Raw genomic sequence first — 72089 nt, 5'->3', positions numbered from 1 at the left:
TTCTCACAATTCCTTCCATTAAAGGACATGAAAACTCTACATCTATGGATTCCTTCAAAAAAACAGATAAAAGGGCGATATAGTACCTCAAAGGTGAAGTCTTTAGCTCGAAATCCACAGATGCACCACCTCCTTGGTCTCCTCTAAGCTGGAAACACCTCCTTCTTGCAAGAATCAACCACAAAGATCAAGAAATCTCTCCTTTCCTCTCACAATCGCTTTAGATCTTTTAGGGTTTCTCTCTGGGGTTTGGTAGCCACAAATGACAGCCCTAAGGGCCTTTAAATAGGTCCCAAACCCTAGAAATCTGGGTTTGATTAAACAGCGTGGACTCGCCAAGTCCACTCATGGACTCGCCGAGTCCAGTCATGAACCTGGATGAGAATCCACGACCCTACTCAGCGAGTCTAAGCACATAATTGTCGAGTCCCTCCACAAACTCCAAAATAAAAGAATAAAATAATATACCTGGGAGTCTCACTCTGCAAACAACTCTGGATGATGCTCACGCATCTCACGCTCCGGCACCCAAGTCAGCTCTGACCCTTTCCGATGCTGCCACTGGACCTGCACCAGAGGCACTTCCTTGTTCCTCAGAACTTTGATCTTCCAATATCTAATTGCCACTGGTCTCTCAACATAGTTCAGGCTCACATCCACCTGAATATCCTCTAATTGTACCACTGCCGACTCATTGGCTATACACTTTCTCAGCTGCGCCACGTGGAAGGTGTCATGAATCTGACCCAACTCTGCAGGTAGTTCCAAACGGTAGGCTACCCTGCCTACTCTCTCGATCACCCTGAAAGGACCAATATATCGGGGCCCCAACTTGTCCCTCTTCCTGAATCGGATCACCCCTTTCCAAGGAGAGACCTTCAGGAGCACAAAGTCATCGACCTGAAACTCGAGCTCGGACTGGCGCTTGTCCGCATAACTCTTCTAATGAATCTGAGTGGTCAACAACCTCTGTCTGACCTGCTGTATCTGCTCAGTCGTATGAAGCACAATCTCTGTACTACCCATCACACGTTGCCCTACCTCTCCCCAGCAAATGGGGGTCCGACACCTCCTCCCATACAACAGCTCAAAGGGTGGCATACCAATGCTCGAATGATGTCTGTTGTTGTAGGAAAACTCTACCAAGGGCAAATACGTGTCCCAACTCCCGCTGAAATCTGACACACATGCTCGAAGCATGTCCTCGAGCATCTAAATCGTCCGCTCGCTCTGCCCGTCAGTCTGTGGGTGATATGCGGTACTAAAATGCAGCCTCGTACCCAATTCCTCATGAAATTTCTTCCAGAATCTGGAAGTGAAACGTACATCTCGATCTGATACAATCGAGATCGGTACTCCATGCCGCGATACCACCTCCCTCACGTACATCTCTGCCAACCTCTCTACGGAAGAGCTCTAACTGATAGCAAGGAAATGAGCGCTCTTCGTCAACCTGTCTACAATCACCCAAATTGCATCGACTCCCCTCGCAGTCCTCGACAATTTGGTGATAAAATCCATAGTAATATGTTCCCACTTCCACTCGGGAACCTCTAACGACTGCAACTTACCATGCGGTCTCTGGTGCTCGGCCTTAACCCTACGACAAGTTAGGCACCTCTCAACGAACCACGCGACGTCCCTCTTCATACAGGGCCACCAATACTCCTTCTTCAGGTCCAAATACATCTTAGTGGCCCCGGGATGGATCGAGAACTTCGATCGATGTGTCGCTTCCATCAAAATGGTATGCGTCCCACCCACAAACAGTACCCAAATCCGACCCTGAAATGTCATAAGCCCCCAACTATCGGTAACGAACTCTGATACCTGCCCGATAACCCACTCCCTCTTCTTGTTTTCTGGTCTCACAGCCTCAACCTGGGCCCCTTGAATGGTGTCCAACACTAGAGTCATCATTGTCAATCTCATGCAAACGTCCCGCAGCGGGGTGCTTTCCTCCCTACGGCTCAGGGCATCGGCTACCATGTTAGCCTTACCCGGGTGGTACACGATCTCGCAATCATAATCCTTTACCACGTCCAACCATCTCCTCTGTCGCATATTCAAGTTCGGTTGATCCATCAAGTACTTCAGGCTCTTGTGATCCGTATATATGGTACACTGGACCCCATACAGATAGTGACTCCAGATCTTAAGGGCGAACATTACTGCTGCCAACTCTAGATCGTGGGTGGGATACCTCATCTCATGAGGCTTCAGCTGCCTCGATGTGTATGCTATCACGTGCCCCTCTGCATAAGCACCGCTCCTAACCCTAAAATTGACGTGTCACAATACACCACGAAGTCCTCCATTCCCTCCGGAAGGGCTAACACCGGGGCTTCACATAGCCTTTGGCGAAGTGTCTCGAAGGAGGCCTGCTGCTCTGGGCCCCATGAGAAAGCAACACCCTTCCGGGTCAACTTGGTGAGTGGCACAACGATCTTGGAGAAATCCCTGATAAATCTTCGGTAATAGCCTGCCAATCCTAGGAAACTCCTGATCTCTGTAGGTGACCTCGGCACCTCCCAACTCATCACCGCCTCAATCTTGGCCGGATCAACCAATATTCCTTTCTGGTTAACGAGATGCCCTAGGAATTGGACCTCTCGTAACCAGAAATATGATGGGTTTTGGTCATAAGACATCATATGTGCTCATACAAACCCTAATGCTTGGATCTAGGTTTCTCTATTGTACATGCTTTGAATCCAAGACTATAAACCCTAATTCTAACATATGGAAATCGACATTAACATATAATTAGGTTTAAGAACATACCTTGATTGTTATATAGCAATAACAATCACAACTCCACCTTGGATTGACTTTGGAATGCTTAGAGTCACAAGTGTCACTCCTCTAATGGCTCACAAACACCATAAGCAAGTGGAGAAGGTATAAAGAGAGAGGAGAGAGGTTAGAATTCGTCCTTAGGACTCCTTGGGAAGGGATACCCGAATTCATGAGCCAAGGGGTGTTTATATAGGTGTAGAGATAGGGTTTCAGTCATTATCCTTATCTAGTTGCTTATCCACAAAGCAACCCATAAGATAATCCTTGAATCCTTATCATAGTCGAATTCTAAGGCATTATCACCTCAAATTCGTTCACCATATATTTAAGATAATCCTTACCTTATTTTGTAACTATCACATAATTACAAATCAGCCCCTCTAGTTTAATTAATTACACTTTATCACAAAATTAATTCATAATTAATTATTGACCAATATTAATTAAACAAATATGATTTCTCCTTTAATATATTATTCTTATAACATATTAATAAATCATAATATCCTCTCTCTCTCTTTATTTATTTCTCCAATCAAGTTGCTTTGGTGAAGGCAACCCAAAAGGACCATGCACCATCGGGTCAAGTACATACCAAAATAGTTATGGACTTAGACACTAATCCAACAGTCTCCCACTTGGATAAGTCTAACAACTATTCTGTGTATGACTTCAGATCCTGATATGCAATCGTAGCTTTCCAAAACCGCTGTCAACTCTGATCATATCAAATACGCGTGTCCTTAGATAAGGGATCATATATTCCTCCATTCTAGATATGAGATATGATTTCAAATCATTCTCTTTGTACTATATCTCGATTTCCAATTTATGACGACAAACTAATTGAACAAATCAAATTAACCCTAGCCCGGCCGAGCATTTACGTATGTCATCACTAAACCATCGAGGGGCCCAAAGATATCGCTTTTATTCTTTGAATAAAAGGAACGGATAAACTTTGATACAATGCTTGCTTGCACTTACTAACCAAATCACACACAAAAATATGTTTTATAACACCAAGTTACTAGTGCGTTTACATATTATCAATGTGCAACCGATTAGCAAGATACAACTCACACATCTCAGTTTCAAGAATATAAGATGTTATCGTCTCACCAATCACTCGTGATATAATTCATGGAGTGATCCAAGTGAGCGTGGGTTTAATCCAATGCTCAAATCATATTCGTAAGCACTCATGAACGTTGCAACAAACATTTGCTTATGTCTAATACTTTTCTAGACAATCCACACACCAATTCATGACAGTCTTCATTCATATCTACTTCCAACATATGAACAACTGTGGCCCGTTCAAATAATTCGATTATTCTTAATAAACTCAATTGTTCTGGAAGTCAAAACATGCAAATGTGAAACACAAGAATAATACTAATCGCATATGGCCTCAAACCATTGAGTATAAATTAAAACCCTTTTATTTATCACCATATTGATTACTCATTATTTGTCATTTCGGGTAATCAACTTCTTACTTGAATTCCAGCACTTGTCCCATGCTCCTAGCATGCACACAATGTTTACCTATGGTTCTTACTTTGTGAAATAGATCACATTGAACACATTTCCGATCATTCTCATTTCACAACTACAAATCCTTTTTCATAAGTGAAAGAATATCAAATTCTTGCTACTTATAGAATATGCTAGATTCTAACATCCTATGCAACGATCCTTTCGTAATGTCACTGCACCAAAGTCACAAAGACTATTGCCAATGATATTACAAAGTCCTCTATCGGAGATTGTTACATGACAATTCCTTAGATACGATGTCTCTCTCTCAAAGTACATTCCTTTGAACATTCTTTTGCATAAAAGTTTCTAATCTAGACATAGATTTTCAATATTTACTTCCCAATATGGACACGCTTCCATATTTTCCATATGACAACTCATTCTTAATAGAATCTTATCTATTCGTAACGATGTCGATATTGTCCATCCAATATGGAAACATTTCCATAATTTCCAATACTATACTTCCAACTAGTCACAAGCGACCAATCCTCTTCGAACTTTGGATTGTCCTTTGATAGTTGTTTAATTATTTTAGTCAAAACCGATTCTAGTCCCTTTTCCCTCTAAATGCGCTAGACATTTGGAAAATTTTAGAATGGTCAAACATTAAAGCATTTTCAATCAATCCTATACCCATAGCGTATGGGACACGATGCATAATGTTTTATTTGCTATGTTCTCAAAATTCGAATTGTGAAGAGGAATGCCGTAATCATAATCGAAATTTTAAGAACACACTATGTACCCTTGACTAAATTTATTAACATTCCACAACCTAATCCTTTCTTAAGAACACACTATGTACCCTTGACTAAATTTATTAACATTCCACAACCTAATCCTTTAGATTTGAAATGAAGCATAATATTCTCTCCCTTAATTATAGCAAAACAACCTTTCAACTCTTACAACTTTGCAAAGTATGACTCTTGTTTTCTATAATTAATATTGCCAACTATGCAATACTTGCCTTAATAATCATACAATCATAACATTTATGGTCCCACTATCATGATGATTATTATAAAACATAACACTTATGCTCCCACTAGCTTCGACATGTATTCATAAACATCTTAACTCTCATAAAAACAATACTTATTGAATTTCTTAAGTTCATGTTTCTAATACTTAGTGATTTGATAATCTTTTATCAAGACTTCTTGAACTTATACACTTTTGCCTTAGACAGTTCATATGTGTGTCTTAACAATTAAGACTAATTGCCAAACCTCACAATTCAAATTATGGAAAGGGATGCCGTAACCATGATCGAATTCGAGAATGCAATTTTACAATCACTATCTTTTAAAATCTTTCTCAGTGAAAGCATTTTCTCACAATCATTTTCATGAAGGAGGAAATCTTATGACACTTAGATTTAAACGGTGTATGTGTTCCTATCCATGTGAATTTGTTAAAACCAAAGTTTACGACAAATTCAAACTCATATGGATCGAACTTCCTTAATCTTGATTTCTTGCCTTATGGTAGCACAGCTGCCCACCACATCTTCCAAGTAGTTAAGCAGCTCAACTTTTCCTATCAATGTACTTTCCATTGATCAAGGTCCTTTCCTTTTATGCATTCAAATGAGAACTCATAGGACTCATATGCATAATTAACTCGATTGGATTGGCACAGAAACAAAATAATGTCTTCACGATAGGTTGTAAACCTCAACTCGTGTGCTAGTGATGATCGATAAGGCTTATTTGATTTGTTCTTGAAACTTTTCAAGACTATTAAGACTCCCACTGACTCCTTGACATATACGATTCTCTTATCAAAACATTTCTTGACAAACAAATATTCAAGAGTTAGTGTAGCTTATATCAAAACAAAACACTTCATAATTTTGGTCTTAGTTGATCTTTGTCTTATCCAAGACATCACAACTTTCCACAATTGATGAATGTTATAAACCTTCTTAATACTATTCACTCAATGTCACAATCTTGACTTTAAGACTTGTTTTGGAACGAAGTATGATTGACTTCTTGATTTGACCATTTCTTCAATCTTTGATTCCTCTTCTTGGACATACAATTGTACCAAGACTCACTTAGAGGATCAATTGAGATATGGTTCTAAATTATTAAGACCTATCATAAAGTATAAAAGCTACTCTCCCTTCTTCTTAGAATGGAGAAACTCTTATCTTTCTGCCTACTTGATTCTTCTTATTCGTTTTGCTATTGATCTAAACCCTTTAATCAATTCAAAATTACACTTAATCTTGTAAGTGTAATCATATTTACTAAGCCTTTAGTACATCATGACGAATATCTTTGTTACTCTTATGGTGCACTTGATCAACACACAACTTTGTGTACTCGATCTCCTAGTCCTTCACTTGACACTTTGTCAATGAATTAGTCCAATTTACAAATACGAAATTTCTCATTCATCGTGCATCCACGTTGCATGATTCCAAGTTTCTGTCCAATTGAAACTTGGGCGATGAGAAACTCTCCCTATTTGGTAAATTCTTGACATTTCCATAAATAACATAACTAAGAATCATATTCATTCGTTGTAGAAATATGTAAGCATCATTTTTTCATAACGATTTCATTGCAAGGAAGTAAACAAATAAATAAATAAGTCAAACAAAATTTATTTTATTTATAAAAGCAGCGGAAAAACATTTGTCCTTACAATGCAAAAATCTATTGAAAACTATGTAAAAAGAAAATTTCTAACAACTCTATCATAACTATCTAAGCTCGGAAAACAATCATCAAGTCCATGCAATCAAGATCCATCTCTTGTGATTAGATTCATCTTGCTCTCTTATCAAGCTTCCTTTCTTTTCACCGATCCTTCAAAACATTCAAATGCAATCTTATCACATCATGTATTAAGAATCAATGAATAGGAACTTAATGGAGTTAGATAGTGGATTTTTACCTAAAGCGTAGTCATACTTTTGACTCTCCCATCTCTTAGATCTCTTAGGTAAATAGGGCAACTTCGTCTCCAATGCCCCTTCTCATGGCAATAAAAGCAAATTGACTCTTTTGGAACAACACATGGAACTACTTCAAACATCGCCTTTTTCTTATGATCAAACTTTTCGATCATTGCATGTCTTTCATTGCCATTGTCTATATCCATAGAGGTCTTGAAGGCAGATTCACCAATCAACTTTGCTTTTCTATTGCGCCAAACCATTGCTGATTTAGCAGCAATAAGGATATAGGTGAGATCTATAAGGGTCACGTCGTAGCTCATCATATAGTACTCTCTTACGAACTCATTATACAAGTTAGGAAGTGACTGAAGAATCCAATCAACAGCCATCGCTTCACCGACAACGGATCCCATCATTCTTAATCTATCAATGTGTGACTTCATCCCTAAGACGTGTGCACACACCGACTTGTCCTCTTTATGTTTACTTCCCAAAAGGGCTTGAGTGATATTGAACCTTTCAATTTTACAATCTTGTGGGTTAGGGAGAATAATAGGAGGAGGAGGAGGAAGTGAAGCATGATTTCTTGTTCCTTGATCGAATCGAGGAATATCATCTTCATGTGGAATGCTTGTTCCACGGGATTTGAGAAGACCATAGTTGTCGAACTTTGACATCGGGAGAAAAACGAATTCAAGTTAGTTGATTGATTGAGTCCTTGGCAAATCACCCAAATGAAATTCCAAGGCTAGGACCCAACACAATATCCTACAACTCGGGAGAGGGATGCCGTAACCCAAATTGCAGAACATTTGAAGGTAAGTGAATGACGATTCACTAATTTCCACCATGAAAAATGAAAAAGAAATTTAAGTTTTAAATCTATGAAAACTCCTAAATCCTTTGAGATTCATTGAACATTTCAATGGCATGTTTAAATCTCAATATGCCCCTCTAGTTTGTGACTGGGATGTCGAGGATCACAAAGCGGGTGTGAATAACCATGCAAACTACATGGTGCCCTCACATGTTACAATCACCTATTCGATGTGCCGGTAAACCACACACGCTCCACCGAACTATGACAAACATTGAGTCACCCTTTGCTACCTTTTCTTAGAACCATTTAGTGTGCCGGTAAACCACACACGCTCCACTAACGTCTTCGCAAGGGCACAAAGTGTAATTTCATGGAATTGCATCAATTCACTTTTGCCTAAGTAACTAAGATTGGGAATTTGAAAAACATTTAGTTACTTTGTAATTCATTATACTTATAATGGAAGGTTTCGTCCTATCCTACCCGTTCGGCTAACGACCCTCCACTAGTCAAGAGTGCGGTGGGTAAGAGTGGATACCCATTCAATCGCCATTTTATAGGCAATTTCCTTAAACACCCCTTATAGACTAGCTTCGTGAATGAGGCCTACTAACGGTAAGACTGACTTTTACTCATACATATATATAATGTTAGACTTTTAATGTTATATATAGTATAGGGTGCATTTTACACTTTCAAAATACTATGTGGTTAACTTTAACAATTACACTTTTAATTCAATTAAATGGTTAACCTAAACTTTTATGGATTTATTAAATCTCCTTTAATTATACTCCTTAATTAATTAATAAAACCATAAGGGTGTATTTGAACTTTTCAAAACATTACTAGGGTTTTAGAATTTAACATTCCTAATCAACTTTTAAATTCCAAAACTTGAGGGCAAGTTTTGAAACCTTTTTCAAAACATTAGGGTTTAACTATTTAAATTTCAAAACAACAAAACTTTTGGGTTCAAATTTAAACTATAAATCCTAAAGGGTAAAATATGAAACTTTTCATAACAACAAGGATCAAATAACAAATAATCTAAACTAACATTTAATTACATAATTATCCATATTTGATTTGTTTAATGATTTCTTGCAAAACAATTTATCAATTTACTCAAAATAATTAATCAATTATCTTATAAGGAAACAATTATCTTATTAATTGATAAATATCTTCAATTAGATCAAAAATATAGTCAAATATATCATATAATCGGATTAATATTGATCTAACATGATAAGGTAACTATCCATATGCAAAAACAGCAAGAAATCCCGAGATAAGCACTATCTGCCGAGTTGACTCGTCGAGTCAAGCCTGGACTCGTCAAGTCACCCTGGACTCGGCGAGTCCAGCCTCTAGAACACCAAAAATCAAATTTTTCAGATATGCAATGCATCAATACAATTGAAACCATCCTAGGCTCTGATACCACTGATGGGTTTTGGTCATAAGACATCCTATGTGCTCATACAAACCCTAATGCTTGGATCTAGGTTTCTCTATTGTACATGCTTTGAATCCAAGACTATAAACCCTAATTCTAACATATGGAAATCGACATTAACATATAATTAGGTTTAAGAACATACCTTGATTGTTATATAGCAATAACAATCACAACTCCACCTTGGATTGACTTTGGAATGCTTAGAGTCACAAGTGTCACTCCTCTAATGGCTCACAAACACCATAAGCAAGTGGAGAAGGTATAAAGAGAGAGGAGAGAGGTTAGAATTCGTCCTTAGGACTCCTTGGGAAGGGATACCCGAATTCATGAGCCAAGGGGTGTTTATATAGGTGTAGAGATAGGGTTTCAGTCATTATCCTTATCTAGTTGCTTATCCACAAAGCAACCCATAAGATAATCCTTGAATCCTTATCATAGTCGAATTCTAAGGCATTATCACCTCAAATTCGTTCACCATATATTTAAGATAATCCTTACCTTATTTTGTAACTATCACATAATTACAAATCAGCCCCTCTAGTTTAATTAGTTACACTTTATCACAAAATTAATTCCTAATTAATTATTGACCAATATTAATTAAACAAATATGATTTCTCCTTTAATATATTATTCTTATAACATATTAATAAATCATAATATCCTCTCTCTCTTTATTTATTTCTCCAATCAAGTTGCTTTGGTGAAGGCAACCCAAAAGGACCATGCACCATCGGGTCAAATACATACCAAAATAGTTATGGACTTAGACACTAATCCAACAAAATCACACTTGGAGAATTTGGCATAAAGCCTCTCCGATCTCAAAAATCCGAGGATCTCTCTCAAATGTTCCTCATGCTGCTCTCTGGATCTCGAATACACCAATATGTCGATAATGAACACGATCACCGAGCGATCCAACATCGGCCTACACACCCTGTTCATGAGATCTATGAACACCGCCGGTGCATTGGTGAGCCCGAAAGGCATCACCACGAACTCGTAATGTCTGTAACGAGTCCTGAACGTTGTCTTCTGGATGTCCTCATCTCGCACCCTCACTTGATGATATCCCAACCTGAAATCGATCTTGGAGAACCAAGATGCTCCCAGCAACTGATCGAACAAATCGTCGATCCTCGGTAACGGGTAACGGTTCTTGACCGTCAGCTTGTTCAATTCCCTGTAATCAATGCACATCCGGTGTGAGCCATCCTTTTTCTTAACAAAAAGGATAGGTGCTCCCCACGGCGAACTGCTCGGCCGAATAAACCCCTTCCCCAGTGATGTGTGTAAAACTCACTTAGTTTTAATCCTACTTTAATTATCAAATAACACACAAAAGGCAGTGAACCTATCAATTGTGGTATAGCTAAATAAGCAGGGTACCAAACACAGGGAACGGCAAATTAAATTAAAAACTAATTCTATCTAAACTGATTAAGAAAATAGGGGTTTTTCTCTAGTTTTACAAGACTAGAAACTTACTAACTATAACTAATTTAAGACTAGAAAATGACAATTTAACTAGATTCAATAATGGGAAAGGAACTTCTGTTTAGTTCAACTCGGTTAACTATATGGTTGATTTCAAGGTAATAGTGCAATGGATTAATTCTTTCGTTGGTTACCGATTCAAGTGATTAGGTTCATGTTCACTACCCTAATCCTTAGCAAATAAACTAACTCAAACAGTGGCCAATTGCTTAATTTAATTATATTTACTAGATTAATTATTCGGGTTAAGTTAGACTTGCAATAGCTAATTAATTTATTATTCTTAATTAACCTCTTGTTTGATGGTCATCTTACAAGCTTGCACATGAATTTACTCAATTTCCTTATTAATCCTAGTTTCATATTCATTAATTCTAGACATATGGTATAGTGGTCACATATCATATGAGGTTGATAATCAATAGATGTTCATGCTAATCAATTATCTTCCTATTAACAAAAAATTAATTATCATTCATACACAAGGTTCTTTAGCAAACTAAAATAACAATAATTCACCAACTTGGAATTAATCCTACCAATCAATCAAACCATATTGTCAACTTTGTGTTCCCAAACAGAAGTCTAAAGAATCTAGTTCATAACTAAGGTAAATAACAACAAATAAACAAGTTCAAGTTGCTTAATCATGTTTGACAAAACAAAAGAATAAGTAGAATGATGAAATTGTGCCTTAATTACTCCCGGAATTGAATTCTAGCTTCCTTGGTCGACTTCTAGGGTTCTTCTGGCTTCTTATTCGCAGCAAAGCACTTCTGAAACTTCCCAGAATTCTTTTCTCTCGATTTGTGGAGTTATCTTTAAATATGTGTTCCGACTCGTCGAGTCCCTCTCACATTCTCCGTATTGCGATAACTATCTTGACTTCCGAATCATTATCCTTCTGATTCTGTGATCGAACTCGTCAAGTCCAGGCTCGACTCGACGAGTAGAAGCCTTTTTTGGGTGTTTTCCTTCTTCATTCCACTCTTGAGCTCCTAACCGCTTCTCTTGCTTCCTTTCGCTTCCGAGCTTCATCTTTGGACTGAAAAACATAATTTAACACTTTTAAGTACCTTTTGTCCATAATATGTGATAATTTAGCTAATATATGAATAAAAAACTATACTTAATACACACAAAATATGCACATATCACCCAGCAGCTCCTGAAGCTGTGAGGATAACTCCTGCATCTCTGGAGGTGCAAGGCGATAGGGAGCCTTCGCGATAGGCGCAGCCCCCAGAACCAAATCGATATTGAACTCAACCTGCCTCTCGGGAGGCACACCCGGTAACTCCTCCGGAAATACATCCGGAAACTCACGCATTATTGGAACCTCATCTACTGACCTCGGTCTCTCTGAATCTACCCTCGTATCCATCACATATGCTACAAATCCCTTACAGCCCTGCTGTAAACTCTGCCTCACTCTAGCGGCTGAACAAAATGCCGAACCAAAACGCGTACCCTCGTCGTATACTGTAAGAACTCCCCCACTAGGGTCTCGTATGGTCACCAGCTGTCTCTTGCAGTCGATAACCGCTCCAAATTTGCTCAACCAGTCCATGCCCACGATGACACAGACATCTCCCATCGCAATAGGAACTAGATCAATAGGAAACTCAACGTCGAAAATCTCGAGTACACATCCTCGGATCACCTCGGTGGCATACACCGTTCTCTCGTCGGCTATGGAAACTCTCAAGCCGTCCCTCGCAACTGTGGACACTCTGCTTTCCGGTGTGCAGTCTCAATGCAGTGAAAACATACTGCAAACTCCTTGGGGCAATCCTTGGCCATATGCCCCTCCTTGCCACATTTGTAGCAAGACCCTGCTCTGCACACCCCATCGTGACTCTTGCTGCACTTGCCACAAGTGCAGCCCTTCTGGCTCCCCAATCTCGAATCAACGGGCTTGGCTCGCTTGGCTGCCGGATGAGACTGTGTCGGTCGCCGATCCCTCCCCTGAGACTCAGTCTCCTCCCTAGCCTGGGTCTCCAGCCCTATCTCCCTCTTCATCCGGTATGTCGAGTTCACCACGAACTCCCGTATATCCCTCCTCAAAACACTCAGATAGCGGCTCATACGTTCCTGCTCGGAGGACACGTGCTCTGGGCAAAACATCGCCCGCTCATGGAACTTCCTCGTAATCACTGTGACATAATCAGTACCCTGCTTGAGGGTCAGAAACTCCTGGGCCAAACACTCCCTCTCCACCTAGGGAACGCACTCATCTCGGAACATAGCACTGAACCTCTCCCAAGTCACTGCAGTAAGCTCAGCAGGAAAATAATGCGCCGTCACAAACTTCCACCAGTCCTTCGCTCCCAAGCAAAGCTGGTTAAGCGCGAACCGGACTCTCAAATGCTCAGGAGATGAGCAAGTAAAGAAACACCCGTCTATGTCTAATATCCACCTCATCGCTGCAATCGGGTCCTGGGTCCCATCGAACTCTGGTGGTTTCGTGTTGCTGAATTCTCGGAATAGCAACGCATCACCACCCTGCGGCCTCGTCACAGCTATAGTTGTAGTACCCGCAGCAACAGCAGCCTCAGAAACAGCAGCGTATCTCTCGTCGAATGTCTCTATCAGCGTGGTCTTGATAGACCCGAACATCTCTGGAATCTCATCGTGAATGGCAGCAGCCACCTCATCATGTATCATCTTGCAGAGCTCCTCGTCGCTCACATCCCCTCCACTGGTCCCTGGTCTATGGCATGTCCCTACCATGATGCCTCTCTGAAATACAACATAAGATATCAGTAATTCGCTCGGGTGTACACACACTCTATATCCCAATCCTACTTGATCTTTGGTACCCTAAGGATTCTTACTTGGACTGCGCACTGGCCCGGTATCTTCAGTAGTACAGCCGAAGATGCATCTGAATCCCTCAAACCAAGGCTCTGATACCAAATTGTAACACCGTAAAATTTAAGACAATTTTTCGCATTTAAAAAAAAATTCCAAACACATTTATTAACAAAATCTCATTGTATCATATCTTTGTTTCACAAAATATTTCCCAAGAACAAAATACATAAAATCCCATGCGTGTGTACGAATCATGTCGGCGCCTTCCCACGATCATCACTAGTACCTGAAACACATAACACATAACATTGTAAGCATAAAGCTTAGTGAGTTCCCAAAAATACTATACACAACACATACTAGCCACTCGAGGCTATAACTCTGTGGGCCCTTAGGCCCTAACTCTGTGGACCCTATGGTCCTAGCTCTGTGAACCTTCCGGTTCTATCTCTGATATACTCTGATATACACATGGCATAAATCACATAGAAATAATGCAGTGCAACACAACACATAAGTAGCATACAATAACTCTGTCACATAGCTCTAATTACCACTCAAGGTAAAGTATAGTGAGAAGACCCACCTCAGATGTCTCGGTAAATCTCTAACTCGGTAGAAATACGATCTAGCCACCGCCTAATGACATAAAGTAATACTCTCATAAATATAACTCTCAGGACTAGACTCAACCCTCTCTTGGCACCCTCAGAAGGGTAAAAGACCATTTTACCCCTCTTTTGGCTCAAAGGCCCTCATTGTTGACCAACCCCTAAAAGTCAACCAAAGTCAAAGGTCAAACTTTGATCCGACTTGTCGAGTGCACTTGGGCAACTCGGTGAGTCTACACGTGTCCACTAACTTCCTAGACTCGTTTGGCATGTTGAGTCCATCCCCTTGCTCGATGAGTCACACCTATCATGAATCGCAGGGCCACCCCGACTCAACTCGCCGAGTCTCAAGATCAACTCAGCGAGTTCCACCTTGAACCCCAGTCCTCTAATCCCTCTCTGAATCACTGAGTTATTCCCCAACTCGACAAGTCTACTAACTGAGTGATTTACGGGAAACCCTAGCCCTACTTGCTGATTATGTCCTTGGACTCGGCGAGTTCATGCCATGCACAAACTCAATTGACCTCTTGAGGTCAGATGTGTTCCTTTGGTCCATAGATCTGACCTTCCCAAGCCTGATAAACATGTAAAGCTCGAATCTTGACACTCATGGGACGTCTAGAAGGTTTCACTTGGTTATTTAGCCCCAAAAATAACATCCTAAGCTCAACACCTCTATGGCTTAACATAAAGCAAGATGAGATAAGCTCTTTAGACCACTATGGGTCCAGATCCGAAGTCTCAAAGCGAATAGGGGCCATATTCTCACAATTCCTTCCATTAAAGGACATGAAAACTCTACATCTATGGATTCCTTCAAAAAAACAGATAAAGGGGCGATATAGTACCTCAAAGGTGAAGTCTTTAGCTTGAAATCCACAGATGCACCACCTCCTTGGTCTCCTCTAAGCTGGAAACACCTCCTTCTTGCAAGAATCAACCATAAAGATCAAGAAATGGCTCCTTTCCTCTCACAATCGCTCTAGATCTTTTAGGGTTTCTCTCTGGGGTTTGGTAGCCACAAATGACAGCCCTAAGGGCCTTTAAATAGGTCCCAAACCCTAGAAATCTGGGTTTGATTAAACAGCGTGGACTCGCCAAGTCCACTCATGGACTCGCCGAGTCCAGTCATGAACCCGGATGAGAATCCACGACCCTACTCAGCGAGTCTAAGCACAAAATCACCGAGTCCCTCCACAAACTCCAAAATAAAAGAATAAAATAATATACCTAGGAATCTGGATGTTACAGTGAGCTTTTGAAGTGAATTTGAAGTGTTTTGAGAAGAAGGTGTTGCATCTAGTGAGTAGAGGAAGAAGGCCAGCGTGTAGATCTGAAGTTTTCTGGTGGTTCAAGGGCTCCTAAATGGTATAAAGCTTCTTGATTGACATTTATTTTGTGTGGATCTAAGTGTTGTAAAGTTATGACACCATTCTTGTCCTGAAAACCCCCATTATGATGCGTGATGTGTTTTGGTTAAGATGAGTTGTCCTTCCAGACCATTGGAGAGGTCTTGAGTAAGAAAAATGAGGTCCCAATGGCTTTGGTTGTCCCATGTATGAAGTAGGAAGGTCTTAATGGGTTAAGACCTTGTGTTAAGAGCTTTATAGACGTCCAAAAAGGATAAAGATTGAGACTTTATGAGTCCTAGGCCCTTTTTGTCACTTGATCTAGCATATGGGCTTAAGTGCTTAAGCCATTAAGCACATGGAAGGATTTTGGTACAGACGTGCGTTACACCTAGTGTAACTTATTGAACGCCCAACGTAGGGGGTCAACGACCCGCTTTCAAGTCAACAAGCCGACGTATGCCCTGCGTACCAGAGGAGTACGCCCACCGTACGCCCTTTGTTAGATTTCTAGATTTTGGGCCTTGAGTAATTGGGTTGTTTGTGGGCTAGTGGGGCTTGGGCCGTGACTGAACAGTATGGATGGAGTAATTTGGGCCCAATAATTATTATGGACCTTGGATCTAGGCTTGATTGGAAAGATGGGCCCAATTTAGTAAGTTGGGCCAATATTGGGCTTTGCATGAGGATTTGGTTTTGGGTCTTGGCCCAATAGGAGGACAATGGACTTAATGAGTGGTGTGGCACTTGGCCTTGAAAGTTATGTTGGATTCTAACTTGTTGATTATCATGTGATAGTTGGAATTTCCGGTGAGGCAGCGGTCAGAGATTTGTAGGATTTCGACACTTCGCAAGGTGAGTTATCCTCATTATACCAAGGGGCTAAGGCACCAAGGTCGACCCTTTAAATTGTTATTTGAGTAATTGCTGTTGTGATATGTTAGTATGGTATTCTGCTAGAATGGATGATTATATGCTAGTAAGGTTGGTTAGATTGACAACCTGGTAGACTAGATTTGGTTATGCTTAGTGACTTGTAGATGGTCAGACTGTCTGTGTGCTGGTAAGAGATTACCTGTGATATGTGTGTATATTTGAATAACTGTAGAGGGTATTCCATCCCGGTAGGATGACAGGGCCCCAGTATGTCGTTGCAGTAGACTGTTATGTGATTAATTGATAGATGCACATGTTTGCTAGTGTTTGGGCATTCCAACTCGATGGTTGTGGGCCAGGTGTATTCCATACCGGTAGGATGATTGGACTCACAATATGTTGGCATTCCAACCCGATGGATGTGGGCCAAGAGTATTCCATCCCGGTAGGATGATTGGAGTCACAGTATGTTGGCATTCCAACCCGATGGTTGTGCGCCTCGGGTATTCCATCTCGAGGGATGATTAGACTCGTAGTATGTTAGGCATTCCAACCTGATGGTTGAGGGCCTGGGGTATTCCAACCCGACGGTTGATTGGACCCATAATATGCTGTTTATTGATGTATGTGTATGGTTATGTGTGTATGGGTATTTTTGGGGGAACTCACTAAGCTTTCGAGCTTACGGTTTTAGTTTATTGTTTTAGGTACATCAGGTGATCGTAGCAAGGCAAATGCGTGATCGTACCGCTCCTCATATTTCATAATTTTGTGATGTGGTTCTGGGGATACTCTGATGTTTAAAACTATTTTGAAAACAAGTTGTATTAATTTAATGATTTTTGGAATGGATTAAAATGTTTAAATTGGTTGGAAAATTTTAGTCGTTACAAAATGATTCTAGATCAAAGCACTCAAGGGCAGAAAGAATGGTTGTGCGCCACAAAGGGTAATTGTCCCTGTCTAATTTGACATTGATTGGGGGAATTTGAAAATTGAGATTTGTGGAAGCGATGTGAGCTACAGCAAGGAGTTGAGGATTGGTAGCATTCATGGTAATGATGCACTCAGGAAGACGATCAAAGAAGAATAGAAAAAAAAATGTATCCTCACAGCTCTGATACCATATGAGAGTGTACTGAGTGAATCATAAAGTATTTTCTGTGTATTAGATATTTTGAACATATACATTAATTTATAGATGGAAAAAATGTAAACTGAAACCCAATTTAGCTCCTTATAATTAAGGAGTATATACACGTGAGTAACTATGCTAAGGACTAGGTATAGATGGACTCAGTCAAGTTATATAGCCGTTATTAGAGAAATACCGTTTTTTAACTAATTACAATTTTAAAAACATCATATTTTTCAAAAAAATACTCCATTTTCAAAATCTAACCGCTTTCTTTTTCTTCAAGTTTCAAATTTTAAACTTTCCATGGTCTACTATAAATACCAACATCCTTCATTTTCACCACATTCAAACCCTTTTTATTCAACCCTCCTACCCTTTTATATTTTCTATCATCTTCTTCATCCCTCAAAATGGTCTGTATGTGGAGCAAAGAGGAAGAGATAATCTTGGCTCGCTCTTGAGTCGATATAAATGAAGATCCAAATCACATCAACTACGTAGGTGAGAATTCTTTCTGGAATAGGATCACCTAATGGTTAATTCTTTCTAGAATAGGATCATCTAATGGTATAACCACGAAGCTATAGGAGCCAACGAAGTAAGGATCCAATCTTTGTCAAATAGAGATCAACAAACGCAGTGGCAATATAGTTTCACATTGTGTATAGTAAGCTATGGTGTAATTCAGCAAATGGTGAAAATGATGAAATGTTGTTCGCTAACAGTCTTCGAACTTTTCGTGCAAAAAGTAACAAACATTTCCGGTTTGTAGAGTTTTGGCAAAGCATGAGTAGATCTGACAAGTCAATATTTCGAATAAGTAGTATCGCACTTGCCACAGTTCATATAGGTGTCATATAGGATTTGTCACACTACACAAATTGTTATTTAAAGGGTGTGGGTTGGCACATTTGTCATGCTATTTTTTTTAAATTTAATTTATATAAAATAATCAATTTAACCGAAATATTTTTATAAAAACTAAAATTTCATTAAGTTTGATGAGTATGATGACATTTTCAAATAAAAGAATAAAAAATATTGATTATATTTTATAAACTTTATAATGTATTTTTGAGTTATAGTATTAACTTACATAGAAGGAGTTTATTTGAATTAATAAAAGGTATTAAATATCAAAAAGAATAAATCAAATGTTAACTTTTATAAAATTTAAGGAAAGATATAATATTTTTCACTTTAAGTTTGGGATAAAAATATCAAAAGAGAGAATTTCCATGGACTATTATCGTAACTTCCAATTCATTTACTCTTTCTATCTCATCCCTAGTTCTATGCCGAATCATACATCGCTAGAAAATCAAGATCCAAATCAAAACAAACCAACGAATTCACCATTAGTAATGGTTATTTCTTCTCCAAATTTCACGCTTTCTGCATTAAATTAAAATTAATAAATAAAGGTAAAGTTGTGGGTTTCATTTGAATCAGATATTGATTTTCCTTTATATATAATTTCTTTTCAGGTTTAGGTTTGAAAAAAATGAAAGATGAATACAGTCACTATTTTGTAAAAGTTGTTTTTCCTGTATTTTCAGTTTACAGTGTCAGCGAAGGTCAGTCACCGGTCAGATCGGGCAGCTCAGTCACCCTGCCCGTTGAGTTGAGCTGGGTTCCACGACAGACCAGAGCTTACCACGTTGCTCGTCGCATTGCAGGAGTTAACTCCCATCAGATTTCCAGATGACACCTGTATGTTTCCATATATTTTTTCAATTTCTTTTCCCAGAGATGACTGATCTCTGAAGCCTTAGATTTTGTCGCCGAAGGTAATGAAGCGAGTTTACGGTAATTGCAAGAGTGTGATGGTGAGTGACAAAGATGAAGATTCGCCGGAGAAATGTCGTGAGCGACGACGGAGGAGGATGTCCATGAGGAGGTCGGCCGCAGGTTCATCTGGTTTATCAGTTATTGCTACGGAAGATGAACATCAGAAGGCACAGACGATCACCGAGATCCCGACGACTTCCACCCCCGCGACTGCGATCATGAGCTTGATTAGCATCATGGAGACGCCACCGCCGCCGGTGCACGGCATCATGTCAGTGGTGGGTAGGCAGCGTGAAATGGAGGACGAAGTTTCAGTTCGGACGAACTTATGCCGGCCGGAGATCAACGGTTTCCGGCCGGTAGATTTCTTCGGTGTGTTTGATGGACACGGCGGACCTCACGTAAACCTCAACCCTATTTTTCACAATTACTTTGCATTTCGAAAAGTAACTTTTGTTGAAACGACAGAATTGCACTTCAAACTTTTTTCCCTAAAGGGTATGTATTTATGTCATACCTCGTTGAAGATGCAATGAAATTTGTTTAGCTTTAGCAGGTATCAGCATTGTGTAAAGAGACGATGCACGTTATCATGGAAGAGGAGTTAATGGGGATGAAGGTAACCGGAGACAAGCCGGATAGTAGTGGTGGCGAAGAGCTATGGAAGACGGCGATTAAGCGGAGTTTCCAGCGGATAGATGAGATGTCGATGAGATTGTGTCTGTGTGGTGGACTGAGTAGTATCTGTAGATGCAACCCGCAGTTGTCTTTCATAGGATCGACGGCGGTGGTGTCGATTCTGACGAAGGAGTACATATTTGTGGCAAACTGCGGAGACTCACGCGCCGTCCTCTGCCGTAACGGCAGGGCCATACCCCTTTCCGTCGACCATAAGGTAAATAACATCCCCAAACATTACTATTTACTACTTTCCGATCATTCCGTTTTTGAAAGACGATTGTTATGAAATTGGTTCATATTGTGTTGATTCCAGCCTGATAGGGAAGACGAGCGAGCAAGAATCGAAAGTTGTGGTGGACGAATCATGTTTACAGATGGAGCACGAGTGGAAGGGATCCTGGCGATGTCCCGAGCAATAGGTTAGTTTTCAAATCGGGAATGGAATTGAAATTAAACATGAAGAATTGTTGATTAGATGTAGATGTGGTACGAATTGACAGGAGATAGGCTTCTGAAACAGTGGGTAACGTCTGAACCAGAAATCACGGTGACAAGAAGAGAAGCCGGAGATGAATGTTTGATAGTAGCGAGTGACGGATTATGGGATGTGATTTCAAGCGAATTGGTTTGTAAGATAGTTCACGAATGTCTTGGAGAGAACCAGGATCCTCGGATTGCCGGATGCAGCAGCGAGTCAGCAGCGACGTTGCTGGTACGTCTGGCTTTGGGACGTCGGAGCACTGATAACATCAGCGCCATTGTTATTGATTTGAGGAACTGAAATTTTCGACCTGGATATGAAAAGTCTTTTGTAAATAAGGTTCAGCAAAACAGAATCATGCACAAATAGACTTTAGTGGAAGGTTTCATTTTAGGGTTTTTCACATAAAGATCTTAAAAGTTTTTCAAATTTGATTGGTTTTGTTGTTAGGATGATTTTTTGTTTGTTAATGTCTAGGGTTTGTTAAGTTTTTTACTTTTTTCTATTTTGCTTTTACGTTTACAAAAAAAAATAATAATAATAATAATTAAAATTAAAATCAAAAAATCAAATTTGTAAAAAGAATTTTAAATTTATAAATTTTTTATGTTATTATCTCTCTTTTGTATAAGGTTTTTGACACTGAAGCACATAAATGTTTGGTCAACTTGTACATTTAGTCACTTAAGTTTTTTTTTTTCTCAATTGATCCTTAATGTTAGTAACTACTGGCTAATTGCCCCCTTATGCACCCGGTAAACGGAACAACCGGTGATATTGCTTACGTGGAATAAGTTTACATAATATAATTCATTTATTTTATCCATGTAGGATTTAGAGGTCAAAATAAACACATTTATTTAGCTAAAACACTCCTTCTTTGTTCTTTCTTTTTCTCATCTTACAGTGAATACGAAGCACTAAACCTAGTGTTTGAAGTCGTTTTCTCCGATCGAAGTCAGTGAGCAGTCAACAAACCCACAATGTCTATCTCGACACCAAACCCTGATGGACTCTACCCTATAGTGGAGCTGAACTTCAAAGGTGTTTTTCTTAGAAATCCTTTCTCGTATAACCATGGTATCAATTTCAATTTCAATGATCACGATTTTTCTGGAATGACATACGGTGAATGTATCACATTTCTCGAACGGTTCATGCAAGAAAGTATAAAGAAGTTATACTATTGCGAACCAGGTAAGCCCTTAATATTTGGGATAACTGCTATTGCTAATGATGAAGACTATGGTGGTTTCATTTTTCATGCATATGGGACAGATGGTAAAATTTGTATGTATATGGACCATGATGGTCAAGGAATAGAAGATTGGTTTGGTTTTAAAATAGAAGAGGAGGATGGAGATGATTCTTGCATTGATGGTGGTGAGAATGAGGACGAAATTGATAGCCTAACAGATGTGGATGTGGACTAAAATGAGGACATAGTCACTATGAATAGGACAAAGGATGATGAATTTCTAAATAGATTATGTGGCGAAGATGAAGAGGGAAATGATAACAACATAAATGATCATGATCTGCATGAAGAGGATGCTAATGTAACTCAACAACATTCCATTTTTAATGAGTTAGTTCCATGGAAAAAGCAGATCCCAATACTTGGTATGAGGTTCAAAGATCCATCTCAATTAAAATCGATGTTATGCAACTATGTTGTTATGAATGGGTACCAACTTTGCTTTGAGAAAAATGATAGGAAAAGATTGTTGGTTAAGTGTTGTAAGGGTGAGTGCTCAATTAGGTTATGGGCATCTTGGATGAGTGATGAAGCAAGCTTCCAAATTAAGTCTTTAAAGTCAGTCCACAAATGTGCAAGGAACTACAAGTTAGGGTCCATGGTCACTTATGCTTGGATAGGGAGTCATTATACAAGAGAGTTCTTACTTAGACAAAAGATGGGTGTTAGAAAGCTAAGAACAGCTGTGTCACAGAAGTTTGGCATTCATGTTAGTGTTGGTCAATGCAGGAGAGCTAAGAAATATGCACTCCAACTAATAGATGGCACCCTAGTTGAACATTATGCAAAGTTATGGTCGTATGCAGAAGAGATTAGGAGATCAAATCTAGGTAGCACTGTGAAGCTTGATGTAAATCATATGCCAAATAGGAAAAACTACTTTATTAAGTTCTATGTTTGCTTTGATGCATTGAAGAAGGGGTGGAAGGAGGGATGCAGGACGATAATAGGTTTAGATGGTTGTTTCCTTAAAGGGATCTGTAAAAGGGAGTTATTATGTGTTGTTGGAAGGGATGCAAACAATGGGATTTATCCTATTGCATGGGCAGTAGTATGTGTGGAGAATAAGGAAAATTGGAGGTGGTTTTTGGATTTACTCATTGATGATTTAGGACTTAATTTGGGCTATGGATACAATGTAATATCTGATCAACACAAGGTAATTTAGTTGTTTGTAATTAATTTTCCTATCTATTTGCATCCTTATTCACTATATTTAGAATTTGTTAACAGGGTATGATTGAGGTTGTGAAAGAACTCCTTCCTTATGTAGAGCATAGGCAGTGTGCCAAGCATATTAGCCAAAACCTTAGGAAAAGGTATATTGGTGCCCAATATGAAAGCATTTTCTGGAAGGCGTGTAAAGCAACAACAGAGGTAGATTTTAAGGTTGCCATGAAAGAGCTTGAAGTGCTAGACCCAAGTGCTCATCAGTATCTGATGGATAAAGACCCCAAAACATGGTCAAGGGCCTACTTCCAACCAGGAAGATGTTGTGATGCTGTGGAGAATGGAATGTCAGAAAGTTTTAATGATGTGATTGTTGATGCTAGGAAGAAACCAATTATCACCATGCTAGAGGAGTTGAGTATGTATATGATGGAGAGGGTGTTCAAGAAGAAATGCAAGGGTATAGGATGGGGCAACCAAATTTGTCCAACAATTAGAGAAATAATGAATGACATTAAGAAGGGTCTAAGACATTACCAAGTCTTACCTAGTGGACTAAATCAGTTTGAAGTAAGAGGAACTACAGATGCTTATGAAGTGGATCTGGAAGAAAGAACTTGCTCATGCAGGCTATGGCAGCTTAATGGAATCGGTTGTGTCCATTCTGTTGCAGCTACTAGTTTTATGAATAGGGATGTAGAGTCATATGTGGAAAAAAATGTTTAGTAGCATCACTTATATGAAGGCATACAAGTTTAGGTTAGCACCTATGAATGGAAGTAATTTGTTGTCTACAACTGATTACACCCCACCTTTACCTCATGTTCGTAGAGCTATGCCTAGGAGACCTGCAACTAAAAGGAAAAGGGATGCAACAGAAACCCTAAACCAGTCAAGTAGAAAATCAAAGACAACTACCCAAACACCCAACAAAGGTAAGGAGCCGGTGAAGGTATCCAAGGCTGGTAAAAAAACAAAAATGTAGTCTTTGTAAGATTGAAGGACACAACAAAAGAACTTGTACTTTAACAAGGCCTCCTAAAACCAAAGCTAAAAGAAAAACAAAACAGGTACATAAGTATTTAAATGGTTAATCTTTACAATTTCTTTTTAAATTTCTAATAATCTTTTATATTGGTCAATCAGGGTGTAAGAGCAGTAAATGATGGAGGAGCAGTAACTCATGGTGGATAAGCAGTCAATGATGGAGGAGCAGTAAATGATGGTGCAGAAGCAGTCAATGAGGTGCATGTGCAACAAGACTATGATGAGGTGGAACTCACTCCTTTGGAGTTTGATGCATCAGCTAATGGAGAACCTAGTCAGGTTCATGTGCAAGAACAAGAGGCTAGAGAAACACCACTTGCAACCTTCTTGAAGAAAATCAAGAGGAAGAAATCTGAAAGGATTATCAAGTTGAAACTGGGCAAGAAAGTTGGTGGAAATGATGCACTTGGGAATTTAGAAGCTAAACTTGTTACTCTAGAATAACTTTAAGTGTTGGTTTATGTGATATGAACATGGTATTTAGTGTTAAATGATGTGTTTTGGTGTATTGTTGTTGTTTTTATGGAACTGCTATTAACTATGCTACTTTGTATGAAACTATGTTGGTTTATGTATGTGTATTTTGTGTTACTTAAGTTGATTGTTATTTTGAGCTTTTTGTTGTGTTAATTTGAAGTTGCATGCATGGCAAGGACTTGTTTGGTTAAACTACATGGCAAGGGAATATATTTGCATATATAGATAATTTAAAATTATGATTGATTATGTCCTTATATACCACGTGTGGTCAGTGGTCCATATACCCTTACTTTTCCATATATACCCCTGCACAGAACTCTAAAGACAGTCCACTTTTAAATGGACCAAGTGAGTTCCTTATGGCCGACAATGTGGTACCCACACTTTAATTTATAAAAGGAGCACATGCATATTATAAAATTCAGCAAGGTATATCTTAACTAGGATATTTCATATCATTCATTGAATCAACACAAAGACATTACAATTGTTCCCATGTACTGCTATCCCATTACATCTACATTCCATTACATCTAACATCCCATACACACTGATAAACCAAGCATTCAACCAAAAACCTGACTATACATTACAACTAGGATCTAACCTTGACCATGTACCCATGCACCCATACACTTCCCAAAAAAGCTAATAACTTTTTAACATCCACCCATACACTTTCCAAAAAACTGGTTGGAATTATATACCATCAACCATAAACACCTATTTGATCTGCTGCACAATTCAAGTCCATTTCAACCATATGGAAATGACTACAATTACCATAACAAAGATCCCACACTTCAACATTCTATTTGGCTTCGTCAACTCCATCAACTGTGTCTCAAACACTTGCTTATCTGCTTCCATAGCTTGTTGCAGCTTAACCAACTTCTTTTGAACCTTCGAAACTTAACTAAACTCTTCTTTCCTTTTCAGCTCAAACCTCATCTTGCGAAGCTGTTCTTTGTAGTAACCCTCCTCCATTTCTTTGTCTTTCCACATAAAGAACTTGCATTTCGGACCTACAACTGCTTGATTACAAGGGAAAACCAGAGTTAGGGTTAGGGTTGCAATTAATGAAAATATGTACATCTTCAGCTCAAAATAACAAATATGGTGTTAGTAAACAAAATGAATACTCACCAAAGAGTTTTTGCAGTTCCAAAACCTGCGAGCTACATTATCGTCGATCCAGGCAGTCCTTTCCACGCTTATTGCGTCTTGACAATCGCAAGGTGGACAGGGATCATCATCACGAACGTTTCCGACACGCAGAAGCTTGATTGATCGACTAGAAGAGGCAGACATTGTTCTGGTTATATCGATTGAGTGTAGAGTTTCGGAAGGGAGGCACTGACCTAATTTGGGGTAACAATGTATCCTCGATGGTTCAATATAAGGTTCAATTAAGGATGGTTTACACGTTACATATGACATGGTCAAATGCTTGTCCACATAAGCGAATCCACGTCAGCGATGACCCTTAAACAGGTAGTATTTGCTCACATTCCTTTAATTAGCCGGTAGTTACTAACATTAAGGATCAATTGAGCACAAAAAAACTTAAGTGACTAAATGTGCAAATTAACCAAACATTGATGTGCTACAGTGTCAAAAACCCTTTGTATTTGATATGAAAGTCTTTAAATTTATTACATTTTATCGATTTTATCATTGGAAACATGCTATTACAAATACTAAGAAAAAAACTTGGTACATTTTGATATTACATTTTATCGGTTCTATCATTGGAAACTTGCTATTACAAATACTAAGAAAAAAAAACTTGGTACATTTTGATGTTACCAACTAGTTGGGATAGCCATGTATAATATGAGTTAATTTAAACAAAAATTAAATATAAAAGTAAAAATATTTGAGAACTTTGAATTTATAAGAAAAAAAATATTAAATTATTATAATAAAAATATTTTTTTATCTTTTAAATTTAAACAAATACTAATTTAAATAAATAAAAGAAACTAATAAACTTTAATTTTGAAAAATTTTAAAATTAAAAGGTAAGTTAATTTATGAAATTGATATTCATTTATTACTATATTTATTGTAAAAATTATATTAAAATATTATGTGGAATTTAATAAAATAGAAAAACTTATAAAATGATACGTGAAAAAAAATTAATTCAAAATAATCACAAAATGATATTTGACAAATTGAATGAAAGTGTGACAAGTAGCAATAAAAACCTTTAATAACAAATAAAAAAATCATTATATGAACACTATCGATAAAATTTGAAATACTCAAAAGTCTTTCATTTAGTTTAAAAAAATATACAATCATTTCCCTTTTTAAAATAACCTATTTTTATTTTTACTTGCTTATTAAATTATATGGTATAAAATAGACTTTTAGAAAATGTGTTTCGATTAGCTTATATCATATTAAATTACAATAAACTAATAAGTTAATCTGTTTGGCAATTTTGATTTATACATATAAAATGACTAAAAAAGATATCTAAGAATATAAGGCTTACAACCTCCAAATAGGCTCGATGATGTGTTCGATGGTCGGGCAGGGTTTGGGTATACCACGCCCAAGATTGACTATGTACATCCCATTTTCATATTCCAATATAATTTAATATAAATTGTGGTTTATAAATTTCGAAGTATAGATATACTACTTTTTAGCCAAAGTAATCGTCATAAACATGTAGGAAACATCAATACGATTTCCATAGATATATAAAATGCCTGAATTCGATTTAGTATGAAGAAGTTATGTTCCTTCAAACTTTGGCAATTTAAACCGACGTGACTATGCACGTTGTAAGATACGAATCAAAGATAGATTACTTATTAGCGTTAGTGATCTAAACATAGTAGTCGTAAAACCGAGAGCATGCATATAGAGAACGCCAAAATTTAACTTCGTATGAGGAAGTTATGATTGTTAGAAGTTTTGGTATAGTAGTGCAGGACACAGAAACCAAAATCGCAACTAGTTGATTGTTAGCTGAAACAATCTACACGAGAGTTGAAGCTTTTTATTTCAGTTTCAATTCTTAGTTTAAAGCTTTTTATTTCAGCATTCAATGTAGTAGTCTATAAATGTTTGGATCCCTGTTTTACTTTTGACATAACATTAGAATAAAAACTTCTAAAAGTTCTTCCAAGTGTGTGTACCTCTAATTCCTAATTTAGTTTGCATATTTTGAGTGTGTAGTTTGATATTTTGCTTTCTGGTTTCCAACATTTGGTATCAGAGAGTACGGTTCATGCCTAAATATATCCGCTACGAATCCATGTCATCATCCACCCAACTTGTTACAAAAGAGAATGGTGGAGTGCCATTTCAATGTCCGATGTTGACTCCCACGAACTACACCACGTGGGCAATTAAGATGGAAGCTATAATGGATGCCCAGGGAATATGGGAATCCATTGAACCAGTAGCGGGTGAAGCTGTGGATGAGAAGAAGAACAAGTCGGCTCGAGTTTTTCTTTTTCAATCAGTACCTGAAGATATTCTGTTGCAAGTAGCGAAGAAGAAGACGGCAAAAGAAGTTTGGGAATCCTTGAAGTTAAGGTACCTGGGAGCAGATAGGGTACAGAAGGCCAGATTACACACACTCAAAAGTGATTTCGATGCATTACGGATGAAAGACGGAGAGTCTATCGATGAGTTCACATGAAAATTGAGTGGGATAATTTCAAAGTTTAGCAGCCTCGGTGAAACCCTTGAAGATAGCACAATGGTGAGAAAGCTACTTGATTCAGTTCCAGACAAGTATCTCCAGCTGGTGGCATCGATTGAGCAGTACTCAGATTTGGATAGCATGCCTTTTGAAGAAGCAATTGGCAGGCTTAAGGCTTATGAGGACCGACTAAAGTCCCTTAGCAACCAAACAAGTGAGGAAACAGGTTTGTTACTTACTCAAACAGAAAACAAGCTCAATCAAAAGTCTTCACGGGGTGGGTTCTCAACAGGCGGTAGAGGACGGGGCCCGTCACACCATGATAGAGGGGGTCGATCGGGTGGTCGTGATAGAGGAAGTGCACGAGGCAGAGGTAGTCGGGGCAATTCGTCGGTGCCTCGTGACTCAAGTAATAATCGCCAAAGAGGAAGGGATAAGAGTCATATTATGTGTTTCAATTGTGAGGAATATGGTCACTATGCATCTGAATGCAAAGCACCGAGAAAAAAAAGAGATGAGGCAAACTTGACTCAGACGGAAGAAGAAGGACCCGCTTTACTGTTGATTGTCCATGGTGAAGAGACAAACAACATGGTGCTAGTAAACGAGGACAAGGTGTTTCCAGGACAGAAAGGAAACGAGAAAGACGTTTGGTACTTGGATAATGGTGCTAGCAACCATATGACCGGTGTGAAAAGTTTTTTCACGGAGCTTGATGAAAATGTGATTGGACAGGTGCGATTTGGTGATGGCTCTAAGGTGAAAATTGCAGGAAAAGGATCCATCTTGGTGGAGTGCAAGGATGGTGAGCAACTTCTGATATCGGAGGTATATTTCATACCCGCGTTGCATTGCAACATCTTGAGTTTAGGGTAGATGACAGAAGACGGGTATAAAATCGAGATGTTACATCAGTATTTGCGGGTACATGATGAAGATGGAAGGCTGATCATGAAGGTTCAACGATCTAGTAATAGATTGTACAAAATTTCTCTCCATACAACTCAACCTATATGTTTAGCTACTAGCTTGGATGATGAGGCGTGGTTATGGCATGCGAGACTTGGTCACGTGAACTTCAGGATCATAGAATCCATGGTTGAAAGGGAACTGGTGTATGGAGTACCAAAGATAAAGCATCCTACACAGGTATGTGAAGGATGTTTAATTGGTAAGCAGACCCGACAATCGTTCCCGAAAGAAACTCAGTGGCGTGCAAACAACCCGTTGGAGTTAGTTCATGCAGATTTGTGCGGACCAGTAACACCAACTACAGTGGGAGGCAATCGATATTTTTTCTTAATTGTTGATGATTACAGCAGGTATACGTGGATTTATGGTATTGAGACCAAGGCTGAAGCTTTTTCAGCCTTCAAGAACTTCAAGGCTCGAGTTGAGAATGAAAGCTCATTCAAATTGAAGGCATTACGGACAGATTGAGGAGGTTAATTCGTCTCTAAGCAATTTGCAGATTTTTGTGATAAAGAAGGAATAAAGAGGCAATTGACGACGCCCTACTCCCCTCAACAAAATGGGGTAGTAGAATGTCGTAACAGAACTGTACTTGGACCTACGAGATCGTTGTTGAAAAGTATAAATGTGCCAAAGACTTTATGGGGTGAAGTCGTTCGTCGTGTTGTATACATTTTCAACCGAGTTCCAACTAAAGGAGTGAAGAATATGACACCATACGAGGCCTGGAAGGGAAGAAAACCGACACTCCAACACATCATGGTTTTTGGGTGTGTCGCACATGTTAAAAGACCAGCAAACCAGCTCACTAAACTTAGCGATAGAAGTGTGGCAATGGTGTACTTGGGAGTGGAGCCAGGAACCAAAGCCTATCGCTTATTTAACCCTAGTAAAAACAAGTTACATGTGGCCCGTGATGTTATATTTGAAGAAAAGGTTAAATGGAATTGGGGTGTAGCCCAAGGAAGTGAGCCCACATTGAAGCCCAATTGGTTCCAGGTGCCTATCAATGTTGAAGTAGAAAGAAGGGAACAAAGCCAAAATCAACCTGGTGAAGAAGATCTTAGCCCTATTGCAGACGACACAAGTGACCTGGTATCACCAGTATCAACTCCATCAATCAGGTTAGGTAACTCATCAATTTTATCTTCGAGCATGGGAAGTACATCAATTGAAACACCAGGAAGTAATCAGAGCATCAACAACTCTACCTACAATCATACACCTGTTCGAGGGTTTCGATCATTATACGACATTTATGATGAAACACAACCGGTAGAAATGGAAGATGAACAAGAGGAATTGATGTTCATTGGAGATGAGCCTACAACTTATTCTAAAGCAGTGTGTAACCGAGAATGGGTAGACGCAATGAAAATAGAGCTTCAATCGATTGAAAAAAACCGGACTTGGAAGTTGACTGATTTGCCTCGTGGTCAAAAACCCATAGGGTTGAAGTGGGTTTTTAAATTAAAAAGAGATTCTTATGGAAAAGTAGTACGACACAAGGCGAGGCTTGTCGCGAAGGGATACGCACAACAAAAAGGAGTTGATTTTAGCGAGGTTTTTGCACTGGTGGCTCGGATAGAAACAGTACGCTCGTTGTTAGCTCTGGCTGTTTTTGAGGAGTGGCAGGTGCACCACCTCGATGTAAAGTCGGCCTTCTTGAATGGTGACTTACAAGAGGAGGTGTATGTAACTCAACCTGATGGCCTTGTGATTGCAGGAAAGGAGCACATGGTGTACAAGTTGAATAAAGCTCTCTATGGCTTACGTCAAGCACCGAGAGCTTGGAATGTCAAGCTTGATAAAACACTCAAGGAGTTGGGTTTTCAAAAGTGTCCCCAGGAACAAGCTGTCTACAAACGCCAAGAATCAAAATTTGTACTAATTGTTGGAGTGTATGTTGATGATTTGATAGTAACAGGTTCAAGTGAAGAAGGAATTTGTGAGTTTAAAAGGCAAAAGCGGGAAATTTTCGACATGAGTGGTCTTGGGAAACTGTCATACTATCTTGGAATGGAAGTTCAATAACACAAGAACATAATCTCTATTTGCCAAAGGAGGTATGCTCAAAAGATATTAAAGATAGTTGGCATGTCTGATTGCAACTTAGCAAAAAGTCCCATGGAACCGAAGCTTGACCTGACCAAAGATGAAGGAGTGCTAGTGAATGCTACACATTATCGCTGTCTCATTGGAAGTTTGCGATTATTTAACTCACACCAGACCAGACCTAAGTTATTCAGTGGGTGTCATTAGTAGATACATGGAGTCACCACGAGAAAGTCACCTCAAAGCAGTTAAGCAAATTATGCGATACATCAAAGGGACTATCAACTATGGGTTAGTGTATCGGAAGGGAGGAGATGGGAAGATACTCGGCTACAGTGACAGCAGCCACAATGGGGATCGTGAAGATGGGAAAAGTACATCTGGGATGGCATTTTATTTTTCAGGAAATCTAATCACTTGGTGTTCACAAAAACAACGAACAGTAGCTTTGTTGTCTTGCGAAGCCGAGTTTATGGCGGCGACTTCAGCAGCATGTCAAGCTTTGTGGTTACAGAGTTTATTGAAGTATCTGACAGGTTCTAAAGTAAGCTGTGTAAAGCTTCTCGTAGACAACAAATCCGCAATTGAGCTGATGAAGAACCCGGTATTCCACGGGAGAAGTAAACACATCAACACCCGATATCATTTCATTAGAGAATGTGTAGAAGAAGATTTCATTTGCGTTGAGCATGTAAGCGGGGAAGAACAAAAGGCAGATATCTTGACCAAAGCACTCCCACGAGTCAAATTTGTAGAAATGCGAAATTTGTTGGGTGTTGAAGACCTGAAGACATAAATCAAGATTAGGGGGGGGGGGGGGGGGGGGGAGGGGAGAATGTTGGAATTAATCCTGTTGTGGTTCATGTTTAACTCAGTTTTTAATGCATTAAAAATGAATAAGTGGTTACCATATTATTAACTAAATGTGGTTAACCAGGTAGTAAAGTATTTCAGTTTCAATTCTTAGTTTAAAACTTTTTATTTCAGCATTCAATGTAGTAGTCTATAAATGTTTGGATCTCTGTTTTACTTTTGACAGAACATTAGAATAAAAACTTCCAAAAGTTCTTCCAAGTGTGTGTACCTCTAATTCCTAATTTAGTTTGCATATTTTGAGTGTGTAGTTTGATATTTTGTTGTCTGGTTTCCAACATTGGCCACATGTTATTTTGAGTTTTTTTCAATTAAAATCTTCACATTGCATTTTATGGTTTTTTTTTCCATTTTATTAAATCTTCTAATTTCAAAAATTTTAAATTAAACTCTTATTAGTTTCCTATGTTTATTTATCTAAATTATTAGTTTAACTATAAAAGAAAAAAAAACAAAAAAAAAAAAAAAACACTTTAATTTTAATAATTCATTATTTTTCTAATTTTTCTTATAAATTCAAATTTCTCAAATTGATAACAATTTCATAGTTAAATTTTCTTTTAAATAAACTCATGTAATACATGAATGTTACACCTAATGTATATATATAAATATAGGATTTTTTGCTATTGCTGGGGATGCATGTATATCCTAATATTTTATTTAATGGATGAAGTAAACAAATCACAACATAGGCTTCATAGACAGATGAAAATGACTCAAAAACACAGAAAATCATATTCATATCGAAAGTGAAATTGAGAACAATACACAAAGTAATTTAGAAAGTAAATGGTTTTACACAAGAAGCCTTTAATACAAAATATATTACAAAGAAATTTGTTTTACACAACAAGCCATTGCATACATAACATTTAAGAAACATCCTCTAAAAACAAACAAACCACCATTTGAAAAAACAAACAAACAATCAACTCTTCTTTGATGCAACTGTTCTCTGAACAGTAGAAACACCATCCACGAATTTTGTACGAAAAAGCACATTCGCATTGTTGAACATCCCTTCTTTCAAGGAAACCACAATAAACTGTCACCACAAAAGAAAAAGGAAAAAAAACACACAAACATTAAGTTTACAACTAAATATTTTGTAAGTTTGATAAACAATATGTATACCTGAGAATGTGGAAAGTGGGCTTTGATCATCCGCCCAATGTTTTGTGTATGACTTAGATCAAGAGCGGCATCAACCTGGTCAACAGAACAGAGTCAGACATGTTTTTATTAAGATAAACAATAGTATATAAGTTATAATAATAATAGTATAAGAAAGGTGGAAAATAGAAATACCTCATCCAATATATAAAGTGGGGCTGGTTTGAAAAGAAGCAGTGCTAAAATTAAAGAAAGTGCAAGCAGAGATCTTTGTCCACCGCTAAGTTCTGATAACGACTGTTTCCAAACACCCCCAAATGCCACCCGCACTTCTAATCCATCCAAAAATGTCCCTCCCTCCGGTGGTTCTAGCTTTGCCATTGTTCCAGGTAACAACGTCGAAAATATAGATCCAAAATCACTGAAATTTTTTTTATTTTTTTTCACCTGTTACAAAATTATTTATAATCAATAAATTATTCAACTTCAAAAAACTTACTTACCTGTTCACTTTAACCCATGTCACTTTCAGCGTCTCCTTTTTCTTCTCATCAAGCTCTTCAATCACCAGCTTAATCTTTGACTTGTCGTTCTGTGTAAATAAAAAAAAAAAAAACGTTTAAGTAAATTACATTTCTGATCCCTGGGTTTAGCTGGTTTTTGCAATTCTGGTCCTAATTTAAGGTTTTTGGTCTATGTTCCAAGAAAATGACTATATTTATTTGGAACCAAAAATGCACAAGACAACTTTTCATGAGCAAAATTTTCAAAGATCATCTAAAGTAAAGGGACCAAAAATGTAATTTACTGAGAATAAAAATCCACCAACCTCAATAATGTTCTTCTTGGACATCAAGTCATTGTACTCGTCTTCTGCTTTCTCAAACATGGCCATAACTTTCTTGTTCACCCTCTTCTCAAGCCTTTAACAGAAAAAAGATAAATAATTTTTTCATACTCAAACAATTCACTTTAAGAATTTCTATAGCAATGAAAGTAGACTGCTATTTTTTTCAAAAAAAAATAATAATAAAGGGGGGATTGACTAATTTACCCTGCTTGTTCAGCCTGGAGACTTTCAAAATGTTCCCTTGCTTTATGTGGATCACGGGCTGTGAAATCATAATCACTTCCACTTCTTCCAAAAAGTTGTTTCTCAGAATTTATCCAAGAATTCTTCTCGATCAATCTATCAACCTTTGATGAACACTCTTTCTGTTCCATTTCCATACGTTTGACCTCATTTTCTAACTTTTTCCTCTCAAGATTTTTCTCACCCATTTTATTTCTAAGTTTTTGCTGATCTTTAAGAATACGACTGATTTGTGAGTCACACTCCTTCACCTTCTTACGCGCTGCATTTAGCTCTCGTTGTGCTTCACCATGTTCATCTTTCAATGAAATAACCTGCAAAAAAAAAATGTTATCTTTCATTGTGTCAAAAAAGAAACAAAAAGAAACTCAATAAAGTCAACCTTGGTCTTCAGTGCATCCACTTCAGTGGTCAACACACTGATCTGCTTCTCAAAAGAAACTAACTGATTCTCTAAAGACGCCTGTTCTTCTTTAACTGCCTCCGCTTCCATTATAAGCTTCTCCCTTTCATTTTCATGCCCCTATAAACAAAAGTTTATGTACTAAATGTCTATAAAAACTACATTATATTATATAATAAACATACCTTGAGGTCCTTTGCAGCTGACTGCATGTTTTTTTTCACATCCTTAATCTTTTTTTCTAAATCTTTGAGCATACGTTCCCGATTACTGGAATGGTCTTTAATTGACTTTTCAAGATTTGTCACTTCAGCTACACATTTTTTATAAAGTGCTTGCTTTTCATTAACAGCAGATTTAGCTTCTGCAAGCTCTTGCTCGATTCTTTTTACTGTTTCACTAAGCTACACCACACATAGATAAAAGTACAGAAACAAATTATAATGATGAATAAATAGAGATAGACCCCATAATTAATAACAAAAAAAAAAAGGTGAAACCTTATGATGCTCATTCTGCTCAGCTCTAGTTTGGAAGAGTGAAAGATCATAGGACTTAAGTTCTAATTGAGTCTTTAAGTCGTTATACTTTTTTTGAAGTGGAAGAAGTTCATTGATCTGGACATTCAAAGAAGACACAATGATGTTAGTTGATGTAATAGTCTAATACACATAATTAGACAATATCATGGAAAGCAACATTGAAGGTACACCTTTGATTCGATTTCTGATAGTCGTTTTTGATGTATTGATAATTCTGATTCAGCCTCTCCTAAAGCATGCAGTTGCCTTAATAGATCACCACCACCTCTGTTCATTAGAAAGTTATATTAGTAAAGATATTTACTACACTTTATAAAAAAACTTCAACATTTAAATAAGAGTAAATTGCAAGCTTAGTGGATGTGGTACATCAAAAGTTATAGTTTTCATTCTAGATGTTTAATTTGTTTAACGGATGGTCCTTGATACGAACCCATCCCATACTAGGCCCGTATCATGCCATAAGCCCAAGTGTAGAACTCACTCCCAAAAGCCAGCTTGTAGGAGGAGGGAACACTTAGACTTATAAGCCACCAACTTATAGTACTTTCGGCCGATGTGGGATCATAACAGTCCTAAAGCTTAGTCTTGTTGCAAGGTCAGGAGTTACATTAAATTAAAAGCAAAATGTCTATTTTGCCCCCATCTTCATCTTTTATAAATAAACCCCAAGAAAAAATCTAATTTTCTTTATCTTAAACTTTAAAAAGAAACCAAAACAAACAAAGAAAACTATAGCTAAGAAAATCAAAATCTGAATCAAAACAAACCCACGAATTCACCATTTTTATTTAAGTCAATTCATGATCATGCCAGTAATCGTTATTTCTTCTCTAAACTTCAAGATTTGTGCATTAAAATAATAGATAAAAGGTAAATAAATTCGTGAGTTTCATTTATATCGGATATTGCTTTTACAGAATTTGTGAAATGTTGCTTACTTGCGAGAACCACCAGTCAGGAGACCACTTGGTTGAAATATGTCACCTTCCAATGTCACACTAGGGGTGCTAACTTGGCGATTAAATGCAACCTGTTAAGATAGATAAAAGTCAATTTGGATTTCAAAAAGAAAATTGTTATGAAATTGAGTAAAAGTGAAAAGGTACCTCTTTTGCAGCATCACTGGTCTTACAGACAAAAGTTGCACCAAACACATATTCCATTGCAGTCTGGAGTTCATCATCATAGCCAACCAATGAAAGTGCCACCTCAGCATTGCCTTTACCTACCTGGAAAACGAAAAAGTTATCATGTGAAAGAAAATGAGAAATACAATTTAGATTATATAAGTAGTTCTATAAAAGCAAGAAACTTGCCAGTTTAGTAGCAGCAGTTTGAACTCTAGAAGGTACAGGATGGCTTTGGATTTTATTCAAAGGAATAATTGTCACTCTTCTTCTAAGATCACCATTTTGTAAAAGTTGTTTTCCTGTATTTTCAGTGTCCACCACAATATTAAACAACTTCCCACCTGCACAAACCTCCAATGCAGTCATAGTTGAGCTATCTTTAACTTTAATAAGCTTTGCAACCACGCCTTTGACTTTTGACCGGTCAAAGTTCTTCACAGGATCACGATAAGAGAACTCAATGTTCCCCAAACGTGAAGAAATCATTCGTATTTCCTCTTTTATCTTATGTACTGCTTCTGACTCCACCATTCGGTCCTTTTGTAAACCTTCCATCTGTCCTTCCTCATATGATAAAGATTTCAAAGCCTTTTCAACATTTTCTACATCTTTTTGTCTGATTTTGAGCTCTTTTTCAACAGAAACAGCTTCATCCCGCTTTGATAATAACTTAGCTGTGTTCTCTTTTAGCTCCTTTTCACCATGACTTATCTTTGTTTTCAACTGCTTCAACTCAGTTTCTGCCTTTCCAACTGCCACTTTGGCATCACCTAACTGATCTTCAAGACACTTCTCTTCATTACCACTGCTTTTACCAGCAACTACACCCTGATACTCTTTTTCATGTTCTTCTAAACTCTTTTTTAGCTCTTCAACTCTTTTCTTCAAATCAGCTGCTCCATCTTCTGCACTTTTTACAGCATTAGCTCTGTCTTCAACAGACTGCTTCAGTTCTTCAAGATTTTTTTCAATCTAACAACGTCAAAACATACAATGTTACATCTTTACGAAATTGAAAGAATAGAATTTACACAAAAATGATACCTTTGCAACATTCTTTTTCTCGGTGTTGAGATTGTCCTCTTGATTTTTCAAAACAGAAGTTTCTTTCACAAGATCACAAGAAATAGCATCAACTTTATCTGACAGAGCCTTAACCTCCCCACCCATGGTTGCATCTTTTTCAGCAGCTAACTTTGTTACATTTGCCTCCATTTCTTGTATCTCTGTTTGCATTGTCTCTGTATTACTGTCAATCTCAGTTATCTTGGCTTTTACCTCTTCAACACCATGAACTGCATTATCTCGAATTTTTTCTGCTTCTACATATTCATAAGCAATACAAAACCTTTTCAGTCTATCTAATTCTGCATTCCCATTGGACCATTGCATGTATTGCATTCGCTCTTTCCTTAGTTTTTCTAGTGCAGGGAGTATTTCCTGATCAAGAAGCTTGTTGATCTCATCAACTTTACCCTGCTTTTTCTCAAGGGTCTTCAAAGCAGCGTCTTTTTTGGTTTCATACATTCTTGTTCCAGCTGCTTCTTCAAGCATGGACAATATTTCAGGAGGTTTCATGTTTAACACCTTGGTAATGCGCCCTTGCATAATCAGAAAATGTGGATTGTTGACATTTAGCTGAACTGAGTGAAAAAGATTTTGCACTCGACTTGGTTGAGCAAGATGTCCATTGATCAAGTACTTGTTCCTCCCACCAACTACAATCTGTGACATCACAAAACGAAAACCCTCAAACTTATGTGCTAAAGTATCATCATTTTTTAATTTTAAAAATAAAAACTTATTTTTAAACATTCTGCAGTTTGTAAAATTCATTTCATGTTCGGTAGATACAAGAAAAAAAAAGTCACGAGTATATTGAAATTACCTGGCGAGTAACAGTAATTTCGGGGCAATCTTCGTATCCAAGTGGGCTTCTACTCCTATCGGAGTTATCAAACACAACCGACACGGTCGCCTTCGTGATACCAGCTTGTCCTTGCTTGTACACCAACTCCTGTAGATTCGAAGCTCGAACCTGCTGCAAGTTCGTTATACCTAACACGAAGCATATGGAATCGAGAATGTTCGATTTCCCGGATCCGTTTAATCCGGTTATGGCATTGAAAAAGGGATCGAAACCTGGAACAACTGTTCTTGTAGCGTATGATTTGAATCCCTCTAAACAAACCTCTTTGATGTGCATTGTGACCGTATAGAAACCCTAGAAACCTGAGGATCTTGGACGAAATTCAGTTAAGATCTGAAGTGGAATGTAGAAAAAACAACGGTTGTGAAGGAGGACAGAGGATTTTTCAGATTGAAACCCCCTTAAACTTGACAGACAATATGAAATTTGTGAATGACGGATTCCAAGAGACAAAAAATTGAAATCAATAAGGGTTTAGACGAAATGGCGGGAAAACTTTATTTTTCAAAACTTTCAATTTGTTCATAAATGGCCCATGTTAAGCCCACACACCTTTTTTTTTTTTAATAACAACACAACGATACCCTTTTCACCTAATAAGGGTCAGGTCAAATGCTTATCATTATAATGAATATAATCGTAACTTGAGTAAGGTGCTTTTTGTGTTTTCGAACCGAATATGTTTGAAGTCTACGAACCATCTTTGTAAGCCTCTATAGCATAAAAGGTAGACCAAACGGTTGCAGCATTTAATAAAAAGTATGCTTGTTTTTTAACGTCTGCAAATCGCTGCAGTAAGTTAAAGTAAGGTGCGAAGAGGTTTGAAACATTTGGTTTACTGCTACGTCACGCAGCACACGCGCAACAGTTCTTAAGTTAGAAGTTTTCTGAAAAACAAACAGATGCGAAGAGCCAAGTGGTTTTTCATAATACTTCTAACGTAAAAATTGTTGCGCGTGTGCTGCATGGTGCAGCAATAAGTGGTTTGAAGTGATTTTTTTTTTAAAAAAAAAACAAACAACACGTAAAACATCTTATGTTTATAATGACTATATTATATGAAATTATTATATGAAATTATTTAAGGGGTTTAATGGTTTAAATACTTTTCCAATCATATATAGTCATTATTTAAACTTAAAGAGTAAGGTAACAGCTTTTTTTATCCACCTAATCATATCAACAAGTTAACATGTGACATATTGCCGAAAAAACTTTGAAATGCCATTTCTTATGTTTTAGGCCCGCTATATGTAAACACTCCCTCATACTAATTGTTGCATTCATCTAAAAAATGGCACTCGTTCTAATCATTTCTCGGTGTCAGACTATCGTGGCCCTCTCTGATGATTTATTTGCTTAGTAGTACACATGTGAGGTTTCGATTTTCACATTAAAGCTTCTAAAAGTTGATGAGATAATGCCTTCATATTTCTCACCCTAGTAAATGATCCAGACCTTTAAATCATTAATTGTGATCATTTTCATGTATTGACCATGGGTGTTGATTTACTTGAGTCACGTGTATATTCGGTGGTACCATTGTGAGTTGTTGGAGTTATATAGATGTTTATTATCATTATAAACATCTTGAATCATTAGAAACATTGGGTTGAGCCGAAAATCAAGTTATGGGTCGAACATCACAACTTATGGGATCTTTTACCAAACATTGTCTTGTGTCGCAATAACGCCTAAATTTCATATCATTACTAATTCATGAGGATTATTGAGTTATTTTTATGCCATAACATTTACAATGCTTTGATTGAAGCTTTCAAACGTGTCAATCCGTTGATTTTGAGTGCCATGTGTGAAAAAATAAAAAGGGTTCCTCAAAATTTTGAATTAGAGATGGATTATCGATTGATTAGTCACAGATTGACGACAGATTGTTGACGAATTACAATGTGGATCCCTTCACGACATATGCTATGTGTGGTCACATACCTAACACCTCTTTAGGGTGAACCTTTATGAGACAATAAAATTATATTAATAATCAAATCCAGTAAACGTGTAACCATTAAATATGTGTAACACCGTTTTCCAAAATAGTTTGGTTGAGGGTTTAGAATGATCAAAGGTGAGGCTTAGAAAAAACCTTGTGTCACAACATGGTGAATGGAGAACCACAACGTGACATGCCAATTGGATGAACGTGTATCCGAGATAGCCATCACGACGTAACGAGGGGAAGGTCACGACATGACCGCAACAGCAGCCCAAACCCATGATCTTTTAGGTTTTCTTCCATATTAAAGCCCCTAAACTCAACGTTTAGGGCATATTCATCAACCTCCAACCCTTTCAACAAAACCCTAGACTTCATTGTTAAGTTCTTGAGCTTTTGGTGTGTTTTTGGTGTCTTAAAAGAGAAAGAAGCATCCTTGGTGCATATATCCAGCTTGCAAGCCTCTTCATAAACTTCTAACACATACTATAGACCATTATGAGTGTTCAAGGTCCAAACTTCTATGTTCCATGCTTCTATATCTAGGTTTTTTGTGCATTTTCTCCATGTTATAGAGATTTTGAGTGGATGGATTCCATAAAGTTGGCAACTTTATGGATCATTGAGGTACCTTTAAAGTTTAGTGTTCCAAATCTAAGATTTGGTTGGGTTTTGGCTCATGGATGAGATTTTTTACCTCATTTCCACCATTATTATGACTTAGCTTGGTGAAGGTCATATATTAGACATGTACGTCGTGACGTTTGAGATGAGTGTAAGGAAACCTTTTGGAGGAGATAAGTGTATGGCTTAATGGATTAAGGGTTTGATCCATTAAGTTGTCAAAAATCAGTTCCCACGACGTGACAATATGTCTGTCAAGCTGTGGCATTTGAGGGTCTCACAACTATTTTGTCTGGATGTTCCCACGATGTGGCCAAGAATCCTCCATGTCGTGGTGAGGGTTGACCATAGACTTTTGTTGATTGTTGATCGTTGATTTTTTTACCAGTTTGACCCTAGGTAAAACTTGAAGGATTTGGGTTATTAGTTAAGGTTCTACCTTGGTTTGGTGCTAGTCAGTTCGCGGGAGCGATCAATGCAGGGAGTGAGCAAGTTATCATGTTTCCTTAGGTCTTCGATTTAGGTGAGTTTCACATTACACTATGTATTACACTGTATATTATTGTATATTAGGATATAAGAGTAGTGGTATGCTGGTTAGAGTACCACTAGGTTGGTGATTGTCTAGTGGAGTGCCCTAAGGGATGTGTGTATTCACGTAGGATGACCTAAGTGATGGGTTTTATACAAACAATCATATGTGTGCATGCAACCCTAGATTTGGATCTATGTTTTCACTATTAGATACACAACTTTATGAACACAAGAAGAACCCTAGCATGCACCTAGGTATTTCGAAATCTATATAGTGAAAGGGATTACATACCTCTTGTTGTTATATTGTAATAACAACACAAGTCTTCAATCTCCTTGTCTTGGAAAGCAAGTACCACAAGTGTAATACCTCTAATGGCTCACAAACACCACAAGCAAATGGAGAGGCAAGAGAGAGAGAGAGAGAGTCAAAAATCGGCTCTAGGTCTTCTAGGGATCAAGTGGCCGATTTTCTAAGGCCTAAGGGGTCTTTATATAAGGTAAAGATTATGATTTCAGTTCTTATCCGTATCTGGTTACTTGCTCACCAAGCAGCCCATAAGATAAGCCTAGAATCCTTATCTTGGACAAATTCTAAGGCCTTATCACATTAAATTCGTCCACCCTATACTTGGGGCATCCAATGCCCTAATTTGTAACTATCACATAATTACAATTCAGCCCCTTTAGTTTAACTAATTACATTTGATCACAAAATTAATTCTTAATTAATTATTGACCAATATTAATTAAACAAATATGATTTCTCTTTTAATATATTATTATTATAATACATTAATAAATCATAATAACCTCTTTCTTTATTATTTCTCCAGTCAAGTTGCTTTGGTGAAGACAACCCAAAAAGATCATACACAACCGGGTCAAGTACTTACCAAATATTGTTACGGGCTTAGACACTAATCCAACAGTCTCCCAATTGGATAAGTCTAGTAACCACAAATGCAAGTATAACTCGATTAGCAATCATAACTATCAAAGACGTTGTCGAACTCTGATCTCATCAGCAACATGTCCTTTAGATAAGGGATCGTACAGTCCTCTGTTTTAGATATCATACAGACAATCTCATGGAACATAGTCATACTTATTGTCCAGCAGTTTGTTTTCTCGATCTCATATTTATTTGACATAGAACTTAATTGAACGCATCAATTCATTCCTGACCGGCCCCGACACATAAGTCAAATCAAATAATCGAGGAGCCCTGATATCGCTTTTACCCTCTTAGGATAAAAGAAACGGATAAACTTTTACTTATATGCATTTACTATTCACTAATCAAATTATACACAACAATGTGTTTTATGACATCTAGTTATTGATGCGTTTTCGCATTATCAATACCTAATCAATTAGCAAACAATAAATCATATATCTTGGTTTTAAGATCATATGATATTATTGGAACGCCCATGATTTATGCTAGACATATTCTATAAAATATGTATTTACGTCGATTGACAAATGTAAACTTCTTGTGAATAAACAAAATAAAAATTATTCAAATATAAGACGTGTGCTTTATATATGTATATTTGTATAAATCTTTATATTAAAATTATCGAAGTGCAATAAAATAATATTATATTTTACGAGTTATGGTTTCAACAACGTATTTAATTATTATAATAATAAAATGTTATATATATATATATATATATATATATATATATATATATATATATATATATATATATATATTAAATATATAATATCCTTATTTCAATTAATATAAATATAATTTTCATGGTTTTGAAAATAAGAAATATATATCGATATATTAATTTGTTTGGTTATATATATATATATATATATATATATATATATATATATATATATATATATATATATATATATATATATGGCCAACGTATATTAGATTGGTTTAAATGGTTTGTATTTCATTCTATTTTAATGGCTAGTTATAAAACATGTGGGCATCAGAAACAATCCATATATTCAAGTTATTGGAAGTGGATAAAAGTTTGACAAATTTAGTCAAAGAATTATGGATATTTATTGCTATACATATGTGTCAAAAATTTATAGTTTGCTTCGTGCCAAAGAATACGGTGTACATATGTGTCAAAATTTTAAGATACATGTTCATTTTTAGAGAATGACGATGCATGAATAAATTTATTATAAATAGTCTCTTTTTTTATGATGTTTAAATCACACGTTTTATCATCCTGAAAATGGAATAGAGATTGTGTATAACAACACAATACTTTAAGAGATTAAGGTATCACATTGAAAACTACTTGGAAGTAAGATATATATATTCGTTGTATAAGGTGAGTGCATAATTACTTTCATCTTACACATAGATATAAAGTATTTTATGTAAATTACGTGCTATGTGTACATATTGTCTGAATACTTGTTGTCTATGCCGATGAACGATATTTATACATGTTTTAAATGATTTAAATTGTTTATGTATTTTATATCTACAAGTATGTTGGGGTAAAACATTGGTAGATGTAATAGACGATGTGTGATAAAAAGATGAAAGGCCTCGATGTTATTGTTGATTTTGTCATCTAGCGGAGTATAGATGACGACCACTGACTCTTCTAGACAGTCCAGTGGAACGCTAGCATGCTTGCAACCTGTAGGTGTTTGTAAACGATGTGTTCACCGGTGTACTCCATCCCCCACATGGTTGCCTTAAGGACATTTATTACTGAGGAATCCCATTAGCAGTAGTGTCCATCCCGATGATGATCATTAGTCTAGGTCCCTTATAATAGGTGTTTTAGGGACGTAAAGTAAGGATAACGAGAACGGGTAATCGGGTTATTGTTGGTTGATGAAATTAAATAACTTAGTTATTGTGGGTTGAAATCCTTATGTGCTCACCAGGATCCCAAGCCTAACCCACTCAGTTTCATGTACTACAGGTAGTGGCGCTCGAGCATTGATGTGATGTTTTGGATGAGGGATTACAGATATAGGCATGTAGATATGAAATAATGTTGTAAGGCTTATATTGTACTGTTTATGCTTTTGATCTATAGTGAAAATGACATCGCGAGTCGTTTAATGAAATACATTTGTTTGGAGATGCTTTTGATAAATCTTTATCATATTTTGTTTTGGGACATATTCCGCAACACTTTTATTTAAAATGTTACTCTGATTTTCAAACAAGCATAAACAAAATCGGTCTTTTCTGGCCGTGAAAATGGGGATGTCACAGTTGGTATCGGAGCATTAGTTTAAGCGAACTAGGATTTTGTAGGATTTCTAGACTTAAAATTAGAATGCTACGTGATGATTGTGAGGTGTGAGCACTAGCTTATTTTAGGTATTATGCATAAAATGCTTTTTATATGCTAAATGCTTTGTGCCTAATATGTTGTTATTTGTTCGGATCTATGGTCCATTGCCGACCGGATTTGGAAACCTTATGTGTTTAGGATTCTAAACGTACGACTACGATATAAAAACTAGCATGTAAACGTTTCGGAGAGATAAGGATGATTTAAACATCTATCCTGAATAAAGAACTAAATTCACCTTATTCGGTGTATAGATCAAGATGGAAAGAACCCACAGTGGAGCTGGGAATGCAAATGGGAATAGGAATCAACCCCCAATGATTCAGCAAATACATGTTGTAGCGGTTGCTCCCGAACCAGTCACCATGGATGGAGTACAAGCCATGATTCGGGCTATGTTAGCAGAACAAAGGGAGGAAATGAGGCAGATGTTTCATGAAAATAGGGACGAAGCTACCATACCAATCGTAGAGCCCGACCTGATTCTCGAGCAATCTGAGGAAGGGAACTATAGTCGCCATGTGAGTCAAGTTGGGACTCAAGGAGAATGAAGGAACGACCCGGAGAGGAGAAACGACAAGGATGGACGGATGTATAAGAATTTCTTGGGTGCCAAGCCACCAAGTCTCTCAAGAAGCCCAAAGCCTATTGAGATTATGGATTGGATCTCCGAAACGGAGATGGTGTTCGAGAGTTGCAGTTGTAGCGAGAAACAAAAGACTGTCTTTGCAGTTAGGCAACTGAAGACCGAAGTCTTGAGCTGGTGGAAACTATTGGCAGATACAATGCCATGAGGAGAAGCCTGAAAATATCGTGGGAAGAGTTCTTGGAACAACTGAAGATGCAGTACTGCTCAAAGATAGATCTGATTGATTTGAACAATGAGTTCCTAAACTTGAAGAAGGGAAGGATGAGGGTTGACTACTATGCTACAACATTCACTGAGAAGATGAAGTTATTTTCATACCTGGTGCTAATCGAACTCTCCAAAATTGATAGGTTTGCAAATGGACTGCCAGCCGACATTGGCCCAACAGTCAAGATGGCAACCACTTTGAAATCAACTATTCGAGCAGCTAAGAATGTGGAGACCCAACAGAAGGAAAGGGGTCTGGAAAGGGTTGAGGTTGGTGAGAAAAAGAAAATTGACGGATCCTCGAGGTCCGGTAAGAAGAGTAAATTCTCGAAGTCTGGTTCGAGGGGAAGTGAATCAAAATGGTGCGACAAATGCAAGAAGAAGCACCAAGGAAAATGTGGCGGAGGGGTCACCTGTTTCAAGTGTGGAAAGCCCAACACTATGCCAACGAATGCACGTTCACTAAGAAGGTATGTTATGAGTGCAACGAGGAAGGGCACATTTTGAGGGATTGCCCGAAGAAGAAGGAGGCAGGAAGACCCAACATTCCACCGAAACCGAAAGGGAAGAGCCTTCCAGATGACGATTGAGGCTGCAAAGGAGGCAACAGACGTCACTTCAGGTACCTTTCTTGTAAATGGTTTGCCTGCCAATATACTGTTTGATTCCGGAGCAAACTACTCCTTTATGTCACATAAGTTTGGTGGGAAACTAGCACTACCTGTAGAAAAAATTAATAATGCCCTGATTGTAGAAGTTGCTAGTGGCAAGTTCGTACCTGTTAGTAATCGTATTAAGAATGTAGTCATCGACATAAATGGAAATGAATTCCACGAAGAGTTGTTGCCCATAGAGTTGAGCAGTTTTGACATCGTTTTGGGAATGGATTGGCTTAGCACCAATGATGCCGAGATATTATGTCGAAAGAAGATAGTTAGGGTAAATCCCCTGGAAAGGATTCATTTATGGTGTACAAGGACAAACGCAAAGTGAATTCTGAAACCATCTCCCTGCTGAAATCCAAAAAATGTTTGTCCAAAGGATGTGCATCATATTTGGCATTTGTGATCGATGCTAAGAAGGAAAAGAAGGAGGTGCAGAACATACCGGTCGTGTGTGATTATCCGGAGGTCTTTCTCGAAGATATTCTTGGATTACCACCTGATAGACAAGTAGAGTTTCGAATAGACTTGTTACCAAGAACGACACCAATAGCAAAGACACCTTACCGATTAGCAGCGATGGAGATGAAGGAGCTTATGACACAACTTCAGGAATTATTGGATAAAGGTTTCATTAGACCTAGTTCATCACCCTAGGGAGCTCCGATGTTATTCATTAAGAAGAAGGACGGAAGCATGAGAATGTGTATAGACTACCGACAGCTGAACAAGCCAACGGTGAAGAACAAGTATGCATTGTCGAGGATTGATGACCTATTCGATCAGCTGCAAGGTTCGAGCTACTTCTCAAAGATCGATATTAGGTCAAGATATCATCAACTGAAGGTAAGAGAATAGTATATTGAGAAAACTGTGTTAAGAACGAGATATGTACACTACAAATTCTTGGTTATGTCGTTTGGACTGACCATTGCTCCAGCAGCATTCATGGATTTGATGAATAAGGTTTGTAAACCATTTCTCGATAAATCCGTGATAGTGTTCATTGACGACATTCTCATCTACTCGAAAAACTAGGTGGAGCACGGCAAGCATCTACGGGAAGTATTAGAAGTGCTGAAGAAGGAGAAACTGTATGCAAAGTTCTCCAAGTGTGATTTTTGGATCCGAGAAGTCCAATTCTTGGGTCATGTGGTTAACCAATAAGGGATAATGGTTGACCTTGCAAAGATCGAAGCTGTGATGAAGTGGGAACGACCAAAAAGTCCCACAGAGATTTGAAGCTTTTTGGGATTAGCTGGATATTACCGAAGGTTTATCCAAGACTTTTCTTCGATAGCTTCTCCATTGACAGCTTTGACCTACAAAGGAGCTACTTATACATTGAGGGAGAAGCACGAAGAAGCGTTCGAGAAGCCGAAGAAGAAATTGTGTAAAGCACCAATTCTTTCTCTACCTGATGGAGTTGAAGACTTCGTGGTCTATAGTGACGCATCTGGAGTCGATTTGGGTTGTGTTCTGACCCAAAGAGAAAAAGTGATAGCATACGCATCTCGACAATTGAAGGAGCACGAAAAGAACTACCCCAATCATGATTTGGAGTTGGCAGCGGTAGTATTTGCCCTAAAGCTATGGAGGCATTACCTCTATGGCAGGAAGTGCAAGCTTTTCACTGATCATAAGAGTCTCCAATATCTCTTTAATCAGAAGGAATTGAACATGAGACATCGACACTGGCTAGAGCTACTCAAGGACTACGACTGTGAGATAATTTACCACCCCAGTAAAACAAATGTCGTTGATGATGCTTTCAGTCGGAAATTCAACCTTGAAAGGAAAAGGCCAAGGGCATTAGCTCAAGAAGAAGCTTTAGAGAAGAATGACCGTAAGGAAGAACGTTTGGGCAAAACATTAGTGTTCGGTACAAATAGTCAAGGGCTGAAGGTATTTCAAGATCGGATTTGGGTACCTAAGACGGGAGGAATAAAATATCTTCTGATGGAAGAAGCGCACAAGACCATGTACTCGATTCATCCTGGTAGCAGTAAAATGTATAGGGACCTGAAACCCTACTACTGGTGGCCGACGATGAAGCTCAATGTTGCAAAGTATGTGGGCGAGTGTGTGACATGTGCGAGAGTTAAGGCACAACATCAGAAACCGTGTGGGAATTTAGAACCTTTACCTGTACCCATGGGTAAATGGGAAGACATCACCATGGATTTTGTAACTAAACTACCCATAACAAAAAACGGTCACAACATGATTTGGGTGGTTATGGATCGTTTCACTAAGAGTGCACGCTTCATAGCAGCCAACGAGAAGTGGTCTATGGATAAGCTCGCAAATGCTTATGTGAAGGAGATAGTAAGACTTCATGGTGTTCCTCTTTCGATTGTATCGGATTGTAATTTCACGTCAAGGTTCTGGAGAAGTATACAGGAGGAATTGGGTACGAAGTTGTGTTAGAGTACAGTTTACCATCCGCGGACTGATGACCAGAGCGAAAGAATGATTCAAACACTGGAAGATATGCTAAGAGCATGTACCCTATAGTTCCAAGATAACTGGGATGAGCACTTACCTCTAGTAGAATTTTCCTACAACAACAGTTTCCACTCGTGCATCAAAATGGCACCCTACCAAGTTTTGTATGGACAAAAGTGTCGAACGCCGTCATGTTGGCTTGAAGCTGGAGAAAAGCAGTTTATGGGACCCGAAATAGTCCATCAGACTGCTGAAAAGTTGAAAGGATTAAGGAAAGGATGTTAGCAGCTCAAGAACGTCAAAATAGCTATGCTGACAAGAAAAGACAACCGATATCATTCGAGGTTGGTGATTCGGTTTTGCTTAAAGTCTCACCATGGAAGGGACTTATAAGAGTCGAGAAACGAGGAAAGTTGAGTCCAAGGTTTATTGGACCGTTTAAAGTTCTTTAAAGGATTGGGAATCAAGCTTACAAGCTAGAACTACTAAAAGAACTAGATGGTATTCATAATACTTTCCATGTGTGTTATTTAAGGAAGTTCACGGGAGATGTTCCCGATATAATTCTAATTTCCGAATTAAGGTTGGATGAAAGCAAGAGGTTAATTGAAGAACTAGATACAATCGTTGACCGTAAGACGAAAATGTTGCAACGTAAGATGGTCGAATTAGTACTAGTGCGATGAAAACATACGAATGGGCCGAACCTCACTTGGGAGACAGAAAGTGATATGAGAAGTCGCTATCCTCTTCTATTTACTAATGCATGATTCCGGGACGGAATCATACTAAGAGGGAGATAATTGTAACTCCCATGATTCCTGCTAGACATATCCTATAAAATATGTATTTACGTCGGTCGATAAATGTAAACTTCTTGTGAGTAAACAAAATAAAAATTATTCAAATATAATACACGTGCTTCATATATGTATGTTTGTATAAATATTTATATTAAAATTATCGAAGTGCAATAAAATAATATTATATTTTTACGAGTTATGGTTTCGACAACATATTTAATTATTATAATAATAAAACGTTTATATATATTTATATATTAAATATATAATATCCTTATTTCAATTAATATAAATATAATTTTCATAGTTTTGAAAATAAGAAATATATATCGATATATTAATTTTCTTGGTTATTCATATTTTATATATATATATATATATATATATATATATATATATATATATATATATATATATATATATATGGCCAACGTATATTAGATTGGTTTAAATAGTTTGTATTTCATTCTATTTTAATGGCTAATTATAAAACATGTTTGGCATAAGAAACAATCCATATATTCAAGTTATTTGAAGTGGATAAAAGTTTGACAAATTTAGTCAAAGAATTATGGATATTTATTGCTATACATATGTGTCAAAAATTTACAGTTTGCTTCGTGCCAAAGAATACGGTGTACATGTGTCAAAATTTTAAGATGCGTGTTCATTTTTTAGAGAATGACGATGCATGAATAAATCTAGTATAAATAGTCTCTTTTTTTTATGAAGTTTAAATCACACGTTTTATCATCCTTTATCATCCTGAAAATGGAATAGAGATTGTGTATAACAACACAATATTTTAAGAGATTAAGGAATCACATTGAAAACTACTTGGAAGTGAGATATATATTCGTTGTATAAGGTGAGTGTATAGTTACTTTCATCTTACACATAGATATGAAGTATTTTATATAAATTACATGCTATGTGTACATATTGTCTAAATACTTGTCGTCTATGCCGATGAACGATATTTATACATGTTTTAAATGATTTAAATTGTTTATGTATTTTATATCGACAAGTATATTGGGGTAAAACATTGGTAGATGTAATAGACGACGTGTGATAAAAAGATGAGAGGTCTCGATGTTATTGTTGATTCTATCATCTAGCAGAGTATAGATGACGACCACAGACTCTTCTAGACAGTCCAGTGGAACGCTAGCATGCTTGCAACCTATAGGTGTTTGTGAACGATGTGTTCACCGGTGTACTCCACCCCCACATGGTTGCCTTAAGGACATTTATTACTGAGGAATCCCATTAGTAGTAGTGTCTATCCCGATGATGATCCTTAGGCTAGGTCCCTTATGATAGGTGTTTTAGGGACGTAAAGTGAGGATAACTGGAACGGGTAATCGAGTTATTGTTGCTTGATGAAATTAAATGACTTGGTTATTGTGGGTTGAAATCCCTATGTGCTCACCAGGATCCCAAGCCTAACCCACTCAGTTTCATGTACTACAGGTAGTGGCGCTCGAGCATTGATGTGATGTTTTGGATGAGGGATTACAGATATAGGCATGTAGATATGAAATAATGTTGTAAGGCTTATATTGTACTGTTTATGCTTTTGATCTATAGTGAAAATGACATCGCGAGTCGTTTAATGAAATACATTTGTTTGGAGATGCTTTTGATAAATCTTTATCATATTTTGTTTTGGGACATATTCCGCAACACTTTTATTTAAAATGTTACTCTGATTTTCAAACAAGCATAAACAAAATCGGTCTTTTCTGGCCGTGAAAATGGGGATGTCACAATTATCGTCTTGCGATCACTCGTGATAGTGATTCTAGCAAGCGCTGGTTTATTTTAATGCTCAAAACTTATTCATAAGCACTCATGAACGCTGTAACAAACCTTTGTTATGTCTAATACCTTTCAGACAATTAACACACCAATTCATGACAATATTCATTCATACCTACTTCCAACATATGAACGACTGTGGACCGTTTGAATAATTCGATTATTCTTAATTAACTCAATTATTCAGGAAGTCAAAACATGCAAAGCAGAATAACAGTTAAACAATCAACATAAGACAATGACTATACTTATAAATAATACTCCTTTATTTAATCATCAAATGTCAATTACATTTATCTATTACATGTTTCTAAAATATCTAATCCAAACTAATATCGTCCTTCAACCCAATGCTCCTAGCTTGCTGCAAGTGCTTAACCCTACTCAGTCCCTACGTAAGCGGATCTGCTGGGTTATCCTCTAACGATATTCTCTTAACTACAAGGAGTCCTTCTTCTACCCGATGTCTAATAAATTGATATTTTCTGTCGAGATGTCGAGATCTACCATGATCTCTCGGTTCCTTGGTCAAGGCGACCACTCCTTCATTATCACAGAAAATTTCCATAGGTTCAATTATGGCAGGTTGTAACGCCCGTGTTTCTGGGCTTGCCATTTTTAGCAATGTAATAGTCTAGGTTAACCTTTGTAACTCAACTTGAAATAGTAAGAATGTATTATTTGTGAATTATGTGAATTATGTGATTTATGTGTTTATTTTCTTGATTTTTATAATTTAATGAATTAAGAATGAAATAAGCGTCAAAATTAAAGTGTGAGATACGCCCGATATCTTTGCATAAAGTTTTAGTGGTCGAAACAAGGATTTCGGAGATATAAGGAATGCCAAAATCCGAGTTATAACGAAGAAGTTATGACCTGTCGAAGTTTCGAGACAGAACCGGCACGACGCCGAGTAACGTAAAATATGAATTTAAGATAGAACGATATTTAGCCTTAGCGATCTAAACGAAAGTCGTAGATTTCGTTAAACCGAGAGCGTGCATAAAAGGAACGCCCAAATCTGACTTCGTATGAGGAAGTTATGATTTTCTGAAGTTTCGACGTGGCAGTATGCAGCCCGAATACTCGATTTGAGATCGAGCGGTTTTTAGCTGAAACAATCTAAATGAGAATCGAAGATCTTGTTGTTAGTAGCGAAGTAATGAAAAGTTAGGCGAGAACGGACGTCAGACGAAGAAGTTATGAATTTATAACGAAGTTTTTCTGTCCCGGCCTTCTAAAAATAAATAATAAAAATAAAAGTGAAAATTAGCCGACGGAGTCTAAATGAAAGTTGTAGAGTACGGTCTGACCTTCGCGTGGATATAAAGAACGTCGAAAACGGAGCTCGTATGCGAAAATTACGCAATTTAGAAGTTTGACAAGTCAATTACGCCCCGCGTACTCAGTCGGTTGCAACTTGTCTGACCAATACTCGAGTGCCACTAGTCGACGCACGCAGTGACGTCAAAATACGCCCCGCGTAACCCGAGTACGCCCCACGTACTGAGTACGCCCCGCGTAATTTGAGTACGCCCCGCGTAATCCCAAACCCAGCAGCCTATAAATAAAACTCGAATTCAGCCATTTTCTCTTGTTCAAACTCTTCTTTCTCTCTAAGTTTTGCCTCGTTTTGCGTGTCGTTTATACCCCGAAGCCCCGGTAATATTCTTGAGCCCCGAAGCAAGATCCGAAGCCCCGAGAATCCCGAAGAGCGTTATTCCCGAGCCGAAACGCTGCCCGCGAGGAGCCCGGTTTTGTGAAGATCTTCCAGATCTACGGAGAAACACCTCTTCTGCAAGCCGTAGTGCTGCCCGATCATCTTCTGATCAAGTGAGTGTGTAGTTACTTTCATTCCAACACAATATTATGAAGTATTTCCTATAAAATACGTGTTATGTGTATATACTTGGTTGTTATACGTGTGAGTGTATATTCACTCTCTTCTATCTTATAGATCTGAAGTATTCTCTATGAAATACGTGTTATGTGTGTATGCCTCATCTGTTATGTGAAAAATGTTTTGATTGAGCATGCTATACAGGTTTTGAAACTACGTATAAAAATGTATATTTTATCTACTAATATGTTGGGTAGAATATGGGTAGATAGTTGGTGTGTAATAAACAGATGAGAGGCCTCGATGTTGTTTTGATCCAGTCATCTAGCGGAATTTAGATGACGACCATGGACTTTTCTAGATAGTCCAGTGGAACGCTAGCAGGCTCATAACCTGTAGGTGTTAATGAACTTGGGTGTTCATTCGCTGTATTCCATCCCCCCCATGGTTGCCTTATTTGACTTATATTGCTGAGGAACCCCCGAAGCATGTGTAGTCGCCCCGATGAAATATTCTTAGACTAGGTCCCTTGTGATAGTTATTTTAGGGACATAAAGTGAGAATAACGGGAATGGGTAACTGGGTTATTGTTGGTTGATAATAATTAATTAAATTATTTATTGTTGGTTGAAAACTCTACATGCTCACCAGGCTCCCAAGCCTGACCCACTCAGTTGATTCATTTTACAGGAAGTGGCGCAAGAGCTTAAGATGGGCGAACATCAAGTTGTTTTGTTTACAAGTCTGCATATGTATATATTTGTTGAAAGACTTGTAATGCTATCGTTTATGCTTTATGATCTGTATCGGAACATGACATCCCGACTTTTGATTATGAAATGAAATCATATTTCTTTATGAAATGTTTTGATAAATATCTATTTTATCATGTTTTGTTTTTGGGAACAAATTCCGCATCTCTTTTAAAATTAAAAGGACTTACTCTGAAAATTATTTTTAAAAAGTATAAATGAAATCGGTCTTTTCTGGCCGAGATTTTGGGGATGTCACAGTTGGTATCAGAGCATTAGTTTAAGCGAACTAGGAATTTGTAGGATTTCTAGACTTAAACTTAGAATGCTAAGTGGAATTTTGAGATGTGTCTGTTATGTTTTAAGACACAAGCACTAGTTTATTTTAGGAAAGTTGCCTAAAATGCTTTATGTGCTAAATGTTATATGTTGCCATATATGATATTATTTGTTCGGATCTATGGTCTGTTGCCGACCGGATCTAGAAACCTTATGTGTGTAGGATTCTAAGCGTACGTCTACGATATTAGAACTAGCATGTAAACGTTTCGGAGTGATAAGGATGATTTGAATATCTATCGTGAATAAGGATCTAATTTCACCTTATTCGGTGTGTAGATAAAAAATGGTGAGAACAAGAAGTGGAGTTGGAAATGCTGATGAAAATAGGAATCAACCACCAGTGATTGAACAAAGACCTGTTGTAGCAGCAGCACCTGAGCCAATAACCATGGCTGGTGTGCAATTGATGATTCAGACGATGTTGGATCGTCAGATGGAGGAAACTAGACGGTTGCTTCAACAAAATCGTGAAGAACTGTCGATTCGTGTGGAAGAGCCTGAATTAAATGAAGGGCACTCGGAAGGTGGAAACTTCAGTGGATCAGTTGGTCAAGCCAAACCACCGATAGTTGGGCAAGATAACCGCGATGGAAGGAATGATGGAATGGGATGCAAGTACAAGGACTTTTTGACTTGCAAACCATCAACCTTCAATGGAAAGGAGGATCCGATTGGGGTTATGGATTGGATCTCCGAAATGGAGCTAGCCTTCATGACGTGTGGCTGCAGAGGTAAGTTGCAAACCATCTATGTTGTGCGTCAATTCCGAGGTGGAGCCATTCGTTGGTGGAACACTCTAGGGAAGACTTTGAGCCCTAATGAGCCACTGCAATTGTCATGGGCAGAGTTCTTGGTGCAGTTTAAGCGCAAGTTCTGCTCGGCTCAAAATCTGTTGGAGTTGGAGAACAAGTTCCTGGCATTGACTAAGGGCAGTATGTCAGTTGATGAATACACCAATAACTTCACCGATAAGATGGAGTTTGCCTTGCGTATCGTTCCAGACGAGCTGACGAAGGTGGACCGGTATGCGAAGGGACTCCCATGGGAGTATGAGGTGCCGGTACGTCAGGCACATACTTTAGAGGCAGCTATCTAGGCTGCCAAGTCTGTTGAGAACATGATAAAGGGGAGAACCACCAACAAGGTTGAGGTTGGTGAGAAGAGGAAGTTTGAGGGAACATCTGGTTCCGGCAAGAAAAGCAAATTTTCGAAATCTGATTCGAAAAGGTTTGGTGGGGGTAAAGGAGGGGAAGCGAAGTGGTGTGAAAAGTGTAAGAAAAAGCATTTTGGGAAATGTAGCGAGGATGTAACTTGCTACAAGTGTGGAAAGGTTGGACATTTTGCCAATGAATGTCCGAACAACAAAAGGATGTGTTTTGGTTGTAATGAAGAGGGGCATATTTTGAAACACTGTCCGAAGAAGAAGGAGGCAGCTAAGCCCAACATTCCACCAAAGCCGAAGGCGAGAGCGTTCCAGATGACACTGGAAGCTGCTAAGGATGAAGCTGATGTCGCTTCAGGTACCTTTCTCGTTAACAATTTGCCTGCCCAAATTTTATTTGATTCTGGAGCCAACTACTCCTTTATATCGCATGAATTTGGTAGAAAACTAGCTTTGCCTGTTGATAGACTAGATAATGCTTTATTAGTCGAAGTTGCTAGTGGCAAGTTTGTACCTGTTAGCCATCGTATGAAAAACATCTTAATCGACTTGAATGGGAATAAGTTCCACGAGGAATTATTGCCTATCGAACTTAATGGTTTCGACATCGTGTTGGGAATGGATTGGCTCAGCGCCAATGATGCCGAAATTTTATGCAAAAAGAAGATAGTTAAAGTAAACCCGCCTGGAAATGAATCGTTTATGGTGTATGGGGACAAGCGCCGAGTGAATTCTGGAATCATTTCCCTAATGAAAGCCAGAAAGTGTTTGACCAAGGGATGTACATCATATTTAGCATTCGTGATTGATGCTAAGAAGGAAAAGAAGGTGATGCAGAGTATTCCTGTGGTGTGTGATTATCCGGAAGTATTTCCCGAAGATCTTCCTGGATTACCACCTGATAGACAAGTAGAGTTCAGAATAGACTTGCTACCAGGAACCACGCCAATAGCAAAAGCACCTTATCGATTAGCACCAACGGAGATGAAGGAGCTGATGATGCAACTTCAAGAGTTGTTGGACAAAGGTTTCATTAGACCTAGTTCATCGCCCTGGGGAGCTCCGGTGTTATTCGTGAAGAAGAAAGATGGAAGTATGAGAATGTGCATTGATTACAGAGAGCTGAACAAGGCAACAATAAAGAATAGTTATCCGTTGCCAAGGATTGATGACCTATTTGATCAATTGCAAGGTTCGAGCTATTTCTCGAAGATCGATCTTAGGTCAGGATATCATCAGCTGAAAGTAAGAGAGCAGGATATAGAGAAGACTGCGTTCAGAACTAGATATGGACACTACGAGTTCTTGGTTATGTCGTTTGGACTAACCAATGCTCCGGCAGCATTCATGGATTTAATGAATAGGGTTTGTAATCCGTTCCTTGATAAATCCGTGATAGTGTTCATCGACGACATTCTGATTTACTCAAATAGCCAGGAGGAGCATGGCAGACACTTGCGAGAAGTGTTAGAAGTTTTGAAGAAGGAGAAGCTATATGCTAAGTTCTCCAAATGTGATTTTTGGATTCGTGAAGTCCAATTCTTGGGTCACGTGGTCAACCAGGAAGGGATTATGGTTGATCCAGCAAAGATTGAAGCTGTAATGAAGTGGGAACAACCGAAAAGTCCCACGGAGATTCGAAGCTTTTTAGGATTAGCCGGATATTACCGAAGGTTTATCCAAGGCTTTTCTTCGATTGCTACTCCATTGACAGCTTTGACCCACAAAGGAGCTGCTTATGCTTGGAGTGAGAAGCATAAAGAAGCATTCGAGAAGCTAAAGAAGAAACTATGTGAGGCACCGATACTTTCTCTACCCGAAGGAGTTGAAGACTTTGCTGTTTATAGCAATGCGTCTGGGGTTGGATTGGGTTGTGTTTTAACCCAAAGAGAAAAGGTGATAGCATATGCGTCTCGACAACTGAAAGAGCATGAAAAGAACTACCCGAATCATGATTTGGAGTTGGCAGCAGTAGTTTTCGCTCTGAAGATATGGAGGCATTACCTCTATGGCACTAAGTGCAAACTTTTCACTGATCATAAGAGTCTCCAATATCTCTTTAATCAGAAGGAATTGAATATGAGGCAACGACGCTGGCTGGAATTACTCAAGGACTACGACTGCGAGATACTTTACCACCCCGGTAAGGCTAATGTTGTTGCTGATGCTCTCAGTCGGAAAGTCAATCTTGAAAGGAAAAGGCCAAGAGCGTTGAGAATTGAAGTTGTATCGACCATTGTGGAAAGTATAAAGAAAGCTCAAGAGGAAGCTTCTGAGAAAAATGACCGAAAGGAGGAACGTTTGGGTAAAACGTTGGTGTTTGGTACAAACGGTCATGGACTGAAGGTATTCCAAGATCGTATTTGGGTACCTAAGTCAGGAGGAATTAGAGATCTTATGATGGAAGAAGCTCACAAGACCATGTATTCGATTCATCCCGGTAGCACTTAAATGTATAGGGACCTGAAACCCTACTACTGGTGGCCGACGATGAAGCTTGATGTTGCAAAGTATGTGGCCGAGTGTGTGACTTGTGCGAGAGTCAAGACACAACATCAGAAACCGTACGGGAGTTTAGAACCTTTACCTGTGCCTATGGGTAAGTGGGAAGACATTGCCATGGATTTTGTCACTAAACTGCCCAGAACAAAGAATGGTCACGACATGATTTGGGTGGTCGTTGATCGATTCACTAAGAGTGCGCATTTCATAGCAGCCAAGGAGAAATGGTCTATGGAAAAGCTTGCGAATTCTTACGTAAAGGAAATTGTGAGGCTTCACGGTGTTCCGTTAACAATTGTGTCGGATCGTGATAGTCGTTTCACCTCGCAATTTTGGAAAAGTCTACAAGAAGAATTGGGTACCAAGTTGTGTTTAAGTACAGCTTACCATCCGCAGACCGATGGTCAGAGCGAACGAACGATACAAACACTTGAAGATATGCTGAGAGCATGTACCTTGGAATTCCTAGGTAATTGGGATGAACATTTACCGTTGGTAGAATTTTCCTATAACAATAGTTTTCACTCGAGCATTAAGATGGCACCTTACCAAGCTTTGTATGGACAAAAGTGTCGTACGCCGTCTTGTTGGCTTGAGGCTGGGGAAAAGCAGTTTATGGGACCGGAGATGGTTCATCAGACTGCTGAAAAGTTGAAAATAATTAGGGAAAGAATGTTAGCAGCTCAAGATCGTCAAAAGAGTTATGCTGACAAAAAGCGAAGACCGATGACTTTTGAAGTTGGGACTTCGGTTTTGCTTAAAGTCTCTCCGTGGAAGGGACTTATAAGATTTGGTAAAAGGGGAAAGTTGAGTCCAAGGTTTATTGGACCGTTTAAAGTTCTTCAGAGGGTTGGGAACCAAGCTTACAAGCTCGAACTACCAGAAGAACTGAATGGAATTCATAACACTTTCCATGTGTGTTATTTGAGGAAGTTCACGGGAGAAGTTCCTGACATAATTCCACTTTCAGAGTTGAGGATCGATGAGAACAAAAGGTTGATTGAGGAACCGGAGGCAATTGTTGACAGAAAGACTAAGAAATTGCGACGTAAGATGGTGGAGTTAGTGCTTGTCCGATGGAAACACACGAATGGGCCAAATCTTACCTGGGAGACGGAGAGTGACATGAGGAGTCGCTATCCGCATTTGTTTGTTGATGTGTGATTCCGGGGACGGAATCATTCTAAGGTGGAGAGAATTGTAACGCCCGTGTTTCTGGGCTTGCCATTTTTAGCAATGTAATAGTCTAGGTTAACCTTTGTAACTCAACTTGAAATAGTAAGAATGTATTATTTGTGAATTATGTGAATTATGTGTTTATTTTCTTGATTTTTATAATTTAATGAATTAAGAATGAAATAAGCGTCAAAATTAAAGTGTGAGATACGCCCGATATCTTTGCATAAAGTTTTAGTGGTCGAAACAAGGATTTCGGAGATATAAGGAATGCCAAAATCCGAGTTATAACGAAGAAGTTATGACCTGTCGAAGTTTCGAGACAGAACCGGCACGACGCCGAGTGACGTAAAATATGAATTTAAGATAGAACGATATTTAGCCTTAGGGATCTAAACGAAAGTCGTAGATTTCGTTAAACCGAGAGCGTGCATAAAAGGAACGCCCAAATCTGACTTCGTATGAGGAAGTTATGATTTTCTGAAGTTTCGACGTGGCAGTATGCAGCCCGAATACTCGATTTGAGATCGAGCGGTTTTTAGCTGAAACAATCTAAATGAGAATCGAAGATCTTGTTGTTAGTAGCGAAACAATGAAAAGTTAGGCGAGAACGGACGTCAGACGAAGAAGTTATGAATTTATAACGAAGTTTTTCTGTCCCGGCCTTCTAAAAATAAATAATAAAAATAAAAGTGAAAATTAGCCGACGGAGTCTAAATGAAAGTTGTAGAGTACGGTCTGACCTTCGCGTGGATATAAAGAACGTCGAAAACGGAGCTCGTATGCAAAAGTTACGCAATTTAGAAGTTTGACAAGTCAATTACGCCCCGCGTAATTTGAGTACGCCCCGCGTACTCAGTCGGTTGCAACTTGTCTGACCAATACTCGAGTGCCACCAGTCGACGCACGCAGTGACGTCAAAATACGCCCCGCGTAACCCGAGTACGCCCCGCGTACTGAGTACGCCCCGCGTAATCCCAGACCCAGCAGCCTATAAATAAAACTCGAATTCAGCCATTTTCTCTTGTTCAAACTCTTCTTTCTCTCTAAGTTTTGCCTCGTTTTGCGTGTCGTTTATACCCCGAAGCCCCGGTAATATTCTCGAGCCCCGAAGCAAGATCCGAAGCCCCGAGAATCCCGAAGAGCGTTATTCCCGAGCCGAAACGCTGCCCGCGAGGAGCCCGGTTTTGTGAAGATCTTCCAGATCTACGGAGAAACACCTCTTCTGCAAGCCGTAGTGCTGCCCGATCATCTTCTGATCAAGTGAGTGTGTAGTTACTTTCATTCCAACACAATATTATGAAGTATTTCCTATAAAATACGTGTTATGTGTATATACTTGGTTGTTATACGTGTGAGTGTATATTCACTCTCTTCTATCTTATAGATCTGAAGTATTCTCTATGAAATACGTGTTATGTGTGTATGCCTCATCTGTTATGTGAAAAATGTTTTGATTGAGCATGCTATACAGGTTTTGAAACTACGTATAAAAATGTATATTTTATCTACTAATATGTTGGGTAGAATATGGGTAGATAGTTGGTGTGTAATAAACAGATGAGAGGCCTCGATGTTGTTTTGATCCAGTCATCTAGCGGAATTTAGATGACGACCATGGACTTTTCTAGATAGTCCAGTGGAACGCTAGCAGGCTCATAACCTGTAGGTGTTAATGAACTTGGGTGTTCATTCGCTGTATTCCATCCCCCCCATGGTTGCCTTATTTGACTTATATTGCTGAGGAACCCCCGAAGCATGTGTAGTCGCCCCGATGAAATATTCTTAGACTAGGTCCCTTGTGATAGTTATTTTAGGGACATAAAGTGAGAATAACGGGAATGGGTAACTGGGTTATTGTTGGTTGATAATAATTAATTAAATTATTTATTGTTGGTTGAAAACTCTACATGCTCACCAGGCTCCCAAGCCTGACCCACTCAGTTGATTCATTTTACAGGAAGTGGCGCAAGAGCTTAAGATGGGCGAACATCAAGTTGTTTTGTTTACAAGTCTGCATATGTATATATTTGTTGAAAGACTTGTAATGCTATCGTTTATGCTTTATGATCTGTATCGGAACATGACATCCCGACTTTTGATTATGATATGAAATCATATTTCTTTATGAAATGTTTTGATAAATATCTATTTTATCATGTTTTGTTTTTGGGAACAAATTCCGCATCTCTTTTAAAATTAAAAGGACTTACTCTGAAAATTATTTTTAAAAAGCATAAATGAAATCGGTAAAGTAGGTTAGATCTGATCCCACATCGGCTGGGAAGGAGAACTAAGCATTCCTTATAAGGGGTGTGGATACCTTCCCTAACACAACGCGTTTTAAAGCCGTGAGGGCAGCAGATCCCATAAGAACTCTGCAGTTAAGCGTGCTCTGGCGGGAGTAGTACCGGGATGGGTGACCCCCTGGGAAGTCCTCGTGCCGAGTGGCCCAAAGCGGACAATATTGTGATACGTGCGAGAGGGAGATGTTACAAATGGTATCAGAGCCAGGGCACGGGTCGATGTGTTCGACGGGGACGTCGAACCCTATAATGGGGGGTGAAAGTAGGTTAGATCTGATCCCACATCGGCTGGGAAGGAGAACTAAGCATTCCTTATAAGAGGTGTGGATACCTTCCCTAACACAACGCGTTTTAAAGCCGTGAGGGCAGCAGATCCCATAAGAACTCTGCAGTTAAGCGTGCTCGGGCGGGAGTAGTACCGGGATGGGTGACCCCCTGGGAAGTCCTCGTGCCGAGTGGCCCAAAGCGGACAATATTGTGATACGTGCCAGAGGGAGATGTTACAAAAAGTGGGTTAGATCTGATCCCACATCGGCTGGGAAGGAGAACTAAGCATTCCTTATAAGGGGTGTGGATACCTTCCCTATCACAACGCGTTTTAAAACCATGAGGGCAGCAGATCCCATAAGAACTCTGCAGTTAAGCGTGCTCGGGCGGGAGTAGTACCGGGATGGGTGACCCCCTGGGAAGTCCTCGTGTCGAGTGGCCCAAAGCGGACAATATTGTGATACGTGCCAGAGGGGGATGTTACAAATGGTATCAGAGCTAGGGCACGGGTCGATGTGTTCGACGGGGACGTCGAACCCTATAATGGGGGGTGAAAGTGGGTTAGATCTGATCCCACATCGGCTGGGAAGGAGAACTAAGCATTCCTTATAAGGGGTGTGGATACCTTCCCTATCACAACGCGTTTTAAAACCGTGAGGGCAGCAGATCCCATAAGAACTCTGCAGTTGGAAGTCCTCGTGCCGAGTGGCCCAAAGCGGACAATATTGTGATACGTGCCAGAGGGGGATGTTACACAGGTACAACTCCAAGGTCTCCAATGAAGTTCTTTAACCATATCGCCTCCTTTGACACTTTGCTCGCTGCAATGTACTCTGATTCACACGTTGAATCAACTACGGTTTCTTGCTTGGAACTTTTCAAAGTCAATGCTCCTCCATTAAGGGTAAAGACCCAGCTCGACTGTGAACGATAGTTGTCCCTGTCGGTCTGGAAACTGGCGTCACTATACCCTCGCACCTTTAAGTCATCACTCCCTCCGAGGACTAGAAACCATTCCTTGGTCCTCCGAAGGTACTTAAGAATATTCTTGATTGCGGTCCAATGTGCTTTGCTAGGGTTCCCTTGATATCTAATGTGTTGGATATAGTATCTAAGTTCATAACTAGGGATGAGAATTTGGCCCGAAAACCCGAACCGAACCGAGAACCGAATCGAACCGAACTGAATTAGACCCGAATAAGCAATTCGATTCGGTTTTCGGGTATCTGTATAAGGCTTATTCGGTTTTCGGGTTATTCGGTCCGGGTTACCCGAATAAGGGCTTATTCGGTCCAAAAGGACCGAACCGAATATGAAAATTCATTATTTTTTCCCTTGCACGATTGCTTATTCGGTCTTGTGTTCTATCGATCGTTACCCAAAATACCCACGTAATACACCATAAAAAAATCAACGAAATCGATATTCGATCATCCGGTAGCGTATTACACCAACTCGACAGTAGCGTATTACACTAAATCGACAACATTACTCTTTGATCGATTGAGGTTTTTCTCATCCTTGCGAGTTGCATCTGCTTCCCTTGCGAGTTGCGATAACCTGGAATCTTTGATCAATCATCACTAGTTCAAAGTTCAAAGTCCATTAACGATAAGAAAAAAATCTGCCCTTGCGTTTGGAAAAAAAATTATCTCCTCATCCTCGTTTTCTAGTTTCTATTGTGATCAAACTCCATTCAAGTCATGGAAAATTAGGTTCTAAATCAAGAAACTCAAGTAAGTATTTGTATCTTAATCTACTACTCAATCTTTCAATGTGTTATTTGTAAATGTAATTTGGGTTATTTGGGTTATTCGGGTTATTTGACTCCTTAATCATCTTGTACATGTTATTTGGGTTATTCGGGTTGGAACCGAACCGAACCGAATAATACCCGAACCGAACCGAACCCGTATTGCTTATTTGGTTCGGTTTTCGGTTCATACAATTACCCTTATTCGGTTTTCGGTTTATTCGGGTTCGGGTCGGTTCGGTTCGGTTCCGACCCAAATAACATCCCTATTCATAACTATATTTGGTATGTACTTGACCCGACCCAGCATGGTCCATTTGGGTTTCACTTCACCCGAACAATTTATGGATTAATATTTGAGAATAGTACAAGTTATGATTTATTAATATATTATAAGTTCTAATATATTAATATAAGATCATATTATTTAATTAGTAGTGATCTATAATTAATCTAGGATTAATTTAGAGATCAAGGATATTACTAATTAAATATGGGCTTCTATATTTATATAGTGTGGGCTAAAGCTTATTTGGAATGGGCTAGGCTTACATGGAAAAGTCCATGGATACTCCATGGAGCTTTAACCCATGGATCTCATGGAAATGAAGAGACATGGGTTTTAGGGATGTAACCCTAATCCTCCACACTATATAAAGGAGGCTTTGGTTCTTGAAATGTGACTAGTTGACACTTGTTGAGGTGAGGACAAATTTCAAGATAGTAGTGACTATTCTCTTAAAGTTCCAAGTTTGTGGTGATTTGTGATTTCCACTTGAGGCATCCACACTATTGGTGCTAGGCTCAAAAACTCCAAGCAATCAACTACAACTTCAAGGTAAGTATTTCTTCTAGCTTTATTTGATTCATGTTCCCCATGCCATGATAGCTAGGATATAAACCTTGGAAAATTAATTATTTGCATGTATCTTAGACAAACATAGATCCAAGGTTTATTAGGGTTGCATGTACACTTCGGAAGTGTTAGAATGCTCAAAACCCATCAGTGGTATCAGAGCCTAGGCTTGTTTGTTTGATACTTGTTGCAATATTTTGGAAAAAGTCGAAAAACTTGTTGTCTGACTGTTGGACTTGGCGAGTCCATGGGGGGACTCATCGAGTTCACTTGTATCTTCAACCTACTCGTCGAGTAGGTTCATGCACTCGGCAAGTAGGGTCGACAAAGTGCAGATTTTCGACTTTAGTTGCTGGAAATGGATTAGAAACATTACCCTAAACTGTTTTGGTACTTGAAAACTTGTTTTAGATGGTGTAATGTCATTGCTAATTCATTTACAACAACTAGTTATCAAAATTACAAAGTTTAAGTGTGATTTTGATTCATGAAAGTGTTCATATTCATGTTTTTGTTCTTATGAAGTTTAGATGATCATAGGAATTATTTGTAACCTATGTGGTAGATTAATTTTGATCATAATGTGTTTTAATGGAGTCCATAACTTGTCCTCAAGTTATGGAAAACCAAAATTCACTTGGATTAAAAAACCGTTAAAAGAACACAAGAGTTAGAAAAATGAAGAGTCTTCATTTTATTACTCTATTTAACTCATAAGTTACAAGAAATGAAAAGTTTTGAAAGTTTACAAAACTTGACCTCAAGTTTTGGAACAAGTAAAGTCATATTAAAAACTTTAGTTCCAACCCTTAGAATTTTAAACGTTAAAATTTAACCCTTATACTTATAGTATTATGATTTAATAATTATATATATATATATATATATATATATATATATATATATATATATATATATATATATATGTATGTATAAGAACAAAGTCGTCTTACCGCTAGTACGTCTCATTCACGAAGCCGGTCTATAAGGTGGGTACAAGGTTGTTGCGTATAAAATGGCAACTTAATGGGTGTCCACTCTCACCCACCGCTTGCTTGACTGGTGGAGGGTCGTTAGCCGAACGGGTAAGACAAGGACTTATAAATTCTCATTTAAAGTATGATGAATATTATAAAGTAACTAAATGTTTTATTAAATTCCCAATCTTAGTTACTTTAGGAAAAATGTGAATAAGATGCTAATCCATGAAATTACACTTTACACTTTGTTTAAGTCGTTGGTGGAGCGTGTGTGGTTAACCGGCACACTAACCTAGACTTAACAAGGTAGGTAAAGGGTGACTTAAGGTTTATTATAGTATCGATGGAGTGTGTGTGGTTTACCGGCACATCGATTGAGTGATAAACTTTAAGGGTACCAAGTAATTTGTATGGTTACTTCACACCTCGTTTTGTGATCCTCGGCATCCCAATCACAAAACTTGGAGGACACACTCGAGATTGAAACATGCCTTTGAAAAGTTCATCGAATCTCAAAAGAATCTAGGAATTTCTATGTACCAAATCAAAAACTTAATATTTACTATTTCGTTTTTTTTTGGTGGAAATTGGTGAATCGTCATTCACCTACCTTTCAAATATGTTATTACTTAGACTACGACATACCTCTTCTAAGTTATAATATATTGTGATTGGATCCTATCCTTAATACTACATTTGGGTGTTTTATTAAGGACTATCTCTATATCTAAACTAAAACCTTCTTTCTTCATTTTCAGATGTCTGCAAACACTATTGCTTCTGGCTCTAATCCCAATGGCTCCTTTACTCTTATGAACTTATGTGGGAAAGTCACTTTTGATGGATCCAACTTTAATGAATGGATCAGAAACATCAGAATGATTACTCGCTACGAGGACAAGGAATAGGTCCTCGATAAGGAGCTTAAGGAGATTGATGAGACAGTTGTTGCTCTCAAGAGATCGCTGAGTTTAGGGCACATGAAAGGGATGCCACCAAAGTGGCATGCATCATGATGGCCACTATGACCACGGATCTCCAAAAATCCTATGAAGATTTCTACCCCTATGAAATGCACCAAGACTTGATGGAAAGATACCATCAAAGTGCTCGTCAAGAGAGGTATGAAATCATCTCCTCCATGATAACAACTCGCATGAAGGATGGTGAACCCATCACGGGCCACATGCAGAAAATGCAAAGATTTGTGGACCGTTTGCTGAAGCTAAATGTGAACTTCCCTGAGGAGCTTGCAATAGATATCATTTTGCACTCCTTACCTTCATGTTATGATCAATTCCGCATGACATACCACATGAACAAGGAAGAGGTCACACTCAGCAAACTTCAAGGACTCTTAAAGACCGCGGAAAGTGGTCTTAAGGGTAAGGCGGTTATTACTACTCCTACTTCTACAAACTCTGCCCCTGTCTTGGCAATCGGGAAAGGACGAGGGAAGAAGAGAAAGAGTTCTTCGAAGGGTACCAAGGTTAGGACCCTTGATGGCTCTTCTTCAAGTGGAACCAAGAAAGGTTTCATCACTCCTTCTTCTGACCCAAAAGAGGCTGAATGCTTCTATTGCCATGAAAAGGCACATTGGAAGCGGAACTGTCCAAAGTACCAACAAGATGTAAAGGATGGGAAAGTTAAACCCAACCATGCAGGTATTTACACTATCATTTCTAATAACTCACCCCATTCTAAATCTTGGGTCCTTGATACCAGTTGTGGTATTCATATTTGTTGTGACTTGCAGGGACTAAGAAGAAGTGAGAATGTGGAGCAAGGAAGAATAAGCTTGATCATGGGGAATAGGAAAGCTTCACCTGTCACCAAGATTGGAGTTTATACTTTATCGCTAAGTAGTGGGTTTAGTTTAGATTTGAATGAATGTTGTTATTCGCCAGGAATGGCAATAAATATTATTTCCTTTCATGCATTGTACAAACAAGGGTTTACCTTTTCATTTAATAATGAAGTTGGTTCTATTGATGCTTTCTTTAATAATGTTTTTTATTTTAAAGCATTACCCTGTGATGGTGTGTATGAAGCTGTATCTGTTGTAGATAACTTAGGAAATAATGTTTTGTGTATTGATTCTACTAATAATAATAACTTGGAGAAAGCATCATTATGGCATTGTCGTCTTGGACATATAAGCAAGAAACGCATAGGCCAACTCCAAAAGGATGGAGTCTTTGAGTCGTTTGACCTAAAGTCAGATGATAGTTGCGAATCATGCTTACTTGGAAAAATGACAAAGTCACCCTTCACAGGTTCTTGTGAGAGAGGTGAAGGTTTGTTGGACCTTGTACACACGGATGTGTGTGGACCATTCAAACATGCCACAAGGGATGCTAATCGTTATTATTTGACTTTTACTGATGATAACAGTAGATATGGATATGTCTACTTAATCAAGCATAAGTCAGAGACTTTCGAGAGGTTTAAGGAATGTAAACAGGAAGTCGAGAATCAATTGGGCAGGAACATTAAGATGCTTCGATCCGATCGTGGTGGTGAGTATCTTAGTTCAGAGTTCCTTGACTATCTAAGGGAATGTGGGATAGTCTCACAATTGACACCTCCCAGGACACCACAGTTGAATGGTGTAGCTGAGAGGCGTAATCAAACCTTGTTAGATATGGTTCGTTCCATGATGAGTCGAGCTACGCTACCAATCTCATTCTAGGGGTATGCCTTAGAGACTGCCGCCCATATTCTTAATCTAGTCCCTACAAAGAAAGTTGCCAAAACTCCTCACGAGATGTGGACTGGTAAAGTACCCAAATTAGACCACATCAAGATTTGGGGTTGCGAGGCTTTCGTGAGATGCAAGACTCATGATAACCTCGAACCTCGAAGCGAGAGGTGTATTTTCATCGGCTACCCACAGCAATCCTTTGGTTACCTCTTCTACAGACCTAGTGATAATGTGGTCTTTGTAGCAAGAAGAGGAGTCTTTCGTGAGAGAGAATTTATAAGCCAAGGAGACAGTGGGAGGAAAATTGACCTTGAAGAACTTCAAGAGTCAAGTGGTGAAGGAACTTCAAACCTTAGCCCTCAACTTGAGGAGGAAACTCCTGTTGAGCCAATTGACGATTTTGTACCTCTGAGACGTTCCACAAGAGTTAGGAATACACCTGAGCACTACTATGGTTTTCATATTACTGCGTAAGGTGAGACACTTATTAGTGATGAGACACTAGTAGGTATGGATGAACCTAACAGTTACGTGAAAGCCATGGCAGGCCCCGAGTCTGCGAAATGGAAAGAGGCTATGGGTAGCGAGATACAATCCATGTATGACAATCAAGTTTGGAACTTGGTTGAGAATGTACCAGGTCGTAAGACTGTAGGGTGCAAATGGGTCTTCAAGAAGAAGACCGACATGGATGGTAAAGCACACACTTATAAGGCTAGATTGGTTGCAAAGGGCTTCTCTCAAATTCCTGGAGTGGACTATGATGAGATTTTTTTCCAGTAGCCAAGATTAAGTCTATTCGGGTTCTGTTAGCCATAGCTGCATTTCATGACTATGTAATATGGCAAATGGATGTCAAAACCGCTTTCCTTAATGGAAAGTTGGCTGAAGATGTTTACATGAGTCAGCCAGAGGGTTTTGTCAACAACGAGTACCCTAATAGAGTGTGTAAGCTTGAGAAATCCATTTATGGATTGAAGCAAGCACCTCGCAGATGGAATCTTTGCTTTTATGAAAAGGTCAGGGAATTTGGCTTTTCTAGGAGTGAAGATGAATACTATGTTTATGTCAAGGCTAGTGGGAGTATAGTCAACTTCTTGGTATTGTATGTGGATGACATACTACTCATAGGAAATGACATCCCAACTTTGCAGGAAGTTAAGTCCTGGCTTGGGAAGTGTTTCTTTATGAAGGACCTAGGAGAAGCTGCCTATATTCTAGGGATAAGGATCTTGAGAGACCGGAGTAAAAGACTAATTAGACTTAGTCAAAGCACCTATGTGGATAAAGTGTTGAGAAGATTCAACATGCATAACTCCAAGAAAGGTGAATTACCCATTCAGAGTAATGCCAAATTGAGTAAGACACAAAGCCCTAGTACTGAGGCTGAGATAGAAGAAATGAGTCGACTACCCTATGCTTCAGCTGTAGGATCGATCATGTATGCTATGACGTGTACTCGACCTGATGTAGCCTTTGCTTTGAGCATGGTTAGCAGGTATCAGGGGAACCCTAGAAAGGAACACTGGACTGCGGTAAAGAATATCCTCAAGTAGCTGCGAAGGACTAAGGACTGGGTCCTTACCTTCGGTGGGAGTGATGACTTGAGAGTTGTAGGGTATAATGATGCTAGCTTCCAGACTGATAGGGATAATTTCCGCTCTCAGTCGGGCTGGGTCTTTACCTTAAACAGAGGAGCAATCACTTGGAAGAGTTCCAAGCAGGAGACAGTGGCTGATTCCACTTGTGAATCAGAGTATATAGCAGCAAGCGAGGCAACAAAGGAGGCTATATGGCTAAAGAACTTCATTAGAGACCTTGGAGTTGTACCAGCTATAAAAGAGCCGATGGAGATTTTCTGTGACAGCAATAGTGCGGTTGCCTTAGCCAAGGAACCAAGAGACCATGGGAGATCCAGACACATTGACAGAAAATATCACTTCATCAGACATCGAATAGAAGAAGGAATCCTCGTGGAGAAGAGGGTATCATCGGATGAGAACCCAGCAGATCCCCTCACGAAGGGACTGAGTAGGGTTAAGCATCTCCAACATGCTCGAAGCATAGGGCTGAAGGATGATATAAGTTTTAGTAGTTAGATAAATTATGAAATTTGTAAAGTGTAATTGACATTTGATGATGAATAAAAGGTGTTTTATTTATGAGTAAAGTGTTGCTATCTCTTGTCGATCGTTTACTTTATTTCTTTTTGCATGTTTTGACTTCCAGAATAATTATGTTTGGTATATCATATTATTCAAACCTCCACAGTCGGTCATATGTCGGAAGTAGGTATGAATCAAGACCGTCATGATTGGTTGCAGAGGTCTATGGTGTTGGACATGGCTACAACAATCATGAGTGCTCATAAGTTCTGAGCATTGGACTCAACCCACACTCACTGGAATCACTTCATGGAATTCTATCTTGAGTGATCGTGAGACGGTAATATCATATAAGTCTTCAAAACCTAGAGATATCATTTGTTACTTACAAGTTGGTTATGCATTGATTGTACGAAAACGCATTGGTAACTCGATGTTATAAAACGTGCTTTTGTGTGTAATTCAATGAGTGGTAGAACAAACATATGAGTCGAAGTTTATCTGTTCCTTCTTGGATTAGAAGTTGATATCTGGGCCCCTCGATGATTTTGTTTTGACCTATGTACCGGGCCCGGTCAGAACTAAGTTGATGTGTTCAATTAAGTTCTTTGTCAAACAAATCGGAAATCGGGAAACAAATGCTGGACAATAAGCAAGACCATGTTCCATGTATTTGTCCGGCTAATATCTAGAACAGAGGATTGTATGATCACTTATCTTAAATGGCGCGTTCTAGTTCAACAGAGTTTAAAGAGCTACGATTGCTGATCGGTTCCTGAAGTCATACTTGCAACTATAGTTATTAGACTTATCCAAGTGGGAGACTGCTGGATATAGTGTCTAAGTTCATAACTATATTTGGTATGTACTTGACCCGACCCGACATGGTCCATTTGGGTTGCACTTCACCCAAACAATTTATGGATTAATATTTGAGAATAGTACAAGTTATGATTTATTAATATATTATAAGTTATAATATATTAATATAAGATCATATTATTTAATTAGTAGTGATCTATAATTAATCTAGGATTAATTTAGAGATCAAAGATATTACTAATTAAATATGGGCTTCTATATTTATATAGTGTGGGCTAAAGCTTATTTGGAATGGGCTAGGCTTACATGGAAAAGTCCATGGATACTCCATGGAGCTTTAACCCATGGATCTCATGGAAATGAAGAGACATGGGTTTTAGGGATGTAACCCTAATCCTCCACACTATATAAAGGAGGCTTTGGTTCTTGAAATGTGACTAGTTGACACTTGTTTAGGTGAGGACAAATTTCAAGATAGTAGTGACTATTCTCTCAAAGTTCCAAGTTTGTGGTGATTTGTGATTTCCACTTGAGGCATCCACACTATTGGTGCTAGGCTCAAAAACTCCAAGCAATCAACTACAACTTCAAGGTAAGTATTTCTTCTAGCTTTATTTGATTCATGTTCCCCATGCCATGATAGCTAGGATATAAACCTTGAAAATTAATTATTTGCATGTATCTTAGACAAACATAGATCCAAGGTTTATTAGGGTTGCATGTACACTTAGGAAGTGTTAGAATGCTCAAAACCCATCATAATGACCATGCTCAAAGCGAAGGCCACATCAGGGGGAGTACAAGTCATAGCATACATGATCGAGCCAACTGCGGAAACGTAAGGTACTCGGCTCATCTCTGCTATCTCGACTTCGGTACTCAAACTTTGAGTCTTGCTCAACTTGGCATTACTTTGGATCAGTAATTCTCCCTTCTTCGAGTTTTCCATACTAAATTTTTTAGCA

General features: G+C 38.4%; 3 protein-coding genes and 2 pseudogenes across 4 annotated transcripts; 4 read left to right on the top strand and 1 right to left on the bottom strand.

Moving 5' to 3' along the window:
- Nucleotides 1–19140: 19140 nt before the first annotated feature.
- LOC145008388 (putative protein phosphatase 2C 75) lies at nucleotides 19141–21225 on the top strand. 2 transcript variants are annotated; one of them, XM_078967013.1, is made up of 6 exons: nucleotides 19141–19267; nucleotides 19403–19556; nucleotides 19634–20035; nucleotides 20191–20529; nucleotides 20629–20734; nucleotides 20816–21225. In XM_078967013.1, exons 2-6 carry the CDS (start codon nucleotides 19548–19550, stop codon nucleotides 21094–21096), a joined length of 1137 nt encoding a protein of 378 aa, XP_078823139.1. In that variant the 5' UTR covers nucleotides 19141–19267; nucleotides 19403–19547; the 3' UTR covers nucleotides 21097–21225. The 2 variants fall into 2 exon arrangements, with proteins under 2 accessions (XP_078823139.1, XP_078823140.1); XM_078967014.1 differs by lacking the exon at nucleotides 19141–19267 and having other exon boundaries at nucleotides 19360–19556.
- A 1022-nt stretch (nucleotides 21226–22247) lies between these two features.
- LOC145009385 (uncharacterized) lies at nucleotides 22248–23950 on the top strand. Its single transcript, XM_078968094.1, has 2 exons — nucleotides 22248–23213; nucleotides 23288–23950. Exons 1-2 carry the CDS (start codon nucleotides 22248–22250, stop codon nucleotides 23948–23950), a joined length of 1629 nt encoding a protein of 542 aa, XP_078824220.1.
- Nucleotides 23951–33101: 9151 nt separating this feature from the next.
- Nucleotides 33102–38978, bottom strand: SMC2 (structural maintenance of chromosomes 2). Its single transcript, XM_078967494.1, has 15 exons — nucleotides 38497–38978; nucleotides 37653–38333; nucleotides 36791–37580; nucleotides 36585–36703; nucleotides 36417–36508; nucleotides 35646–35742; nucleotides 35434–35550; nucleotides 35119–35337; nucleotides 34913–35053; nucleotides 34492–34844; nucleotides 34267–34360; nucleotides 33941–34029; nucleotides 33633–33858; nucleotides 33459–33533; nucleotides 33102–33369 (listed from the first exon to the last, which is right to left on the bottom strand). The coding sequence occupies exons 1-15, from the start codon at nucleotides 38812–38814 to the stop codon at nucleotides 33253–33255; spliced, it is 3528 nt and encodes a 1175-aa protein (XP_078823620.1). The 5' UTR covers nucleotides 38815–38978; the 3' UTR covers nucleotides 33102–33252.
- A 22687-nt stretch (nucleotides 38979–61665) lies between these two features.
- Nucleotides 61666–61783, top strand: LOC145013708 (5S ribosomal RNA; annotated as a pseudogene).
- A 443-nt stretch (nucleotides 61784–62226) lies between these two features.
- Nucleotides 62227–62344, top strand: LOC145013711 (5S ribosomal RNA; annotated as a pseudogene).
- The last annotated feature ends 9745 nt before the right edge of the window (nucleotides 62345–72089 follow it).

The sequence above is a fragment of the Lactuca saligna genome, chromosome 8 (genome assembly GCF_052625555.1).
Source record: "Lactuca saligna cultivar CGN05327 chromosome 8, ASM5262555v1, whole genome shotgun sequence".
Lineage (NCBI taxonomy): Eukaryota > Viridiplantae > Streptophyta > Magnoliopsida > Asterales > Asteraceae > Lactuca > Lactuca saligna.
The sequence above is the reverse complement of the archived record's forward strand: the minus strand, read 5'-3'. Positions and strand labels throughout refer to the sequence as shown.

Excerpts from the sequence above, each read along its gene's own strand:
- LOC145008388 (XM_078967013.1), top strand. Across the intron at positions 20,036-20,190 it reads ATGGACACGGCGGACCTCAC|GTATCAGCATTGTGTAAAGA; the intron begins GTAAACCTCAAC and ends TAGCTTTAGCAG. Across the intron at positions 20,530-20,628 it reads CCCTTTCCGTCGACCATAAG|CCTGATAGGGAAGACGAGCG; the intron begins GTAAATAACATC and ends TGTTGATTCCAG.
- LOC145009385 (XM_078968094.1), top strand. The coding sequence starts at position 22,248 with ATGAATAGGACAAAGGATGATGAATTTCTAAATAGATTATGTGGCGAA. Across the intron at positions 23,214-23,287 it reads TAATATCTGATCAACACAAG|GGTATGATTGAGGTTGTGAA; the intron begins GTAATTTAGTTG and ends ATTTGTTAACAG.
- SMC2 (XM_078967494.1), bottom strand. The coding sequence starts at position 38,814 with ATGCACATCAAAGAGGTTTGTTTAGAGGGATTCAAATCATACGCTACA. Across the intron at positions 34,361-34,491 it reads CTCCAGGCTGAACAAGCAGG|GCTTGAGAAGAGGGTGAACA; the intron begins GTAAATTAGTCA and ends TTTCTGTTAAAG. Across the intron at positions 33,370-33,458 it reads CCCACTTTCCACATTCTCAG|TTTATTGTGGTTTCCTTGAA; the intron begins GTATACATATTG and ends TTGTGGTGACAG.